The sequence below is a fragment of the Watersipora subatra genome, chromosome 9 (genome assembly GCF_963576615.1).
Source record: "Watersipora subatra chromosome 9, tzWatSuba1.1, whole genome shotgun sequence".
In the NCBI taxonomy this organism is placed as follows: domain Eukaryota; kingdom Metazoa; phylum Bryozoa; class Gymnolaemata; order Cheilostomatida; family Watersiporidae; genus Watersipora; species Watersipora subatra.
In genome coordinates this window covers 39585004-39657092 of record NC_088716.1, presented here as the reverse complement: position 1 = coordinate 39657092, position 72089 = coordinate 39585004, and the positions used below count along the sequence as shown (strand labels likewise).

At 38.3% G+C, this 72089-nt stretch overlaps 2 protein-coding genes across 2 annotated transcripts; both read left to right on the top strand.

Moving 5' to 3' along the window:
- The first annotated feature begins 25075 nt into the window (after positions 1 to 25075).
- On the top strand, positions 25076 to 25981 carry LOC137405065 (alpha-(1,3)-fucosyltransferase C-like). The gene has a single exon (XM_068091291.1). It carries the CDS (start codon positions 25076 to 25078, stop codon positions 25979 to 25981), a length of 906 nt encoding a protein of 301 aa, XP_067947392.1.
- A 16596-nt stretch (positions 25982 to 42577) lies between these two features.
- Positions 42578 to 66586, top strand: LOC137403758 (vacuolar protein sorting-associated protein 26C-like). The gene is made up of 8 exons (XM_068089784.1): positions 42578 to 42787; positions 48135 to 48278; positions 50662 to 50811; positions 55651 to 55803; positions 61127 to 61207; positions 62744 to 62840; positions 64055 to 64180; positions 66280 to 66586. Exons 1-8 carry the CDS (start codon positions 42731 to 42733, stop codon positions 66360 to 66362), a joined length of 891 nt encoding a protein of 296 aa, XP_067945885.1. The 5' UTR covers positions 42578 to 42730; the 3' UTR covers positions 66363 to 66586.
- The last annotated feature ends 5503 nt before the right edge of the window (positions 66587 to 72089 follow it).

Genomic DNA, 72089 nt, shown 5'->3' with positions numbered 1-72089 from the left:
TTAAAGGTGGACTTGCAACAAAGTTCACATTACAGTTATTTAAAGGTTGACTTGCAACAAAATTCACATCACAGTTATTTAATATCAAAAGATTCACCATGTCTTACTCTGCTGTGTTGTAGGTGCGAAATATGTTGAAATGTGATTACAAGCTCTTAAAAGCTCAAAAACGAACAGTTAATCGCAGCCATCACAAAACCGCCCTAGATTAGAATCTCTTTCCAAAACGGCTCAAATGGGACGTAGTTGTACAATATGGCTTCTGTTTACAATTTCACGCAACCTCATTCGTCGAAATATTTTCACAAATATACTTCACGCATTCAATAAAACCATGTCTATTGTTCTTGCGCGTCAATTGTAATGCTGTCACTTTCAGCACTGATATCTTATAACCTACCGTGAAAATTCGTTTAATTTTTTAACCTTAGCTCGAAAGAGTACATATCATTGTCTGATAAACATGTTGAACCTGTTGGTAACCTGTGATAATCGAAAAATGCTGCAGAAATTTTTCTCGAAGTATAGGTCACATGATCAGATTACAACTAGACTATTAGACCAAACCGAAACAAAACTGTTAAGTAGTGAGCATCTATATTTGATACGGAGTCTTCGGTAAAAGCCGAAGTGTTTGTCATAAACTAGTGCAACAAGAAGTTTTATATTGAGCTTTTTATTGGCCTTTCAATTCACGTGAGAACATCACGTGACAAAACAATAACCAAATGTAATGATTACGTCAGATAAATAAACTGATTCCTATCTATGGTGGTTTCGTGATGGCTGCGATCAACTGTTAGTTTTTGAGCTTTTAAGAGCTTGTAATCACATTTCCACATATTTTGCATCTACAAAACAGCAGAGTAAGATATGGTGAACCTTTTGATACAAAATAACTGTAATGTGAATTTTGTTGCAAGTCAACCTTTAAAGGGATTAATAACTGAGTTTAAAAAAACTAGAAGGAAACAATCTTCATCCTAGAACCCCATTTTCCTTAAGTTCAATTTTTCTTTGTTCAATTAATATTTATCGAAAAAACTTTTTCATCTGTTTAAAACATTGTCACTTTTTTGGCAATTTGCCAAAATTATCTTTCAGGTTTTTGGTGATGAGCAATATTACTTTAAAGGTTGAAATGCTCAGGTATTATACTGATAGCAAATATTTTTGATGCAATAAATCTGCTAACTTACCTCCAACTTGTCAAAGATCTCGTAATGAATATGCATTGAGAAACTGAGAAATATCTCTGCCATTTGATATCTATTGCTTGCAATTGACCACATGATACTATAGTCTATGTGTCTTTATTCAATTTTTTGGAATTTTCAAATTTTTTTTCATTCTAAATTTGAAGAGATATTTTTTATTTTATATCGATATTTAACATTGTTGAATAAAATCTCATTGCTCTCATTGATATGTTTGCTACAGTTTGCAGCTAAAACTAGCTTTTTATGTGCAATAGAAGTGGAGTTATAAGCATCGATCCATTGTAAGCCGTGTTAAGATAGTCGTAAAGATGCTATTAAATAACATGCTATAAGTCTGCATATTTATAAATTATACAACAATAATATATCAAATGGTACAAATATATATTTATGAACAAGTGACATAAACTAACCATACTTATATTACATGCAGAAACAAAAAATTTACGTTTCTAAAACAAAATATTTCCATCGTTTGCTCAGATAGCTGCGTTCTGATTGTTGCTTTCGATGGAACGAACATCTTCTAGTTGTCCAATACCTTCCACAATGTTTTCAGACCTGCTATCAGATAACCATAAAAACCAATCATGGCACAAACTGCATCGTGAGTGGGATTGGAGACAACTAAACTCATAACACCAGCTTGATGCTGGGGTAGGTGTACAGTGCACCCTCAGGATACGATTACCCTGATATACGATTTTTTTACCTTACGAAGTTTAACATGATGATTTTTTCACCTCACCATTTGAATTTTATTTCACTATACGAATTCAAGAAAAATTTTGCCAGAGTTCAAATTTGGCAGTCGGAGTGCTTATTACGTACTTGGAAATGACAAAGATATCGAAATACATTTCACCGAAAACATTTTCGCATTGTCTGGAAGAGACACGATGACTGATTTCTCTCAGGTCAGCATTCCACGTGGGAAATTTTGTGAAAAGTACATAATCAAGAGCCTATATTCATTTTTAGCCCTATACTCTTATTTACTATACTTTTATTCAGCATACATATATAACTACAAGTATCTATATTTAGTTCGTTAGTTAAGGAATCTGAGATCGATACAAACATATAGAAAGAAGAAAGAATTTATTTCCATTACAATAAAGTTGGAGGTCATAAATAAATAAGAAAAATGTGCCCATATTGTTAATATTGCCAAGGAATATGGTCACAACCAATCAACGATTGCAACTATTATTAAAAGCCTACATCGGCAGAAATCAAGGAAGCTATAAGTTGGTATGAAAACCTTACTAGGTTCATTGAAAATAAACATCCAGAAAAAGTTCTACCAGGCCGTCTTATGGACAATGTTAATGGAAGGTGCATGAACTATTTTAAAGAAATTTTGAGGAATAGTCAAAAACAGACTTCATTTGATAAATTTTTTTTCAATAGAAAAGTGTTGCAAAGCACACATAAAAACAGTGAATCTAACAAAAAAGCTAAAGATGAAAGCGCACCTGAAGAAGTGCTATTAGATTATGTGTTTTAAAAAGAATTGTCAATTTTAAGTGTTTAATTTACTGATGTTGACTGGTACATAAAAACAATACTATACAATGCATGTATAGTGTATATAATCATTTATCCTCTTTATGTGTCATGCTTTTCATGTTTTACTTATTTCATGTTATGTTTTATTCTATTTCATGTTTATCATGTTTTTGAAGGAAGGCTTGTTTTCTACTACATAAATACAAATCATTGTACATGTAGGTATGTAACTCATATATAGCTAGGTACTCAAGATAGTTGATGCTTCCACATTACCTACTAGAACTTGCTAAAGCTCTGCCCTCTAGGTTTTAATTATGTAAAAACTTTTGTATGTGCAGTTAAATTGATTTTTACACACATTTCATACAAGACAAACTACAGCCTTCTCTGGATTTTTATATATGCGATAGCTAGCTAGCAATTGACATGACGCGACCTGTCAATCAAACTAAACTATTGACCAATCAGCGTCCAGATACGACGAGGCTTAGCAACCGATGTTGTTATCCGCCATGACCTCCGACAAGCAACAATAGTGAATGTTGTTTTGAACGTTAATTTTGTTTCTATTTTTACCGTTTATTTGACGATTTAAAATGGTGAAACGATGTCAACGGGGTCTTTGTGACTCTGTTGACATCGTTTTCGACTTTGTGATTTTATTTGAATTTCAATAAAGATAATTTCTACAAAATATTGACTTCATACAATAAACAGAACAAACATTAACATACATACATGTACATTATGCTAAGGGCAGAATTAATCATTATTCCAACAGTCATTTTTTATCCAAATGAGAAAAATAGCTGGTCACTTGAAACACATATAAATAATTGGACACCAGTACATTAAAGAGAATTAAATATTGCCAATATATTTCGGCTATATACATATATCCAATATATTTAGCTCTAGCGTTGAGCCAGCATTCTGTTCACCACTACTGGTGGCCACTGTCTTGTATGGCTTGCGTGCTAAGTACCTAAGTGGTGTACCCCTCATAGCGGCGAGAAGCTCAATGTCCCTGTTCAACAGCTGAACTTTTCTGAAATAAAGGGAAACAGAATGTATTATCACACTTTGTATATATTTTAGAGATTTAACATTAAAATTTTATTATTATAAGGAACACTTTTTCAATTCATACTTGAAGAATTGTTGACTATTTATTCATAGCATTGTAACTAAAACACATGTGTTTTATTTATAAACACAGTGTCTTCAATAAAGTGTTGAAACTCACTAATTTTTTTCAATTTTATACCTATTGTCAGTTATGTCTGCAGTCAGTGGGCGTTACTTTCGGTCTTCATTTACCGGCCGACTGATGATCATCAAGAAAACTGGCTCTGCAATGATTTTTCTCCCCCTTGGCCTGTCCCATTCCTGCGGTTTTGATGTGCAGGGTGGTTCACTGAGAACTTCTTGCAGGCAACTGGTCAGCCAGTCCGTCATCCTGAGAACTAGTCCCAAGACATGGACACATTCCCCTCCAGCTCTGAAATTTAAATGTTTTATTATGAAATAATGGGCTTCAATTAAATTCAATCAAAAATTAAATGTATCAATTAATGCCCATCTTGACAGTAACGTGCCTAAAATAATATCAATAGACATGTTGCACAGAATTCTTCCAATCTCCCATTTGCCATATCAAATATCGTAAAAAAAAACTGTCAACGTACAAATTATTTGGTCTAATCTTGATAGGTGCTGTACCTGGTATAGATCGGACTCATGGAACAAAAATGAGGCAGTCATGGTGAATATTACTAAAACATACACTTATTTTTGTAAGAATTAAAGAGTTAATTTACCCCGCTTTACAAGAACAGTGTGCATCAGTGACCTTCAGCGGCTTCTCATTCTTTTGCTGTGACCGGTACTTTTGAAGTAAATTCTGCTCGACAAGGATAGACAACTCCCAACTCAAGAGCGAGTTCACGCAAACTCGATGAGTTGATGAACAGACTCGTGGGCGAGCTGATAAACAGACTCGGGGCGAGCCGATAAACAGACTCGATGGTGAGCCGATAAACAGACTCGATGGGGAGCCGATAAACAGACTCGTGGGTGAGCCGATAAACAGACTCAATGGTGAGCCGATAAACAGACTCGATGGGGAGCCGATAAACAGACTCGTGGGTGAGCCGATAAACAGACCTGGGAGTGAGCCGATAAACAGACTCGATGGTGAGCCGATAAACAGACTCGATGGTGGGCCGATAAACAGACTCGATAGTGAGCCAATAAACAGACTCGTGGGTGAGCCGATAAACAGACTCGATGGTGAGCCGATAAACAGACTCGAAGGTGAGCCGATAAACAGACTCGATGGTGAGCCGATAAACAGACTCGTGGGTGAGCCGATAAACAGACACGATGGTGAGCCGATAAACAGACTCGTGGGTGAGCCGATAAACAGACTCGATGGTGAGCCGATAAACAGACTCGATGGTGAGCCAATAAACAAACTCGATTGTGAGCCAATAAACAGACTCGTGGGTGAGCCAATAAACAGACTCAGGAGTGAGCCGATAAACAGACTCGAAGGTGAGCCGATAAACAGACTCGATGGTGAGCCGATAAACAGACTTGATAGTGAGCCGATAAACAGACTCGTGGGTGAGCCGATAAACAGACTCGTGGGTGAGCCGATAAACAGACTTGATAGTGAGCCGATAAACAGACTCGTGGGTGAGCCGATAAACAGACTCAATGGTGAGCCGATAAACAGACTCGATGGTGAGCCGATAAACAGACTCGATGGTGAGCCGATAAACAGACTCGATGGTGAGCCGATAAACAGACTCGGGAGTGAGCCGATAAACAGACTCGATGGTGAGCCGATAAACAAACTCGATGGTGAGCCGATAAACAGACTTGATGGTGAGCCAATAAACAGACTCGTGGGTGAGCCGATAAACAGACTCGATGGTGTCTTTTCTCAACTCTTACACCCTAACAAGTCAAGCGCAATAATTCTTGATGTTCGGTCAATAGCACTTATAGTGAAAGCAGCTATGATACGCTGGCTAATATCACAATGCTAAAGTCAGGAACAGTGACAAGAATTTTATACCCTATTTGCTTTTGAAAAGCAAGCAGAGCTTATTGCAAAGAACACAGTATCTTTATTGGTGTTATATCTCTCAGTACCAAGCAGTAACACACCAGCAATGATAAAACTGACAGGTTATATAGCAATCCCAGGGAAAAATCTACAATTGATTGGCTGCACAGTAATTAGGTCAACCAATTCCACAATAACATATTTCGAATATAAAAACGATTACATTTGTCACTAACTAATCACGCAATATGAGTATTAAAAATTTTTATTGTTTGTATAGTAACATACAAATTTTAGAACAACATGGTAATAAATGGTTAACATAAAAAGATTGCTAGTATAACCCATACATATACACTACATTGGACAAGTGTTAAGCGTGCGCCTTATATAAATGACTATTCAAATTTGTCTGAATTGCGACGAACGTAATATAGATCCATTGAGTCAGCAATTTGAAGCTGCCGGATTATAGGCTTAGAAAAGACGTCATCAACTCTCTTACGCATGCTGACTGTCTATAAATACGGGTACACACTGATTTACAGTTCATTTGCTTTTACAAGCATGAAGCACTCGTGTACTTTTTGCGATTTTTCTTGCAACAAGGAACGTGACCTACAGAGGCATGCTCGTTTACACAGACATTGCTGCTCCTTCTGTGATGAGGTGTTCACCACTCAGCCTCTCCTGCATGCGCGCGTCTCTGCTGACCACCGAAGAACACAGTCTACCCAGACTGAACCCCAGAGACCGAGGGCGTGTTCACCCCGTCGCCAACACCATCACCGAGGGCAACGCCACCGAGGGCAACGCCACCAAAGGCCACGGCAGGACCGATGGCCGTACTGGAGGCCAGCCTGTGATGCTTGCCCTACCCCACAGCATGAAGTGGAGTCAAAGATCGTTCGCCCATTGGTAGACTCTATCGGGGACGATAGTGACCTTTTTGGGCTACTGGACTCACCAGTCAAAATCGATTTCTGAGTGCCAGTAGTCCCACCAACCACCTCGGCTCTTCTCAGGGCCACCATTTCCACTTTAAGGGTTTTGTTCTGCGTCGACGATGGCGGAAACTCAGTGTCGTACTTATCATCCACTCTTTTTATTACACGTTGTCGCCTTTACAGTACTTTCTTCATCATTTTTTTTCAACAAACACATTCACTGATGCAAAGAAGCTTTCATTTGCATACTTTCTCCCTTGAACTCGTTGCCTAAGAGTTGGAATATACGGTAAAAAGCTTTCACCAAAATCACTCGGTTAACAATGTAAACTTCGTGTAGCCACCGCCATTTTGCTTTATGCTTGTCGGAGGTCGACTAGTTGCTTGGTCACGTGACGAGTGGGTGGAGCTACTCTGGGTATCGGCGTCATGTCAATTGTCTGCATTGCACCAGCATTTACAGAGCACCCAGCAAGCATCGCCCTCAATAAGTGATCAAGTAGGCTATTTTCTACAATGCACCAAGCTAGCTTGTTTTCTTTGAGCACTCTCTGCACAAGCAGGAAAGCTATGTCTTGCTAGCCATTTCTGTTTTTCAGGACCCAAAAGTGGTAAACCTTTTCTTTTGAAACCCGTAAAAAATTGGATTTGCGATCCCTTCCACATGATTAGACAACTTTTAGTTTGCTAAAAAAGTTTCATTACATATTAAATTTATTTTTAAGTGTAAAGTAATATAATTACCATTGATACATTTTTTTGCTTTTCTTCTGTTCTACTCGCTACATGTACTAGCTCGAGTCACGTTACTTCAAAGGTATGTACTGTATGTACGGTATGTACTGTAAACAAATATTTCATGTTTTTTTTTCGATGGCCATTAATTAAATGGTTAAATGTGCAAGAAGCTACTTTCGGGAACTGCATCACTTGGCCTTTTTTGTCAAATTAGGTTGAAACAGGTTTTATAAAGGTCAGCTAAAATTTATAGTGAAAGCAAAGACAGAAACTGATAATTGATAAAATTTTAGTGATGAAATTTGAAATTTAGTAAAATAGTTAAAAATACATACTAAAACTTAGCTTCAAATGTGCATTTAGTAAGCTGAACTTATTTGAAGTAAATTCAAAGTTTATGTTATACATACCTCTTGAAGGTAAAAACTCCCTACCGTATGTACTGCATTTGGTATACACATAATATTGCATTAATTGCAGATCATAACCACTAAATACACTAAATCAATACAGTTACTGCAGGTAACTAAAGTTCCTAAAGTTAACATCCTATTTTGATACTAATTCTCAAAATGTACAATATTTTTATAAAATTTTGACGATTTTTACTAGGGGATATTTGCATCGTATAATTACAATGGTTTTTATACCCCTACATACTATTTTTCACCATACGGTGCCAAAACTGGAACAGATCAACATCATATCCTGAGAGTGTACTGTATTTGGGCATTCTGCTATGACAAAGTAAACTGCCCAACAAAGAGTCAAATTAGAGTTCCTATAAATTGTGCCATGGGCTAGCCGCTGCAGCTGTCTAAAGATGCCACTATGTTTGAACCTGTTTCTGTTTGCTGGATTACATCTCTGTGCTGCCGAGAGAGCCTCCAGTAGCACAAAAGCTACTGTTCTATAAAATTTTTGAATGCAGTTTTATGGAGATGACACAAATCAATTGTAATCATACTTGCTCAAACATCTACCAGTCTAAAAGGTTTTGCACCGTGGTGCTTCTGCACCTAGTAACAAATCAGCTAGGAAGCAAAAAGAAGAGTAATAAGTCCGTAGTGAAAATCACAGAATATAATGCACGCAGAGTCATTGATAGGTATTGCTCATATTGACCAAAATGACAGACTGTACTGGTAGCAAAACAACATCAAGTATACCAGATTGATATCGCAGTACTTTGCAAGACATGTCTAACTCTCTTACGGAGTTTGTCGGACAGTGGCCACACATTCTACTGGAGTGGCAGAGAAGAGCATAAAAAAGAGAAGCAAGAGTTGGCATTGCCATCAAAATAAAAATGGATATGAAAATGGAAATGACATGGTCAAGAAAATGGAACAAGATCCAATCACAGTGAGTCGCGAGATAATGCGCCTGACGTTAAAGAAGAATGCGAAGTTGTCTATCATAAGCGTCTATGCTACCATTGTGACAAACTGCGATGAAGCCAAGGAGGTCTGTTACCATCAGTTGAGATGTGTGATGAAAAGCATCCTTGGCACAGATAAGTTTCTCATTGCAGGTAACTTTAATGCAAGGGTTGTTTGTGATCATCAGAGTTGACAATGAGTTATCAGATATCAAGGTTTATGCAAATGTAACCCTAATAGTGAACTTCTACTTGCTTTTTGCTCAGAGCATAGTCTTTTCATCATCAACACCACCTTCAAACACAAAGATTATTGTAAGGCATTATGGATGCATTCAAAGTCTAAACATTGACACCTACAAGATTATGTGACTACAAAACAAGTAATTGAAGAGATGTTTTGGACAACCATGTTTACATGGCTGACCAAAACACTTTGGACAACCATGTAAACATGGTTGTCTACATAGGACAACCATTATCCTAGAACAGACCATGTTTTGGTTCACACTCAAAACATGGTCTGTTCTAGGATAATGGTTGAGTGCAACAGAAACTTGGGAAGACCTGTCCAAAACCACCAAAAAATATAAATGTTGGAAAGCTAAAAGACATCAAGATTGGAAAAGGCCTAGAGGAGATGTGCTGGACTGATGACACCATCAAATTATTTTGGTGACACCACTATTTGTTTAGCAAATATGGTGTGAAGCTAAACCAGCTGATTAAAAAGAGAAACGTTGCACGATGTTAGTACTTGTCACATTGCACTAGAGCAATCAAGGCATAGTTTTCAACTATGGAAAAAAACTCCACCAATACACCAAAAAACTGAAATCACATTGGTGAAAGGAAAAGGCAAGAAACTTACAGTCTGCTGTCAATCTAAATAGTATGAAAGACTTCTACAATAATTTCAGAGATTTACATGGATGTAAATGGAGAAACATTTCAACAGAATAAGAATCAGATCCTAAATAGTTTAGCCGAGCATTTCAGTCAGCTTTTAAATGTATGAGGAATGACAGAGCTTTTAATTGACTCACTTGAAGACTAATAATGAGCTATCAGAATGAACCTCCTGACGAAACAGAAGTCATTGCTGCCGTCACCATAATAAAAGAAAACAAAGTTGGATAATGGGGGACCCTAGCAGAGGTACCGAATGAACCAAATGTGCCATAAGTGTATTGCTGCTGTACAGAAGTACCTACCAACACTGAGATGATGGGTTATTTTGCTGCATTTACTTGGCTTCAATAAGAGCAGATAAACTACAGACAATGATGGGTTTTTAAACCCTAACGGTTAAAATTATGTGCTCTGCAATAAGCGCTGCTCTGTTCAATCATATAAGCGTATCTACAGGTAAGTAAATTTTTGTAAATAATATGTCATGGAGTAGATAAATTTACTTACTTTTTAGATATGAATGCTATCAAAGTAAAATATTTTTACCCGTTGAACCCTATCTACATGTATATATGTACTTTTGACGACTTATACTACTTTGGCCTTTCAGCTAAAAGTAGCTTTAATCAAGTTCTGCAATTGTTTGTTATGATATCTTAGCTGAGATGGTGTTACTGCGTCTATGAATACAACAGCGGAAATGGTACGGAGACATTATTGCATGTAGATCAGGAAGAAACATAGTAGAGCAGGAACATAAACTTATCTTTCAGCTTATTCCTTCCGAGGGTGGGCTACTCAAACAAAGAAGTTTCATAGTCAGAAATTTATGCTGAATTCAATTATAATGTTTCTACACTTATGTGTTTGCACATTTCTGAGCTAGAAAGCGCTTTCAAAATGGGAGGGGACAACTCCAAGTTTGCTTGGAAAACCTTACATATCAGACAAAGAAAACTATTTTATAATCTCAAAAGTTAGTAAATGCTTTTACATGTAATTGAGATTAGGTGAGTCAACTTTCAGCACTTCTTAACCCATGCCAAGGATGCAGCAAGACTGCTTGTTTCACTGTCTTGATCAGTCTGTAAATGAAACCCTAATCAGAGTGACTAAACTTCAATATGAGACAGCCAAACAGTATTCAAACAAATGGTTGATATTGGAAGAAGAGAGCATTCAATGTGAAATTACTCAAAAAGTGTCAAGCATTGAGAACTTTGATGAGAGTTCTGACTTGTTATGTCATTATGCCTGTTATAAAAAGTATTGTAACAAACTCATTATGGAAAAAGCTGAGAAGAGACAGAAGAATGTGATACAGCAGAAGAGGTGAAACTAGATATCTATTCCTTTACAAATTCATGATGCTTACTCCATGATAATGGTACTTTGGTGGGAGAAAAAGAAAACATTTTCATTTTTGTCTGCAAATTTTGTGAGCAGCAAAACTAACTCTTTGCAGTTTAAATGTATAGATAAATTATATGTATGATCCTTCCTTGGTTTTTTGCATATGACCACACAAACTATGCTAGATATGGCACGCTGTACTATGCAGAGATGACTAATCTGAAAGTATCGCAGATCAAGGTGTATGAGGCTCTTATGAAGAAGGGGTATTTTACTTATCAATCACGACATCACTGTCCATTCAGCTCTATCGCTTGTGATCAATCTATTGAACAAACAGTTAAAAGAGACTCAAAGTCTCACGGTGGAATCATAGAGTTTACCAGGAAGTCATTGGCCTCTCAACGCTGGACTCCATCTCACTCGGAACGAACAGCTGTACATACAGACATGAAGAAGATGCCAGTGCTTAGTGATTCGGATGCAGCAAGTTGTGAGATGCGTGAAAAGGCATGGAAGGCTGATGAGGAAATGAGGGAAGTCATGAAGGGCTCATAATAGCAAGAATAAATTTGTTTGCATTTTAAACCACCAAGCTAGTACATATTACCAGTGGCGCAAAAGCCTCTATTGAAGTTAAGTACCTAGGATCTTGAAATGGCAAATGTAATAGGAGAGAAACAGCTTTCAGAATTTGTTCAGAAGAGATTAAGCACCGAAGAGATTGATTTCAATGCATCTATCAAGTCAAACAAGCTCAAAACCTTCACCACATTACCATCAGCTATGAAATCAAAATAAAAAGTCCTAGTGTGTTCGCACAGATTGTTTGAGAATTTGGTAGTGATCAGCCAACAGCGTAACTTGGATTTGAGAAAAGTGTTATCATTCTCTCTTGGCAACATCAGCTGGTCCCTGGCTAACTCTGATGGCTCTATATTGAAGACTGCTAAGTTGGCTCTGATGGCTGCTGTTGAGAAAGATGTTGCTGATCAACCATCAATTTATGTTAACCAGGATCAGCTACCAGTCTTTGACGCGGTTGTGATTGATGCTATAGCCGAAATTCAGACCCTGACACTCCTCCAGCGTTTGCAACGAATGGTTAGTATTGGAAGCTTGTATCACACATGTGGCGTGGATTTTGTTTGTGACACATACCCTGATATCAGCATTAAGGGAGGTGAGAGAAGTCATAGAAGTGTGAAAGGAAGGCAGAAGGTTGCTGTGTTTAGTCCGAACTAATCATTGCCAAAATGGTCAGAATTTTTAGCAGATGGCTCAAACAAGGCTGCCCTAGTGAAATTTTTGAAGGATACATGAAGCGAGTCAACTGTGAAGCAGAAACTTGTAACAGCTTTTTCTCAAGAATGCCACATGATCAGCTATGACCTTGATGGATCAATCGCTGTAAGCCAAATAGATAATTTGACATCAGACCACGAGGAGGCAGATACGGGCATGTTATCATTTATCGCAAAGATAATGGAAGACAAACCCAGCTCAAAAGTTCTAATCAAGTGCCAGGACACAGATGTTTCCCTAAGCTGTCTATCTCTAGTGGATGAGCTGCTATCACAGAAACTCATTTACTGCTGTGGTAAGAAGAAGCAGTTGAGATATGTAATCATAGGCTGTCTGTCTACCGTCTTCACAACTGAACGATGCAAAGCACTGCTCGGGCTCCATGCTCTAAGTGGATGCGACAGTGTAAGCGCATTCTATTCCAAAGGGAAGATAACTTTTTTCAAGCTGCTAAAGAACCATCCTGAATTCTGTAACACACTGAAATCATTGGGAACAGATTTTGAAGTTGATGGTGCAATATGAGAACCTATTGAGACATTCATATGCAGATTATATGTTGAGGAGACAAATCACATCAATGAAGCAGGGAATAAGATCTTCTGCTCACCGTCTCGCACATCACAATCAAACCTACCACCCATACTAGATGAGTTAAATCTCCATATACCTAGGACTGCCTACCAGGCCACGATATGGAGAAGAGCCAAGCAAATCATCATCAATGCCCCATCCCCCCAGCAACATGGATGGTTTATGGAAGGTGGAAAGCTTAAAGCTATATGGATGACAGAACAACAAGCACCTCCTGATGTGCTCATGGACACGTTTTGTCGATGCAAAACTGGATGCCAGTCTCGTCGCTGTCAGTGCAACAACACAGATCTCAAGCGTACGGACATGTGCAGATGCAGCTGCTGTAGCAATAGAAATAAAGATGGAGATAAAAGTAGTAATGCAGAAGACTCAGATGACTGCGAATTAGAAGGTTATTATTCGAGAGGTATTGTAACCAAAGGTGTGCTTTATGTTTCATTAGAATACATGTGTCATACTGTACAAAAGACTGACTAATTGCAATTTCACTTGCATAATAAAGTACACGGTTCAACATAATAAGCATTAATGATGAATATATGTATACTAAAATATTATATATACATGGTCTTAGTCTTTAAAAATACTTTTCATTTTGTTTTGTAGATCTGTAATGATATAGGAGTTGTGGAATAACAAGGACAAACTGTAACGCTGCTACAATATCAACCAAACTGGGAATACATAATATTATATAATACACTTGTAATATTATTCTAATATTTGAATAATAAATATTTTAGTGTTATTAGAATTGATTTCAACTTAGGTTATTGCTAATTATTTAGTATTTATATGCCATTTTCATTATCACATTGTTGGCAGAAGCACATAAAACATTACAGACATTTGTTTAATTAAAATAATATATTAATTATATTGCCCAAATATGAACAATCTGAGAGGTGTAGAAACCAGATATTTGAAATCAGCTCGAAATTCTGATCTAGGTACCACTCTTATCACATAGCCCACCTTCAAAAGGAATAAATCACTTTTTTTGACAGCTTTTTGATGCCCTCCTGCTCTACTAACAACTACAAAATATGATTATAGCTTGATGTACGGACTTGTCACTGTACGTGAGAATTTTAGCATCCAATACATGGGTCCAGTTTATTTTGCGCACAATTGTTTGTTAGCAATTGTTACATAAATGTAATCTAGAAACTGATGAAGATGGTTTTCCCTTTATTTCACTAGACTATTAACAGTTCTTTATTTTAAAGATTACAATGAATGATGAAATGGTATGCAAAGGTCACTGGTTCACAACCCAGCTGCCTCGCAGCCTCTGTCCAAATAAAAATAGTTTGACTAATTAATGAACACACTCATAAGAAAGTTGTTAAAAGTGTAAAGACCAGCAAACACCAATGTTTGAATGAGTGGGAAAGCACAAATAGCTAAAGAGCAGATGTCCTCATATTTGGTAACGGAGAAGTGTCACTCTTTGAGACGCCCCTCATAAAGGACCAAATAACCTGTGGGTATTCTTATCTAAAGAGCCCCAGATTAAGCTAAAGAAACGATTTGTTCAACCAAATTGGAACGGCATGTCCAACGACAGTGTGCCATTTAACAGGAAGATACAAGCAATTTTTCATATATTCAGACCAATTATAGTGCCGATAACTCCAATACAACAAGAATGCTTTGTTAATAAGGCAGCGGTTAAAGCCTTCTGGATGGTATCGCATTGCAAAACAATAGAGAGTGACCAAAATGTTTTTAGCGCTTGAGAAGAGTATGTCATAGAGCTATCTAAAAAATTCCCATAGATGTATTTACACTAAGGGCCGAAAGTTGTAGTTTGGTTTTAAACTCTGTAAATGGAAGTGCTTATGACCACGGAGAGCCTACTTTGAGGAATACATGTTTTATTTGTCATTTAAAAACAGCCTTTGCCGGGATTATACTACAGAGAAATTTTGGAAAGTTCTAGAATCATCTGATTCTAGAACTAAATGATTCTAGAATCAGATGATTCTAGAACTAAATAATCTAGAACTAGATGCTAGAAGTTGGTTTTTCGATTGAAGTTTTCAACACCATAGCTCCTCCCAACATTTTTCTACACATTAAGAACTTCTCATCCCCAGAAGACCTTGCGAACCACCTCAAGTACATTGCTAAAGAGCCAGACGCTTCCAACTACTACCATCAGTGGAGGAACTCTTATAGACTGAATGGCAGCAGCCATATTATGGCACCAGACAGAACTCTGATGTACCACGGAGGTATGCAACTCACATGCATTATATAAACCTTTTATTTATAAGATTTATAAAATTATTCAATTTGCAGTCGCATTTTTGATGTATCGAAGGGATATTAAGCAAAGTTTACAGAATATTTCATAGGGCTTATTTGAAGGTATTTGATATTATCATATCATAATATCATAATACGCATATGCACAAATTTTCAAAGCACACATTACCGCTTTGAAAAGCCATTAACTGGATTAGTTAAAAAATAGTTATTTAGATGACTGTGTGAGGTGTGTCTGTTCAAAATTAAAATGCTAACAATTTGTTTTTCACAGCAAAAAACTTTTTTTGCATTAACAAACGCTGTGTCCATCAGTCTGTCCCAACTAATTCCAAAAGCGCTGGAAAAATATATTTGTGCATATTATGATATTATCTGGATATTATGCAATCGCTCGGCTTATGTGCATGCCGATCAGCCATGTGCATATAGTTAGTGGCGTTCCAGCCAAAAATCTCGGTGTTAGCGCCTGACTGGCTTCCACCACAGTATCAATAGCTGTCAGAGCATTGTTTGTTTTATGCTGATGCACTGCTTCACTGCTGTACCAACAAAATACGTGTGAAGCAAAACAGATCAGATATGATTTGCTTAGTTGCCTGTTTCATGGCAGTCACAGCCTGAAATATATTTTTCTGTTTGACAAGGATACCATAACCCTTTGCTGCAGACTTCATGAAGTACGTTTGTGACTGGCCTAAGAAAGACCACAGAGTATATGGAGTAACTTTAGTAAAGAATACGGCAGCCATCAGTGTCTAGATGTGTCAGCACCTAAAGACTATTGTTCCTTCTACAACTTGCCTTGCTAAGAACTCTAGAGTTTATCTCCTTTGTGTACTAGTACAATCCTGAGAGATGTAATAGTTAGAAGTATATCTATTCATATCAACTATTATAACAGCCCTGAACACATACTTCTGTAGTAAAGATCCTAATGATGGTGTCGGCGGTATAAACCTTAATTTCCAATTATTCTGCTCTACAATTAAGGCAGCAGACTAAATTTATCAAGATAAACCTAAACCATAAAATACCCGTAAAGATTTTTACGGCGTTTCTAAGGTTGGATAAACGAAATTGAAAGTACCATATTTAAAAAGTAGTTACAAACTTTAGTTAATTAAATTGTACAAATTTAGAACAAAAACCTTAGATAATATTATGGTAGAGGGTTAAGAATTTCCTTTTAAATCTTATAAATTTTTGTCCAAATCTTAGTCTAATGTTTTTTATTGCGGCGAGTTAATTCTGATGCTATGTGAAGTTTACTTATCATGTAAATAGTTGCTGTATTTCACATGTAATTGTGCACTGGGAGATTTTCTGTCAATTGAGTAATCATTTTCAATCTTGATTGGAATTGATTAGACTTTGATCCATTGTCATTAAATGAGATAAATTTTTTGCGCACGGAAGTAAGAAAAAAAATAGTGATAATAATAATATTAGTTAAACACAACAGACTTAAAATAGTTTATTATTGCTAGAATACATGTTTTGTATAATCAAAAAGGCATACAGTTAAACCCTTTTGTATTTTTGCAATTAAACAATTGAACAATTAAACATCAAACTACACTCAACTTACTGGTATCTATGATTCTTTTATATTTAACAGATTTTTTGAGCCAAGACTTTGATGAGAATACTTATCTTTTATCAGGCTGCAACCTGTTCATTATCATTAACAATAATACAGTGTATGCTATATGTGAAATATTCCCAAAGAAGTAAGTGTTTTTATGGATTAGTTTCCAAACTTTGTTAAAGCTTACTAAATAACTTACAGTAAGTCTAGTAAAGATGAATTTGACTATTGTATGTATGTATACTGTTGAGTAAATTGACAAGCAGATAACATTCTGCTAATTTCTAAGACTTGTTCCATCACATAATTGTGTCATGTAAGCCTACCACCTGTGTACCAAGTGTACCAACTTAGTATTGAACTAGCTTAAAGGGTACATGAATGCTTGGTTGCTCTATTGTTCAATTGCAGTGAGGGAACAATGGTGTATTTGAATGTTATGGTAAATTTTAGTCAGTATGTCAACTATCCACTCAAGCATTTAGATGAAATTTGAAACTTGACCAATCAAAAATTTGATTAGAATATCCAAAAATCTTTTAATATTTTTTTGAATTATTTTTGCCTATTAAAAACCAGCACATATTATTGATATAGCCCATAAAACTATGTGAATAATTTAATAAGAACTTGTTTTTCAGAAAGGTCAAATCTACCGATGGGGTGTTTAAATACAACAGTTTTGAGACTTTACGAAACTCAGGAGGTTTCTTGATTTAGGCCTGGATGTGGCAAGAGCAACATTACTATTGATACTACAGAAGTGACTTACAGCTACAAGTAAGTGCTTTATGAATGCACTCAGTTATGACTACAATCTTTAGCCTGTAATAACCTTCCTTTCAAGTTATTGCAAGTTGGTGGGCTTCTAAATGTTTACTTAAAAAAGTTTTAACATAGGCATGTATTGTATCTGATTGTTTGACAGCTAGAAAGAAACTGTAAAGTTGAATAAGTCCTTGTTAGAACTAATAGACTACACAGTTTGACATTTATTCTATGAAGGAATTTCAATTTTATCAAATATAGTTTGTTGAAAGTATACTTGACAGCCTTTATCACCACACTGAAATATCCCAACATTGATACTTACTACCTTTAAACCGTTGATGTGGCAGCAAACATACTAATAAGAATTAATCGCTTCTCATTTACTTTGTAGCTGAGTTAAAGAATCAGTGATAAATATTTTAGATAACTAGGTGGACATTAAAACAAATGCATTGTATACGGAGCTAATAAACGACTAGATCTATAGAGACAAAGGTATGTGTCAAAACTAAGCAAATTTACTGTCAATAAAAAAGAGGTATTTAGTGCCTTAGTACCATTATGTTACAAACAAGTGATATGGAAATAAAGGGGTGATGAGGTAGAGGTCCCGATAAAAATACAAAGACAACTAAAGTTAGATTATGCAAATCTGCAGGTAAAACTACTTAGTATAATATTTATTGTTTTTATTTTTAATTTTTTAAAGGTTTCTCTTTATTTATTATGGTCTTTTTACTTCCTGTACATCTGAGTCTCCTTTCTTTGCATTTTTATTATTTTCTTACTTGTGATAACCACTTAATGCATTTGGAGATGTTTTGAAATGGTTCCACAGACGTTTGCTCAAGCTTTTTTACGTAATGTTTTTATTTGGGAAACCGTGTTGTTTGTACGTCTTTCACACATTCTATAAGCCTGCTACTTTAACTAATCTCTTTGAGCTTTATAATTCTAGCCAACAGCGAAGGTCACAAATTACTGTTTAATATTTGCGCAAAGTAGAACCAAACTCTGTGAAAAGTTAAAAGCTGATTTACAATACAGCTGTTTCAGAAATTAAAAAACCTTATGCGAAGAAAGTATGGTTCATATCGCTACAAATATTTGTTTAAATTTTATACGATATGATATGATATATCAATAAATATGTGTTGAGATGATAATTAGCCCAAAATTTGACTGTAATAAAAACAGAATGAAAATGAGTAAAAACTACTGATAGAAATATTCAGTTTAGAAATCAAGGTATAAGAGTGATATTTAGGTAGAGCAGTTATTTACTGGGCTCTATAGACATTTTTACCATAATATTGCCCATCTGAATTAACCAAAAACATGTAAACATATATAGAATAATATTAATGCAAAAAGAGATTGTATTTCGGTACATTTTAATTACTAGAAAAATACTTTTTTTCAAGAAAATCAAAAAAGTTTTCTAGTACTTAAAAAATTATTATATTAGTTTTTTTGAGCCATGGCAATAAGCGCTTTTCATAAACATTTTTCATACCTTAGCTGTGATAAAAAAATGTATGTCCTATTGAATGGCTATAAAACTTTTTTGCGGTAACTAAAGTTTTTTCAGCATTTGAAAGTTTATAATATCGGTTTCTTTTAATCATAGCAATTAATTATATCTTGTGCAGTAGATAAACATATTTCATAGTTCAGTTGTGATGAAAAGAACTATCTGTTTGACCCAGTGAACCTTTTTACAGTTGGTGGAGCAGAATATTATTCATTTTATACTCTGATTACACTTTGTCATAGCATGATGGGGTGGTCTAATTTGATCTTAGGCACTAAGCAAGTAAAAGCTATAAACCTCAAAATATCGCTTACAAATACGAGCTAGTACAAAAATTATGTAAATAGTTCTCTAAATACTCTTTTCATCCCAGAGAAATTGAGGAATTGCCTTCTCAATGACTTTATGTTAGAAAAGGTTTTCAGGCCATTGTAAGCCCATAAGTTAATAATGGCCTGAAAGTGGCAATTGTAGATATGATATGATAACAAAAGTGTACATGAAAACTTATTTACAATCTTTATACAATGTATATATTTGCATACGTGTAATAGAATTCACGCTTTTAAAGTTACTAAATTGGAATCATGGCGTCTCAATCAAGGTTTACTGTGATTATTAATATTACCCGCTCACATCAATCATAGCAGTAATATTAATAATAATAACAACAATAAAATAATAATGAATCGTCTGAGAGTTGATGTGAAGAAATCCCCATTGCTATAACAGACAGCCCTGTTAGGGCTGTCTGTTATAGCAATCATTAGAAAGGTCATCAGCTAACATCCTTAGAAAGGTCCTGCCCTTCACAGCCTAGTGGAACTACGTTGATGACAGAAAACAACACCAGCTTAAGCTGTGATAAAACCAATAATAATAATGAGGTCGACCCTGAACTGTCTTTTGAAACAATTAAGAAAACAGCGCTACTAGAAACTGCACAGAATCATTGAAGTGGATCTGCATCACTTTGATCCCTCTGGATCAGTTACTACTAGCCACTTAGGTGTGAAGACAGTTTCAATAATGATAACAATCCATGTTATTATTATTTTTTAATATCATTGTTATCACTGTCATTCAAATCAAACAAGAGGTTTACATTCTCATCGTCCAACACCAACTAAGCTCAGTGATCAAACCAGTTCATACTTACTAGGAATCTATGGGTATCACACTATTCCCAGTGGATGATTGAAGCCTAACGAAACGAAGTCAAAGACAGAAAACACCGCCAGCTTAAGCTGTCATAAGAAATGTAATAATAGTCTTTGTGTACATTTAGGAACAGTTGTGCGACACTCCCACAGAGTGTCACCTGACTGTACTTAGCAAAAGGTGGAGATGAGAGAGAACTAAAATCGGTAGAGATGACAATACAAACTGAACTGTAGAACTATAAGAATGTTGAAGGCACTAACAGAAAAACAGCAGTAACAAAGATTACAGCAATGAATTAAGAAGGAGAAAAAAAGATTGGTCTGAAAAGGGTCAGCATAAACGATACGCAAATCTTATAAAGAATTATAGAGAAGAGAATTGTTAGAAGTGAATAAAGAATATATTTATGACCAAGGAAAATGACTGATAACTGCAGCACATGACCAAGAGTTACCTAAAAGGTGTCGAAAAATTAATATAGAAAAGCAAGAAGAAACAATAAAATGCAAGATATGTAATGAGAAACGAAATTATATTTCACAATTATGATAATAATAACAGTAAAAATAATAATAATAATAATAACTACTAGCTAATAGTACTAATAGTAATTGGTACTATTAGCTAGTAGTGCACCAATTACTATTGATACCAATAGAAATTGGTGCACTCAGAACAATATCAATGAGGCATATAGCATACCTGGCTGAGGTAGGAGTAAACATGTCTTTTGAGACTATACAGAAGGCAGCCATCTTAGGAACAGCTCACACATTGAGGAAGGTCCTCTCTTAGTGGAATTGAGGAAGATGTTGGATCCTATGGCCTTTTGTTAAGACCCGGACTAAACACGGACTAAAACCAGCTACCTACCACCACACGACTGTGAAGAAAAACTATGATAACAATAATAGTGAAGATAGCTTAAGCAAACTAAAGCAGGTTTATTTGTGTGCAAAGAGAAGGAATCAATTGAGAATCAACTTGGCAACTTTTGATTAATATGGAGATGCTTCCAATACAATTTTTAGTAGGATTATAAAATGTAAACAATAGTTGAAGTTTGGCTGTAAAAGCAATAGGAATGAACAAGATTGTTGAATCCTACTAATTGAGTTATTCAGCTTGTCAGGAATAGCTAAGGGTTCTAATGACTTTAAATTGAGATAAAACAATTAATTATATTGTGCCTGTTAATAGAATAGCATTGCGGTCTGTATAAATATCTTTGCTACATGTCCATGTGCAGTAGCACTATTTTAGTGAGGAAAGCGAATACATTTAAATATATCAATAGTATTAATGATGATGAAAAGATCTGATTTACATACAAGTAAATTACTGAAAAAATTATTTTGTTCAGTAGAACAATTATTTTCTAGCATTAGAAGTATTATAATAACAGTTTATCCTAGCCTACCCTACCTTGTGAATCAGACAGACACATTCCATAGCTTATTTGTGCTGAAAAGAACCCTGTTGCGCATCCAGCGAGCCTTGTCTTCATCTTCTCTACGCTGTGGTGCTGCCTAAAAGTGTGCATAAAGCAAAACTGACCAAGCAATGAAGCATTGGATCACAAGAATAGCCTAAACTCTACTAGAACTTTTGAAAACAAGATTAGCATCACTTTCTTTCATAAATTTATGATATACATCTGTGACTTGGCCTTTAAAAAACCAGGATTTTTATATAATGGCTTCAGAGTAGGATATGGCAGCAATCGATGCCTAGAAATGTCAACTTTTGCTGAATGCTGCTCCTTTTATAGGTTGTGTTACAAAAGGTTACATCACCAAGCATGTTGACTGGTGAATACCATTGCTTGATCAGTTTTGCTTTATGTACACCTTTTAGCAGCACCACAATAGAGTGAAGGATGAAAAGGTTTATTGGGTGTACAAAAGAGTTTTTGTTCATCGCAATTAAGCTATAAATTGTGTTTAACTGATGCACCAAATATTATCAATAGCTATGGTTTAAAATAAATTATTATAAAACCTTCAAGTATTAGGTAAAAAAGATGATATTTTAGTTAATTATTTGTATGTATGTAAGGTCTCTCTATTATTAATAATATTATTAATTACTTAAAACAGATACTGATGGACTTTTGTAAATAAATGAACAAAAACTTACCTAATGAAGGTTAGCAATTATTGTAAAGGTCTAGATAAAATACTTGTTATATTACTTTACTAAAAGACCAGAACTAACAGAAAACAAAATTTTTTCAGGCCCTATTATGTTACAACAGACAACTCCTAAGTGTTACCAGCCACGTGGAAGTCCATGAGGCCACTTACATGTATACAACACCAATTCCAGTGTATCTTATAGCAAATCGTTGGATCTAGGCGTAAGAAAGTTTTTGCCAAGCTGGGCGTATTGTGTTATACCTATTATTTTTCTATGAGTGAAAAAAATTTGGTAATGAGTAAAAATCTCATAACCATTTGAGTGTAAGTTTTAAAAAATTGCGGTAAAAACCTATAGATTCTAAATCGTTTATCAATTACCTCGAATCTAGGCGTGTTAGAGTACATCTAGATTCGATGTGTTCCCGTGCCCGATGCACTGCCAGTTCCTTGGCATGCAAAGATGCCTATCACTAGGGCATGTAAGCAGTCAACGATTCAAGGCAGCTGATGAAGCGTGAGGATGTGAGACTGAATGAGGTTAGACTGCTTCCTTTATACCCAACTACTCAGCGGGTGACATTAAGAAGTTCAGTGTTAAAGCAAACAGCAGTAAAGCTACTAAGTGTAGCATCTGAAAATGCTTTGTTCAAAAGGGATGCTACGGTTATTGGTGGGAATAGCAGTGTTAGCAGCTGTTATCTTTTACATATTCCCGCCGGCGGGTAAGAGTTCCATCATTTATAATTGTACTTTTTATATTTTCATTTGATTTGGCTCTTTGCCAACTGTATGTGGTTACCATAGCAAATACATTCTCTGTTTTGCTAACCTAATAAAACAAAACCACAAGTATTGCTATTGAAAAGGTATTTGAGAAAGTTGTCTAAGAAAGTTGATTTAAATTAATCAAAGTTCTATGATCAAACGCGCTATATAAACATCCTAATACTAAAGTCTAGAATCTCAGTTTTATTCTAGATAGTTGATGCTAATATAGATAACTTAATTTTAAGCATAAATGGATAACAAATTTTTATGGAATTTTCTAACAAATAGTAATTGACGATAATAATAGTCTTACAGAGCTTTCAGTCTTTTCATCAAATCCAAGTGGCTGTATATGGGCAGAGTTTAAGCAAGTTTAGACGATAAAGAAGGCTTAGAATTTACAAGTACAGTGTAATCATTAGATATTGATGAAAAGAAAGTTTACCATGTATGACCAGCTACTAAATGACTTACTTGATATTTAGAATTATAAGTCTTAAATGTACTTGATATTCTGAATACAGGGTGGTTAAAAAAACAAGCTGTTTTTGAATTGGAGTTTTACAGAAGATCGCTTCATAAGGTTTGATCTTTTCTCAAGTACTCATTATCAAGTAAAGTTCAAAAGTATTCCTTGTTATATTAAATTTTTGAAGTTTTTAGAGGTATTATTAGAGGATAAATATATAAAAATAGTACTACTAATATTCTAGAGTATGTGATTGTGTTGGATGCTTAAAATGATTAGGTTGTTGGAATGCTTCAAGAATAAAGTCCCCAAAACTTGATCACATCTTAAATGCTAATAAAATGTGGGAAATGACATCCCTAGTTGCTATTGTAGCTATAGTTGATATCAGCTATTTCTTTTAATTGGAGCATTACAGGTCTCTATTCCGCCTGTTTCTTGACAACTATAAATGTCATAATCGCGGCTTTGCTTAATCTGAGTGGTTTATATGTGATCAAGTTTTATTGATTTTAATCTTGAAGCATTATGGCAGTCAGATCAATTCGGTCATCAGAAACAATTGCAAACTATAAAAAACACTCATGCTTTCTGATAAAATTTATTAGTTTTGTGCAAGTTTATCTTTAACAGTTTCTTCCAATGAGGTTGGGTGGCTCATTATGACACTCTTTGGTCAATCTATGATTTAAGAGAAAGTGTCCTATTTGAGTTGTCTATTATTAAATTTTTGGTTCTCCAAATCATCGAGTCATTTTTAACACGTGGTCAGATTGTTAAAATAATCTATTCTAACGTTCTCATTACCGAGTATAGTTAAGAAAGTACTCCTTGGTATATTAAATTGTTAAACGTTTTAAAATAGGCATTTTAAAATCGTCCTACTGGTTTTGGTTGCCAGGAAAACTGTCAGTCTCTACCACTACTCACTTAATAGCTGCCTTCTAATGAGGGTGGGTTGGTCATTGTGATGCTCTTTTAGTCAAACTAGAATTTTTAAAGAAGCGTTAACTTAAAATTATCTGTTATAAGATTTTTGGAAATCATCCAGTCAGTTCTTAACAGTTGAAAGATTGCTCAAAAGGAACCCATTTTATTGTTGCATATTTTTTGCCACAGTACGCTTTTATGTTTTAATGCCATCGCTAATATGTTGTATTTAGTTTTAAATAAATAGATTTTAAAGCTAAATTTAGTTAGTGATCAGACTGGTAACTATTTTAGGAAACCTAGAGAGATACAAAATACATCTAAAGACAACTTGGACACAAAACAATATTACATCACTGTCTGGTAATGAGCTCAAGATCATTCGAAAAATGGATGGTCACTGGCGGGAAAGTTTATTAAAATTTGTGCATACTGAAAAGCACAAATGTCGCCTTGAATCCGGAAGAAATGACAGCCAAGGAGCAGACGTCCTCATATTTGGAAATGGAGAAGTATCACATTTTCGATCTCCGCCGCATAAAGGTCAAAATGACTTGTGGGTGTTCTTATCGAAGGAGCCCCAAATAAAGCTGAAAAACCGACGAGCGCAACTTCAGTGGAATGGACTTTTTAATTACAGTGTAACATTTGATAGAAATACAGATGCTAGCTATCACATATTTCGACCAATTTTAAAATCGATATATCCTGCAGAAACAAGATATTATAAACCTTGGACTCAAAAGAAATTAGTGCGAGCACTCTGGATGGTATCACACTGCACCACAACCAACCACCATCAGAACATTTTTAGCGCGCGAGAACGCTACGCAGTAGAGCTATCCAAACATTTCCCTATAGAGGTATTTACGTCAAACCTGAAAAATTGTGGCTGGGCACTAAAAGATCTAGAAGGCAGTATTCATGAAAATGAGAACCCTAACATGAGTGACTATATGTTTTATTTGTCATTTGAAAATAATCTTTGCCAAGACTACATCACAGAAAAGTTTTGGAAGATTCTAGAATCAGATGATGCAATGATACCCATAGCTTTAGGTGGTCTCTCAATTGAAGACTACAACACCATAGCTCCTCCCAACAGCTTTATACATGTTAAGAACTTCTCGTCGCCAGAAGCGCTTGCGAACCACCTCAAGTACATCGCTAAAGAGCCAGATGCCTTCAACTACTACCATCAGTGGAGGAACTCGTATAGATTAAATAGGAGTCACCATGTTTCGGTCTCAAAGAGAACTCTGATGTACCATGGAGGTATTTACTCTATTTCTTAGTAGGAAACCTTTAAGCTCTTTTTCTATATAATACTGCTTACAGTTCTCTAAAAAGAATCGCCTGAAACCAATTGAAGCGCAATGCTTCTAGCCTAAAAATAATTTCAGCTTTATTTTGGAAATTGGTCAAGTAATAAATATAAAAAACCATAGATATAAAAAGTGCGAACTATCTACAAACGGATGCTCTAGCTTAAATGGCAATTATTATCGGGAAGTATGCAAAAGTATGTCATACTTCAAAAAGTACTTGAAAGTAAATTCAAGTCAAGGTTTCCTACTTTGACAATTCTATGTATCAATAGTGTGACAACAATTTATATTGTTTTGATGTTCGGTTTCATGTTCAAAAATCATGCCTTCCTTCGGGATGCATCTAGGCTAAAATTAAACAGCCAAAAACCAGCCAAAAAACAGCCAAAAACATTGGATGGTATCACACTGCACCACAACTAACCACTATCAGAACATTTTTAGCGCGCGAGAAAGCTACGAAGTAGAGCTATCCAAACACTTTCCTATAGAGGTATTTACATCAAACCTGAAAAATTGTGGCTGGGCACTAAAAGATCTAAAAGGCAGTATTCATGAAAATGAGGACCCTAACATGAGTGATTATATGTTTTATTTGTCATTTGAAAATAATCTATCTTATTAATTACATCTTAATTACGCTAACTATCTGATACAACCGATATTTTTATGGATGGCTACTACAAACAGTTAGTAACTTGGGTTTTAATGCTATCTTCTTTTTATTATGATGCTATTGAAGCCATAGCAAAGGTTTACTTTTAGATGGCGATCTATTTGAGGAAATTCAGCAAAGAACATATTCCTCCTGCCACTAAAACTAGTAGGTTTAATAGCAGGCTATAAACAGTGAATGGAGGTATCACCCACCCACTTTCACTTTTTATGGTAGATGCATTACTAAGATCAACTCTATTGATCAGCATACCATATGTTCATCAAGCAATCAGCACTGTGTCATGTTAGCAACAAAATTTAACCTGAATATGCTCACATTTCCTTGCGAATATTTTTAGCTCGCTTATTTACTATTGTACCAAATTTATAGTTTCAGGCTTTATAGCTTTAGGCTTTGCTGAATCACAACTATAAATTTTAATCATGTTTGAGAATAAGTTCGAATACTTCAACAAAACTGGAAAGAAAAGTGACTGACGCTGCGGCTGGTATTTATGTGAGGAAATTATAACAGTTAGACAAAGGAATTTTTCACTAAAGTATTTGGCATTGGCAGCAAGGGCCTCCTACTATACATAGTCTAGGATTATCAGAATATCAAGCTTAACTATGAGTCAATGGCCACAATATTATTGGGCTTATTATAGTAGATATAGAAGGCAGTATATATTATACTATCTTCTTTGTGGCTGTGGCAGTTACAAAATGCATATTGTTAAGGTCAAGCGCCTTTCCTTAACGGGCTACTGCAATCCATCCCTGTTTCAGGCAGAGAAAGAGTGCATGAGTTCAAAGTGAATAAGTTTGTATTTGACTGTAAGCGCCACAATCAATGTACAACAGAGGCATTCACAACTCCACTGGGAGCCTGGCCCATCTTGTCAAGTCACCCGATTTACTACCATATAAAAGGAAGGTGGATATGTACAATAACAAGTAAAAACATAGCACACGGTCGAAACTGAATATAATAACAATATAAAAAGAAGTATAAGTATGATTAAATAATTATTGGCGTCGCCGATTAAAAACGTACAGAGTAATAAGAAATAAGCATATACAACAGACAGGGGAGACGAATCATGATATTTGAAAGAACAAGACAGTATAAGGCATATAGGAGTAAATAAAGTAAACGCAACCTCCGCCACACTCTCCCCCCATTGGAGACACCAGCCTTCAATTCTCTTTCTCCGGGGACGTTGTCATAAACTGTCTTAAGCCTTCGTAGCGACTCGCCCATCGCTCTAGTCGCCGGATCTCGGACGTGAGTCGCCTCTTTTCGGTAGCTGTCCACTGGCCCTCGTCTCTTGTTGGACGTATTGTACCTGCGGCCCTCCTCCAATCCGCCGCATCTTCCTTCAGCTGGCATCGGCGGCGCTCGTGCCGCTTGAGCAGTTCTGAGCAGGGTGGCCGCTTCCCTAGCATTTCACCCAGGCTCCGGGGCTCCTTCTTTCTGGCAGCGTCCTGGTGCAGCGGGCCTGCCTGGGTCTCCCGGATTTTCTCTAGGCGTAAGTAAGGTGTGCGATTGCTGGAATGCTGCCGTCCCGAGGTTTCTTGCTGTAGGGGGAGGTGGATGTTCACGCCGGCCCAAGCGATCGAGTATAGGGCGCCCACTGACAGGGCCATACTTTTCCATTTGGAGCTCTGGCCAGCCTTTCTCTTCGCAAAATCCGCTCCACTCCTCCTAGTCAACCAGGTATACCACCGGCTCCTGCTCCCCTCGGTGTCTGTGTTTGTAGTGCAGCATCAGCTGGTTCCTAGACACATGTTGATAGCGGCACGGACATACCTAAATGGAATGATGTTGCAGCACGTGAATCCGCACTCGCTTCCTTGTGGCTGTGTAATGGCAGCGGTCGCATCTACCCTTTTCCACCGCGTCCTCCACGTGCCTGCGGGTAGCGTCGGATATATGTCTAACTGTACTTACCACTTTTTCCTGTTGAGTTTTACGTGGTGTCTCCCTATCTCTGACACTCCTTACGCGCGGCGTCTCTCCTTCCGAGACAGTCTCTGCTTCTGGCCGGACGTCTGCCAGATCGTCGTGGTTGGCATGGATTTCCAGTGGCTGTTCAGGATGGATCTACTTTGAAGCTATCGTCAGGCGGGGTCTCTCTATCGGCTGCGCAGGCTGTACTCTCTGCATCTTGATCAGCAGCTCCTGGAGAGATGTATCTAGCTGAGGAGGAGATGACATGGTGTTGGCAGCGGCGTGTCTAATCACCAGATGAGGTTCTTCTTTGCGTGTGCTGCCGCGGTTATGTAAGAGTCTCATTGTATCTCCTGATATTGTGGTGGCTTCGCGTGTCTGGTAAATGGAATCCCCGTACCTGTAAGGCTCTGCCGTGACTCTCGCAGGTCGGGGATTATGCCGTACGTCCTTCGTTCCTGGTGCCGGCCATTCTGGAAGAGAGAGCGGCTCTATGCAGACAGTGCTAGGGCGCTGGTTCAAATCTTGGCCCGGGCAAATGTCTTTTTTCGCTGTTTTCTCCCCTTTTCCAGCCTTGGTGGCCCATGACTGCCCTTCCTGTGTTACTGCCTGAAGTGGTACCACGAGTGGTGGCCACTCCAGATTTGTTACCGCTGGTGGGGGGCGCAGGGCTCTGGCCCCCTTCATGTTGGGCCCTCTCCTGGGCTCCAAAGTCGCAGGGGCGCGGCCCCATGGCTCCTCGCATGCGCGATAGGGTTTCAAACGTGCCTCATTCTGGACGGTCTCTTGGCCTTGTCTCTCCACCAGGCAAGTATGGTTTGGCCAGGCTGTCTTGACTAGGTAGGGCCCCACGAAATTGGCCTGTAACTTCGGGTTTTCACCTCGCCGCCTTCTCTTATTTACCAGCCACACCAGCTCCCCGGGGGCGTACCGTGGGGGTTCCTCGTGGTCTTCCTGGCGCACCTCAATTTGTCGTTCCCTGAGCAGGTTGGGAGCCTTCGCCAGTCATCTGTCCAGCTCTAGCACATACCCAAAGGCAGGCTTCGGGTTGAAAGACAGCTGACGATTCAGGAGCTGGTCCGGTAGCCTCAGCTTCCGTTCCAACATCATCAGCTTGGCAGTCTCTTCCGTCGCCGAGTGGGGGGTACTCCTGTGGGCCCGCATGAGTTGGGGCAGCAGCTCGTCCCACTCGTCCTGTCCCCGGCTCAACAGCATGGCGCGTAGGGAGTCGCCCAACCCTCGGTTGACCCTTTCCTTGACCCCATTAGACTGAGGATGGTACGGGGTGGTGTGGGTCCGAGTGACACTCCAGAGCTGGCACAACTTCCTCATCAGCTGACTCTCGAACTGGGCCCCCTGGTTCGTATGGATCTGCTCAGGCAACCCAAAATAGCAAAAGACCCTTTCATCCAGGGTCTTGGCCACCTCTGGGGCTGTGGCATCTGGTATGGCGATGGCGTCCTGCCATCTCGTGAAGTGGTCCGACAAGACCAAGATCCATCTGTTCCCCTGCGGGGTCATGGGTAGGAGTCCCACCAGATCTACCGCGACCTTCTGCCAGGATCGCCCGGCAAACAATCGCTGGCGCTCTCCCGCAGACTTGACTCCTCCCCTCTTCGCCGCTTGGCATATCTCGCAGCTCCTAACCAGCCATTTGACCATGCTGGTCAGTCCGGGCCAGTACCAGGTGAGCTGCAGACAACCGGTCGTCCTTCCTAGGCTAGGGCGTGCGTTTGCCAGACCATGGTTTCCCGAAAGGCCAGTGGACAGACAGCACACCACCTTGCTTTGCCCTGAAGAGTCACCTTGGCCTCCAACACGCCATCGCGCCTGATCCTCAGGGATTCGGGCATAGCGCAGAGTACCCTGAGTTCCTGGCATCCCAGCTCCAACTCGCTCGCGGGTACCGCCTTACCAGCACGAACCGCACTGTAAATGGTGGACACAGCTCTCTTGCCTTCGGCCTGGAGTTGTGCTAATGATCTGGGGTCTGTGGCCACTCCAGCGGGTCCTAGCGTGGCCCTAGCCGGCCCCAGGTCAACCGGACTAGCCAGAGCGTTGGCTGTCTCGGGTCCCAGCAGGCCGACTGCCTCACACGCGGTCCTGGTGACTTCAGCCCAGCTCTTCTTCATTGGAGGGTATCTTCCGGCGTCCCAGGAGGTCATTTGCTCTGCGTCCAGGAAGCCCAGGGTGGCCTCGGCCGGCTCCGGTTTGACCAAGCCTGCTTGGGGAAAAGCAGACCTGGGTCCCTGCGAGCCGGTCGTCTTGCGCGCGGTCCTGGCGCCTCCGGATGGAGCTTCGTGTTCTCTGGAACCGTAGACTGCTTCTTCTTCCACCTGCCGGCGTATGGGTCCTCCATTTCTCTGTTGTATTTGGCTGCACTGGCGGCAATCTTGGCACGTCTGTCGACTTAGCCCGTCAGCGTTCCCATGCCTCTGCCCAGCTCGGTGTTCCAACGTGAAACGGAACTCCGCCAAGATTTCCAACCAGCGGGCTACCTGATGGGACGGCTCCTTCCGCTGGCACAGCCATTGCAAGGAGGCGTGGTCGGGGTGGAGCAAGAACTCTCGGCCATAGAGGTAGGGTCAGAAGGGCTTGACGGCCTTGACCACCGTCAACAGTTCTCGTCAAGTGACGCAGTAGTTTCTCTCTGCCGGAGCAAGACTCTTGCTGTAGTACGCGATCACTCGCTCCTTCCCTTCTTAGACCTGAGAGAGCACCGCCCCGACTCCGCACCCTCTGGCGTCGGTGTCCAGCACGTACCGACTCCGGGGGTCATGATACCCCAACACGGGTGCTTGGGTCAGGCTGGCTTTGAGCTTGTCAAACGCAGCCTGCTCCTCTTCTGTCCATCTCCAAGGTGTCTCTTTCCCCACCAGCCGGAGGAGGGGCTGTGCCGTGGTGGCAAAGTCCGGGACGTACTGCCGATAGTACCCGACAGTACCCAAAAAGCCTTGCAACTCCCGTACCTCGTGGGGAACCGGCCACCGCGCCACATCCTCCATCTTCCTTGGATCCGTAGCCACTCCGTCCTGGCTTACCACATGTCCCAAGTATCGGACACTGGACTGGAGTAGCTCGCACTTCTCTGGCTTCAACTTCAGTCCAGCCTCCCTCAGATGCTGGAGCACTTCTTCCAGGCGTTGCAGGTGTGTGGGAAAGTCTGGAGCAATGATGATTATATCGTCAAGATACAGAAGGAGGGTCTTCCAATGGAGTCCTTGCAGTACTCCTTCCATCAGACGCTGAAAGGTGGCTGGGGCCGACGTCAGGCCGAAGGGCAGCACCTTCTATTTCCAGACTCGAGTCCTGGTTGTGAAAGCCGACTTCTCTTGGGTGTCGGCGTCCAGCGGCACCTGCCAGTACCCACTAACGAGATCCAGGGTACTGAAGATCTTATTGCCAGACAGAGCGTCCAGGCTCTCGTCGATCCTTGGCAGGGGATATGCGTCCTGTTCTGTCACGGCGTTGAGCCGCCTATAGTCGATACAGAACTGCCAGTTGCCGTCCTTCTTCCTAACCAGGATGATGGGCGAGCTCCACGCCCCTCCCGCCGGTTCAATCAAGCCCTTGTCCAACAGCTCCTTCACCTGTCTCTCTGCTTCGGCTTCCTTCTCTGGATCCAGCCGGTGCGGAGGCTGCCGTATCGGCCGAGTGCCAGCGGCCACTGGGATAGAGTGCTCTACTAGCGGGGTCCCCCACATCCCCGTCTTCCTTGCTGAACACGGCCTCGTACCAAATTAACAAGTCAGCCAACTGGTGGCCTTGTTCCTGGGAGGTGCATTGCTTCTCGGCTTCTTTATACAGCCCTTGCAGGTGAGGGGGCACCAACGTCATGGCATCCACCCCTGTGACCGGGGCCGCCACTTCCCTCTCTCCTTCTTGTGGCATCTCTACGGGGGACTCCTCCACACAGGTATACGACCCCACCGGGGTTCCCGATCGAAGAGTCAGAGGCTGTGCTGCTGGGTTAAGACACCCCATGAGGACTCGTCCGTCCGCGGCTCGTTGAGTTTTGTGGCTATGGGTGGTCCCTCGGCTTGTCCCTCTATTATCCCTAACGGACAAAAGTTGCGGGTGGTCACCCTGCACTGCACAGTAGCCTCTGTCTGGGCGGGGATGGTCGCTCTCCTCACCAACTGCACCTTGCTCTGGAGTAGCCGACTGTGGCGATCCGTACAGGCCAGGGCCCGGCCATCCACCTTGACCACCGGCCGGTCAAACTCCAGAGCAAACCGGTGGGCCGTCAGGAAGGGCATTCCTAGTATGGCGTCTTCACTAATCTGGCTGATGACGAATGTCTCCTCCGTCTTTCCATCGCGCAGCCGGATGGGTAGGTGCACCACCCCATAGAAGGGCAGGCGGGTTCCGTCAGCCAGGAGCCCGTGGCTGTGGCTGGCCTCCAGTCGATTCCTCACGGACTCTGGGAGATGATCGAACACTCGCCTGTTCAGTAGGTTGGTATGTTTCTGCACAGAAGCAATGAAATAGAGTATTAAATTAGAGGAATGGTTTATTGCACACTCCAGAGACAACTGATTTGATAACAGAAAACCCAAGTATTTATATGTTTGGTCATAGAAAAGCTTTGTTTAAAGCTACAAGCATTATTAATAGCTATAATGAGACAGTACTATATAATATTAGCTTGTATAAAGCTTTAGCTAAAAAGCATAATGTTTGTTGGCAAAGTACCAGTAATACTTGGCACTAGCATGACACCTCCTCACTAAGCTAAAGGTTTTTTCTGGTTCTCTTAGACCTTCGGGGTTTGTCTCTGCTATACTCATCTCCATCAGGTAGACGAGGGTTGCGTGGTCTTCTTCTAGACGGAGGTTGCTCTGTTACAGTTGTAGGGGCTGGTAGTTGCAGTTTTGTCTCCTCTGTTATATCAGGTTTATCTCCAGGGTCTTGATCTTCTTCTGTTGAGTATCTTGGTCTGAGTTGTTCAACATGTCTTCTCCAAGTAGGTCCCTTTGGTACCACTTTGACATTGAGACTACGAGTTCCATATATCTTAGTAACAATGGCTGGAACCCATCTAGGTTGTCTGTTGCGTCTAGGTCCATGATACAAGGCATAGCATGGTGCTCCAAGATTGTAGCTGTGTATCTTGCTAACTGTCTTTTCTGCCGATCGGTTGACTTCTCTGGATTGATGAAACTGTGCTATGTGTGCGGGTGATGGCAATAGGGTGTCAATCTTGCATCTCATCTGTCTTCCATTCAGCAGCTGACTGGGAGAGTATCCTGTAGGAAGTGGTGTCCTTCTATAGTGCATCAGGAACTGTTGTAGTGCAGATTTAGGTGAGAGTGACGATTTCTTCATGGCTTGTTTGAAGGATTGTACTAGTCTTTCAGCTGCGCCATTTGTAGCTGGATGGTAGGGTGCTCCAGTGAGGTAAACAATGCTTCTCTCTTGACACCACTGCTGAAACTCTCCTGAGGTGAAGCTGGTAGCATTGTCAGTGACTATGGTGTGAGGGTATCCAAAGTGTGCAAATATCTCCTTTAAGATGTCTGTGGTAGCTCTGGTAGAAGTAGATGACGTCCTGTGTATGCATGGATACTTTGAGTAGGCATCTATCATCACTAGCCATTGGCTGCCCATGAAGTTCACTGCATGATCTAGGTGAAGACGACTCCATGGCTTCTAAGGTAGCATCCAGGGATGTATAGGATACTTCTGTGGAAGCTTCTGGTGTTCAGCGCAGGCAGTGCACTGTCGGCTTGTCTCCTCTATATCAGAGTCAATGCGAGGCCAATAGACAGCAGTTCGAGCTAGCTTCTTCATTCTTTCCATTCCAAAGTGTCCAAGGTGAAGGATCTTTAATACTTCCTGTTGTAACTTGACAGGAATGACTACTCTGTTGCCATATAGAAGACAACCTTCAGTGATAGAAAGTGAATCTGAGATCTTGTGGAAGAGTGACAGCTGAGTCTCCTTCATCTCTTTGTTACCAGGCCATCCTTCTGCTGTGTAGCGCATTACTGTGGCTAGTGTTGGGTCTTTCTTTGTCTCCTTTGCTAGAACATTGTAGTCTGTAGAGTTGAGCTGTTGTCCAATAGTGTGAATAGTGCATACTGTATCAACATCCTCCTCATCTTCTCTTGCATCAAACTCTTTATCAGGTCCAACTGGCAGTCTTGAGAGGACATCTGCATTTTGATGATGCTGGGTAGATCTGTATTCTATGGTGTAGTCATACTGATTTAGTACCAGTGCCCATCTTGCTAGTCTGTTGGCTGCTAGAGCTGGAACTCCTTTGGTAGGTCCTAGAAGTGTGAGAAGAGGTCTGTGGTCAGTTACCAAGATAAACCGTCGACCATACAGGTACTGGTGATACTTCTTTAGAGCAAATATGATTGAGAGAGCTTCTTTTTGTATTTGTCCATATTTCCTCTGTGTGCTGGTCAGTGTTTTTGAAACATTGGCTATTGGTCTCTCACTTCCATCAGGATAACGATGAAATAGTACAGCTCCCAGTCCAGTTTCTGAAGCATCACATGAGATTCCAATGTCAAGATCTGGGTTGAAGTGTGCTAAGACACTATCAGTTGATAGCATATCCTTCAGTTTGTTGAAGCTCTTTTCTTGTTCAGTGCCCCACTTCCAGGTCTCTCCTTTGCGTGTCAGTTTGTGCAATGGTCCTGTGAGTTGTGACAGATTGGGTATGAACTTGCTGTAGAATTGTGTAGCTCCTAAGAAAGATCTTAGCTGAGTTAAGTCTGTTGGGACTGGCATCTGTTGTACTGCATCTGCCTTCTTTCCTTTAGTGATTCCCTTTGAAGTGAGTTTGTGTCCCAGATACTCTACTGTAGGTTGAGCAAAACAGCACTTGTCTTTTCTACATCTGAGCCCTCTTTCTTCTAATCTTTGAAGAAGTCGACGTAAGTTTTGTAGATGGCTCTCTGCATTGGCTCCACTCACTAGTATATCATCTAGTTATACTGCTACTCCTGGGAGGTCTTGTGTCAGTTGCTCCATGATTTCTTGAAAATACCCTGGTGCTGAGCTTATGCCAAAGGGCAACCTCTTCTGTAGTAGTACTCCTCGGTGTGTTGATAGTGCTAGTCGTCGTTGACTTTCTGGTGCCAACAATATTTGATTGTAGGCATCTGCTAAATCAATCTTTGTGTAGCAATAGCCTCCACCTAGTTTTCTGATTAGATCTTCTGGTAGTGGGATAGGTTTCCTATGTGTTTCTAGCTGATTATTGATAGTCTTGGAGTAGTCTCCACATACTCTGATCTTCCCTGCAGCTTGACCTGTTGTAGATTTGCGTACAGGTACAACTGGTGTTCCATACTGGTTGAATTGAGTTGGTTCCCATATGCCTTTAGCTACACCTGCTTCGTATGCTTGGTTGAGCTCTTCTGTCAAGGCAATAGGAACTGGTCTGGGTCGGCAGAAGACTGGCTTTGTTGAAGGTTTGAAGTTTATCTCTAGTTCAAAGTTCTTGAGACATCCTAGCTCATCTTTGAATATTTCTGGAAATTCTTTGCACATCTCCTTACACTTGATTTGTAACCTCCCATCTGGCTGGTTCTCTGTGATTGTTGATACAAGGTTCTGTTGTAGCTTGTCATCAATAGAGATGCCTAGTTGCTGTATAGCAGTTCTTCCTAGTAGGTTGAGATCTTGTACAGCACTAATCACAAATGGTAGTCTGACTTCTTTCTGTGCATCCAATTGGGCAGTTAGCTCACATCTGCCAAGCGTCTCTATGAGATGTCCTGAGGCTGATTTGTAGTTAACTGTAGTAGGTTTTAGGTTTGGCTTTCCTAGCTTCTCCCATATTGATTTACAGATGAAGTTGTCACATGCTCCAGTGTCCAGTTCAAGTGTGAAGTTGTCTCCCTCCAGTTTGATGTTTTCAGCAAGTTTCACCATCTTGGTTGATGTGCATTCTATCATCTTTACTGGTTTTTCTGCTGCAGATGATTTCTTTTTCTTGCATGCTCTTTCTATGTGACCTTGTTTAGAACAAAAGTTGCAGGTGGCTGCTTTGAATCTGCAGTCATCCGCTGTATGGTTAGTTCGGTCACATCTGTAGCATAGCTTTCCTTCCTTCTGCTTGTCAGGTGTAGAGTTGTTTTTCTGGATTGGTTTGTATCTTGATTTCTGTTGAGCAACCTTGTTGACTTTAGACGAGCTTCCATAAACTGTCTCTTTGGCAACTTTAGCTGCTTCTTCTGTTTCCTGTGCTACCTGTATAGCTTTGTTGAAGTTGAGTTCATTGTCCTTGACCTTGAAGAGAGATTTGAGAACTGCTTCATTGTTTACAGAGCAGATAAATCTTGTTCTGAGAGCCTCATCTAATGGATCTGTAATGTCTATGAAGGCACATGTAGTTGCATCTTGACGAATTCTGGCAGCTAACTCTTGAATAGTTTCTCCAGGTTTCCTCTGCATGTCACTCCAATACTTGTAACGCTCTCTAACAATGAAGCGCTTAGGGTCATACTGGTCTTTGAGAAATTCCAGTATTTCATCCATGTTGAGGTCGTTGATCTGCTTGGGTGTTGAAAGCTGAGCTGCCATATTACTAAGCTGCTTGTAGAGTGTAGGCTGTTGGTTGGTGAGAAAAGTGCCAGCAATCTTGTCTTGATGAATAGAATTTGCTGCAATGAATGTGTTGAATCTGTCTATGTAATCTGTTAGTAGCTCTGCTGTTGGGTCAAAACCTGGGAAGGTTGGAACAGCGGTTGCAGCTGTTTCTTGTTTCCGTTGTAGGTTTTGTAGTAGTAGCTCCATCAGTTTCTTATTCTCCTCCATTCTTTCATCTTGCTGACGTCTGTATTCCTCTTGTTGCTGCTTGAACTCCTCATGCTGCTGTTGTCTATGCTCTTCTTGCTGCTTTCTCTGCTCCTCTTGCTGCTGTCTCTGGTCCTCCTGCTGCTTCTGCATTAGCTTGATCAGGTCTGCTACTTCTGCCATTGTAGTGGTGCAATTTTGAACCGTTACTCTTGTAATAAACTAGAACTCTTTGTATCGATTTTATCAATGATAAAATCTGAACAAAACTCTTTGTAACTGTTCAAAAGAGAAATCCTTGTTGCCAATTAGCTTCTGTTATGTTTCTGCACAGAAGCAATGAAATAGAGTATTAAATTAGAGGAATGGTTTATTGCACACTCCAGAGACAACTGATTTGATAACAGAAAACCCAAGTATTTATATGTTTGGTCATAGAAAAGCTTTGTTTAAAGCTACAAGCATTATTAATAGCTATAATGAGACAGTACTATATAATATTAGCTTGTATAAAGCTTTAGCTAAAAAGCATAATGTTTGTTGGCAAAGTACCAGTAATACTTGGCACTTGCATGACATGGTGCAACCTGTATCAACCAGAAACCGCAGCGCACGGCCCTCCACTTTCCCAGGCAGGAAGTAGCTGGTGCTGTGTGGCCAATCCAAGGCCTGTCCGCAGGTCGCTTCCTGTGTCCTCTGGGTTGGAGTCGTCTGCACGACCCCTCTGGCCGTGCCTTCTGCAGTTGCCTCGGCTTCCCTCTCGCCCTTTGTAGGCGGGGAGCGGCCTCTGTTTTCGTGGTGAGTTCTGCTCCGCCCTTTACGGGTGCGAGGCACTCGGGTAGAGTGAGTCCGAATCATTCTTGGTCCGGGCTCCATGTAATCCCCCCGTTCCATGGGTTCCAGGCCGGTCACTTCTCCTCCTGACCCGGCCATGAGTATTCCGTACCGATTCTGCGCCGGCACTACCTTTACTGTTGACCGCTCCCGCGGTGCCCTAGTCTGTTTGGGATAGTTCCATCCCTCGTCAGGGCCTTCGGTCCGGGACGGCCTCTTCTGGGTAGCTTTGCCATGTTGCTTGCCCGTGGCCTTGTTGCGACTAGTAGTGGGCACTACTGCCGCGGCTCGTCCGAGTTTCCCGGCACCCTTTTTCGCAGGTTGGGGCACTCCTTCCAGGGGCGTCCTTTACCCCCACACTCCCAGCAGACTAGGGGTGACCTCTCTTTCTCCGGCCTAGGTGGCATGCCTGTCGGCGCTGCCTTCCACTCAGCTCGCATGGCCGTGAGCAGCTCTGTAATATTCTGCAGCACGGTCAACACCGGTCCCGCCTCGGCTTCTGACTTGGCTGTGGCCTGCACTGGCCGAGACTCCTCTACCTCGCCGTCCTCCTCATCTTGTAGAGCCCGGATGGGTCGTTCTTGTGGGAGGCATGACAGTTGTACTTGCAGAAACTCCTGCCCTGCTCACACGGCGGCTGCCAGTGTGGGAGTGGGCATGGCCAGGAAGTGGCGCTGCAGAGCCACGTTGCCTAGGGAGTTCACAAACTGCTCCCGTGCCAAATTTCGCTGAAACGGCTCTGGCAGTTCCCCGAACGCAATGCGTATCAGCCTTTCCACTTCCGTGGTGTGCTCGTGGAGAGTCGCGCCTGTGGCTTTCCTCAGATTGCTCAGATGGGCCTGCGCCTGTCGAGGGGAGGTACTGAACCGGCTGCGTACAGCCTCCATGATGGCCTCCATCCCCTTGGCGCGCCTGCAGTCTTTGGCTTCTTCCTTGAGCGCGTCTCTCAGATGCAGAGTAGCCGTGGCCTCGGTCCATGCATTGGCCCGAGCTACCTCTCTAAACCGGGCTATGAAGTACTCAGGGTCCCCCTTCCCCGAGTACTGTGGTGCCTTGAATGGCTGCGCCTGGCCCTGGGAGCCGCCAGCAGGCGTTCCAGCGCATCGGCTAACCAGTCAGTATCTCTGTCAGCACTCCTAGCTCGCCTCATTATGTGTCTTCGTCGTGCCGCCTCTTCTTGTCTCGGCGATGGCAAGAGTACTCGTCGCTCTTCCACGGCTTAGTGGTCGAGCCCAGGTTTTACAGACTTATAGGGTCATCTTGACGACGACTCTTGCCTTTCTTGGGAACCCTGCGCAGTTCGCGATTTTCTTCAGGCCGCCACCCTTGGCGGTTCAAGAGTCCACTCCTACTCCTCCGATCGCAGTAGCTTCGGATCCGCCGCAGATCCTACTGCTGCCACCAGTGTTAAGGTCAAGCGCCTTCTTTTAACGAACTACTGCAATCCACCCCGGTTTCAGGCAGAGAAAGAGTGTATGAGTTCAAAGTGAATAAGTTTGTATTTGGCTGTAAGCGCCACAATCAATGTACAACAGAGGCATTCACAACTCCACTGGGAGCCTGGCCCATCTTGCTAAGTCACCCAATTTACTACCATATAAAAGGAAGGTGGATATGTACAAAAACAAGTAAAAACATAGGACATGGTCGAAACTGGATATAATAATAATATAAAAAGAAGTATAAGTATGATTAAATAATTATTGGCGTCGCCGATTAAAAACGTACAGAGTAATAAGAAATAAGCATATACAACAGACAGGGGTGACGAATCACGATATTTAAAAGGACAAGACAGTATAAGGCATATAGGAGTAAATAAAGTAAATGCAACGTCCGCCACAATATCAATAATATGTGTATTCACAGACTTATGTTGCTTAACATGGTGAGCAGATGTTATGATGTATTAATAACAGCTGTTATGGTTTGATGATGGCAGTACTCCACATATGTCAGTATCTAAACATTGCAAAATGCTGATGAACTGTAAAATATTGAAAATACCATGACTTGTATGCTGTAACCTTGTGTACTGACTCAATAAAACTCTTGTATGCTGTAACATTGTGTACTGACACATTAAAACAATATATGCTGTAACTTTGTGTATTGACTCAGTAAAACTCTGTATGCTGTAACCTTGTGTACTGATTCAGTAAAACACTGTATACTGTAACCTTGTGTACTGACACAGTAAAACACTATATGCTGTAACTTTGTGTACTGACTCAGTAAAACACTTGTATGCTGTAACCTTGTGTACTGACTCAGTAAAACTCTGTATGCTGTAACCTTGTGTACTGACTCAGTAAAACACTTGTATGCTGTAACCTTGTGTACTGGCTCAGTAAGACACTGTATGCTGTAACCTTGTGTACTGACTCAGTAAAACTCTGTATGCTGTAACCTTGTGTACTGACTCAGTAAAACACTGTATGCTGTAACCTTGTGTACTGGCTCAGTAAGACACTGTGTGCTGTAACCTTGTGTACTGACTCAGTAAAACACTGTATGCTGTAACCTTGTGTACTGACTCAGTAAAACACTGTATGCTGTAACCTTGTGTACTGGCTCAGTAAGACTCTGACTGCACTAAAAACTGAGTAAATCGTAAAAAGAAGAATTTGCAAGTTTTAGTCATATTACTTGCAACAGAGAAAATTTATTGGCTATCAGAAGTTACGGATAGTGTGCAAACAAGATACTAAACACATGAAATGGTGTTTTACAGACTACATAAAGTACATTTGTGACTTGGCCTACGAAAGACCACAGAATATATGGAGTAACTTTAGTAAAGAATACGGCAGCCATCAGTGTCTAGATGTGTCAGCACCTAAAGACCATTGTCCCTTCTACAACCTGCCATGCTAAGAACTCTAAAGCTCGCCTTCCTATGTGTACAAGACATCTCTACTCTGGTCACCTTTAGAATAACCATGTATATAAGTTTGAGAGCTATGAAATAGCGTAAGAAACATGGAAACTGTCAGCTCTAAATATAGTTTAGTAAAAATACTTTATTTCGATTGCTACTCTGTATGATTATTCTATTAGGAGTTTACTTATTAACATTGTTTTATAAAACTTTTTTATCATAACTCCCTAATTTTTTCCAGTGAAAATCAACAATAATTCAGTACTTTTTAGCATATTAAGATGCAAGAAGAGCTTTATATAGAAGGAATAACAATTAGCGAAAGGAGATAAATCCTTAAATGTAATACATCAGAACATGTATACACTAACTTAACACAAACCTCTTTAGCATATGTTTGTTTTTCATAAACTAATACATGTACTGTTAGATCTTAAATATTTCTAGAATGTTCTAAACAGGATGTTGATTACAAGGTACGTAATCAACAGGATGTTGTTGATCACATTGCTTGTTTACCTGCAAACATGTCTTTGGGGGAAGGTCAGTTTGTTGCAGCTGCAAACACAGGCTTTATTTACCACAACAAACAGTCTATCACTGTTGCTTACAGTTTCAACTATGAGACATTAGATATCAGTACCAATCAACAACTATTAATGTCTGCATTTCTTAAGCCACTACAAACCTGCCCAATATTCATTGACCACCACCTACTCTGCATATTGGGTATATTATTTAACATATTCTGAGTAACTACCTGGTATATCGTTCGACTATTTCAACATTTCACTGTTTCAATTTATGCTTTTTTTCAGTCATCAGATAAATATTCTGATAACTCACTTTATAGGGACCTTACATTTGGAAACCCAACATGTTGTAGTCCTAATGAGCATGAGGTTACTTTTGTGAATAATACAGCAGAGCAAGCTAGTCTGGGGTTTACTTAATCTAGTTTAAACCTTTTCAAATTTCAGTAATACTATTAATATATTAAAACAGACCTAAGCTGTAGCTGCGTCAAATTATAAATCAAAAATCTTTTACTACATACCGATATACATTTTAATAGTTACACTCATCTTTATAAATTTTGATTGGCCATCTTTGCCATTTTAAGTTATATAATTAATCTCAAGTACTTAATTTTATTTTCTAAATTATTATTACTAAACTATTATTATTATTATTATTCTAAACTATTATTATTATTTTAGTGTTATCAAAATTTTGGTCGCAAAATAAGTTTTAATACAAGGTTAACGACAGCAGCAATTAGGGAAAAGGTTTTAAATCTAGTGTTAAATTTAATGTTTGATATTTAGGAGTTGTCTTCACAATTAATCTTAGTAATTTATAACGGATGATGTTTCTCCGGACGAGCAAATTATCGGCGTGACCGTTGACTAAAGAAGACGGAACTTTATTCGACGAGCAAGCTTGTAAACGGAAATAGTTGATGATTTTTATTCGACGACTAAGCTTGAAGACGAAAACGATCGGCCAAGTAGTAGGGTAAGAATCTTTGCACACCCCCTTCGACATTTTCCTAAACCAACTCTGGAAAAAGAAAATATAAACACAACCTTGGTTTTTACTGCTGGACTTCGAGTAACTTGTCGTGCTTGTTATGGCGACAATTCTTGATGTAAAACTGAAAAAGGCTGCGAAGGTCTACAAAGAAGGGGTAAACAAGCTTTAACTTTTCGTTTACTGTTTTATTTGCGGAAAGCCATTTAGCAAGATTATACAATGCGCATTTGCGAGCTCGATGGCTAGTCATTGTGTTAACCTTTGTAGGACACACCTTTAGTTGCTCTTTATTCATGGCTGCGACTAAGAAATAGACCCTTTGCATTACTCGTGTGTAGAATGTAACATTTTGAATGCAAGCTTTAATGTCGTAGGGAGTTTAGCCCCTACCAGTTAGTAGTTGTTACATGTACACCGATTTACTACTTAATTTAATATGGTAAAGAGCAAACTTATATGATAACTAGTGAGTAATGAACGCCATTCGCAAGCAAATGATATTCGTAGGCCAGATGTATGTTGCATTTCAAAAGATTTATTAAATAACCGCATTATTTACTCTGGGTGGGTGTCGTCATCGTCGTAGTTATTATCATTCGTTTTACTCAGGTGCGTGCAGGAAAATAGCGAAATCTAACAACTCAGCTGAATAAAACTCAACCAAGCTTACATTCTTAAGCATTCTCAACATATAATCCAAGCAAAGTGCTCTAATCTTCACAGGAAAGGTTCATGGTTTTGTGTTCTGTAGTTCAGTGGAAAATTGTGTAAACATCAATCTTCGGTAACTAATTAAAGAATATTTCACTTTGTCAGAATCAGAATAGAGTTTTCTCATTAATATCCTCAATATGAGGCAAAAAGCGTGAGAACTCATTCATTAGGGGAAAGTGGGGTAATATGGTAATATGGGCTACCTCACCTAAAAAAGACTTTAGAAAAGGAAATAGTGGTGGGATCCAAACAAAATTATGGCTCATCATGTGGTAGACTTGAGTTTATAAAACACCAAAAAGACAACCTCCTAGCTGTTCATCCTTGAGACTTATCAGCAAAACTTTCAAATCCGTTTTGTTGCCCATATTACCCCAACTACAGGGTAATATGGGCCGTTTATAAAAATGAAGAAGCAATGACTTAATTGATAATAAGAATTGTGTTGAGTGCATAGGGAATACATTTATATTTACTGTAAAATGTTACTACACTTTTCAAGCAGATTTGTAGCTTAGAAACATACAATACAGTTAATTAAAAAAATGACCATAGCCAAAGATGTTCCACTAAAAAACATTGTTTATACTGAAATAAATTTTGTTACACTATTTATATAAAAAAGAAATTTGTCACAGAAACTCTGATGAAAACATCAAATTACATGTTTACAAAGAAAACGATGAAAGATCTACACCAAAAGAGAGTCTGTCACCAATTCTTTACCCTCTGCCGATGAATGCTGGTTCTGGCAACTTCATGACAATATCACACATCTCAACGAAGCTGGTATCCGACTGATCAGGAGACAAAAAATGCTGACCACTTCGTTTGAAGAATGTAACCTGAGCCTCCTGCTCATCTTTTGACAAGACAAGCCCTACAAAATGTTTGACACATTTCTTTGTAGCAAATTTGTCTACAACATAATCACCGGCGTTGATATCTTCGGTATCGTCAAACTCCTTATCATCCAGTATGTCATCCGACGCATCATCTAAAGGAATGGGTTCATCATTAGACTCGCTGTCACTCTCTGGTGTAGGAGCAGCTCTCTTACGCTTCACAGTTTTAGTTATTACAGAATTATTAGAGCTCATTTGTTTCTGAGGAGTCACAGTGAGAATCTCAGTTTTTCTGGTTACACCTTTAATTGATCTTTTTTTTTGACCAGCTTTAGGATGAGGCCTAATCTGCTCCGGTGTGATTGTATGGCTAGCTGCAGGTAGATGAGAAGTGGTTGCTGCATATGAGATAGATATATTGGTAACTTTGGCAGTGGTGGTGCTTTGTGAAGCAACCAGCATGACTTCTGATGAGCTAGGTGAGGTAGCTTCTTGAAAAGGGCGATTTGTTACAAAGCTTGATGCTAGGTCATCATCGGTGAGGATGTTGCAATTAAATGGATAGATGCCTGAAGCTCGAAACCCTGACTGGATGTTTTTCGGAGTAAATGATGCTGGAAAAGCAATATTAGTAAGCTCTGCCATGTTGTAAATTGTCAGAGTTCGGCCTGGGTGAGTTAATTGCCAACCATTGCATGCATCAAAAAATGCACTTTTGAATGGAGAGTAGATGGCAACATCAATGGGTTGCAGACAATGTGTGCAGTGAGGTGGAAAGCTAACCATGACAACTCCATGCTCTCTAGCAACCTCTATAGCCTCAATGCTGACATGGCTGTCATGGTTGTCTAACAGCAGAAGCACTCGATTTTCTTTAGTGGCTCGAGTGTAACTAATGAATTGTCGAAGCCATTTAATGAAGATCTCCCGAGAAGTCCATCCTGATGGGCTTGCTGCACCAGTGGTGCCAGAAGGGGCACCTGAAAGCATGTAATTTTTAAAATGGACTCATGGGAAAATTATAATTGGCGGCATAAAATTTCCTTGAGCGTTTACTGAACCAATCATTGTACACATCTGGCCTCTTTCTGCAGAAGTAATTTGCCCCACTTGCTTCATTGATCTGTCGGCGATGACTTTTGGTGGACGGTGAGATGTGGCTATGGCAGTTTCATCCATGTTCCAGATAGCATTAGGATTGAAGTTGTATTTGCCATATACAACTTCAATACTAATCGTAAAACATGTTCAAATTATGACGATTAAAACTGGTAGCTCTACCAAGACTGGTTCCCTGCGGCTTACGTATAGTAAGCTTATGATGTCTTTCCATAAAACCTTCAACCCAGTCTATACCAGCTTTTTTACACTTATTCCATGACTCAGGGTATTTACAGTTATTTCGCTTAGCATACTCGTAAGCCAAGTCTCTGAGATTGGGCTTGGTGAGACCATGTAACTGTTGTGAAGCTTTTAGTAAATACAGCTGAAGATCGTCTTCCATATTTTCAGTAAATACTTTGTTTTTGGTGGAGCCAGCATTGTAATTAGTTATAACACCATTCTGAATGTTACATTTTGTAGCTGCTAGGTAGCGCTGTAATGTAGTTTTAGGTATTTTCAAGTCGCGGCTGACCTGTCTCAGTGGAATGCCTTTTTCTATGATGCATTTCACTGCTTCTTCTACCATGGCAGGAGAGTAAAGCCTGGTTCCCATATACGTAGCAAAGCACCGGCGGTAATATCGCGCAGCAAAACACTTGCGGTGCTCGGCGCAGTTTAATGTTCACATAAAAGCCACATCGTTAATAATATTGTAAACATAATTGCGTAATCAAATAAAATGTTCGCTCGCCATGCTATTCTTATAATGGTGACCTTTAACCGTACAGTTCATTTCAGGAAGGTTTTGCCTGCGGCCGTTTGCGAAATTTGAACAGCGCTAAATTATTGCGATGCCGCCGGCAACTACTGGCGATCCTCGGCGCATACGTTCCCATTTCATCGCTAATAGCCTGCGGTGTGTCGCCGGTGCTTTGCGACGTATATGGGAACCCGGCTTTAGGCTCAGTTTTTCTTTTGTAACTTCTAGGAGTTGTAGCTGTAATAACCTACAAAAAGTTATATACGATTGCTCACATGTTTAGAATCCAACAAACTTTGATTTACTTATGATTTAATTTGTATGGGGTAATATGGACTAGGCCCACTTTACCCCAAATCTGGTGGCCCATATTACCCTTTTCTTAAGGTCTCAAACTTTTTTTAATTTATCAAAGACTATATAGATAATTTCACTATTTTCCTTTTCATACTAATGTGTACACATACATTGATTAACAGATGCAGAATTGTATCAACAGCATAAGCTAAGGCACTCCCTTACCCTAATTTGTAGATAGCAAAACGTAGAAAAGAAAATAAATATATACAGTATCACTCACCTCTTTTGCAGCATGAAGCACATGTGACTGAAATCAATATGGTTGCCTCATGACCTCATATCCTGTGACTTTAGCATTATTCTCTATGTGTTCTAAAAATAGCGCATTTTGAGGTGGCCCATATTACCCAGTGGCCCATATTACTCCACTTACCCCTAATATGTCATGATTTTTTTTATACATATTCATGTATATTTTACATATTCTATAACAAAAATACAAAAACCACCACAAGTATGAACATTTATTCAGTGCAACTTACTACCTCTCCTCGGATATCCCTTATATTACGAGACCAAAAAGAATTAAAAGTGTGTTTGTTTTAATTGTTGATACAAAAAGACCTGAAGGTTGATGGGTATCATATGAGTGTTTTGATGCGTTACTGTATGTATTTTGTATAACCTCACTAGATTTTACTCTAAAAAAACAAAGACACTCTTTTTCCCTCCTTCTCCCTGCTGATGAAACAATGTCTGTGTCTTCCCGTAGCTTTGAAAAACTAACCTGATCTCTCAATCTAAATATGAAACACACTGCTTTGTTTTGCATTTTTTTGATTGATTTATATCTCCTTTTAGGTATGGGTCCCAAACTTTGCATTCATATTCTAGTCCAGGTCTTACCAAACTCTAGGTCTCAGGGGTCCGAGTCCAGGTCTCATAGGCAACCTTTCTTGTTTTTATGTGTGCAGTTTTTAACATTGCACATTTTAACACTTTTTGAGCCTTAAGTTTTGTGGAATTGATTTGTGTAATATATTTAAAAAATTTTACTTAGAGAATGTCAATGATCAATATATTAGCAGTAGACAGAATCTGTAGAAATAGGTCTCCTAATGTTATTAGGAAAGTTTAATATTCTAATGCAGCTTGAGAAGTACAAACAATGTTGACCATAACACATGCAATAATTACCTAAACTCATTGCTGTTTCAGGATCTACTAGTAGTGATCAGCCAACACTGTTCTTGACAAATATCAAGTAAAGGTCTAAACGATTTGCATTCAACTTCTTTTTATTTAATCTGTAACCAAAATCTTACAAATGTTTTGCTGAATAACTAGAATGTGTATTAGCAAGAACAATGTGTAATAACGTCAGAAGGCCTAATTGTACAATGATATATTACGAAACAATTCCTAAGCTACAAAAAGCACTTAGAGATAATATCTTGAAGAGAATAACGTGATAAAGTGGTCTTGCAGCCCAAAAACCTGAAAAGTGATCCTCATGCGCCAAATAGCATTTTGTGGCAAGAGGCAATGCTAGAATGTTAACGCAAACAAATCTATCTGTCATACACTAGAGTACCTAGTTTAGAGGTTTTAAATTGACAACTAGCTTTAAGTTTCAGACAATTGAGTTTTTATGACGACAGAGTAACAAGTTGAAAATTGTTTTTACTCATGAAGTCTCATTTTTAGTTCGATTCAGAGACTTTTTATACTCCCCATATTTGTGTCTTTCACAGTGTGTGTACTTGTACTTTACATAGGAGGTGGTGGCTGGGACCGTTCTGGTAGAGAGTAAAGGAGATTGTTCTCATCAGGGAATCACTCTGACTGCAGATGGAGTTGTCAGCCTTCAACTTAGCTCAAAGAGTGTTGGAGTATTTGAGGCTTTCTACAACTCGGTCAAAGTAATTCAACTAGTCGTCACTAGATGTTGAAAATCAACATCAAGTTTTTTTATAGTTGACTTATTGTTGTAGGTATCTCAGGATAAAAGCAATTTAATGTTCAGTGGTTCACATATTCCTTGGCAGAACCTAATAATACAGTGATATTATTAGGTATGAGATACGATCTTAATGCATTCCGTGACCTTAGTTCGCATTTCAAATCACTTGCATCTCAAATCAATTTTAACTACGGTATGTAAGATATCTAAATACAAGTTATTTCGTTTAGCAACCTCTCAAATAACACCTCAAAACAGGGCATTACAATGGAAAAAACATGTTTGTAATTGACCACCTATACTCACAAAGTAACAAATACCGGTCTAGTGGTTATGATCTGCAATAAAATGTGACATTGTTATGTAGGCCTACAGTACTGTACTCTTACCTTTAAGACAGATGCAGTTGCGGCTAAGGGCGGTGTGAGATAGACTTGACGGCAACACCTTTGGCATGCTACACTTTTGTGACATTATGTGACAGCATAAACTTTAAATTTAACACTTATGAACTCAGTTTACTACACAGACACTTAAAAATATATTTAAATCTCACACTACACTAAACTTGGTTCTAATTTTGTTTTATTTGTTACTTTTTTCTGGTTTGGCCCTTTTTGCTTTGTTTTTTCACTTACTTTCACCTTCACCTTTAGCTGGCCTTTTTAAATCCTATTTAATTCGACAAGAAAGAATGGGCGATGCTGTACTCGTAAGCGGCCTCTCACGTACTCAGCCCTCAGCAGCTGCCTCAGGAATCATTTCGCGTTTGTACCTCAAATCGGTCTCATATCTAAGGGTAAAAGTTTGCTTAAAATTTTATTTGTTGTTCAAATTTCTGTTATCTTGTAAAACTTGTATGTCAAGGTATACTGCAATACCATTGTCAATGTTCATGGCTGATTTTTGGGACTATTTTGATGTAGTTAAAACAATCGACAGTATATTGAAGATTATAAAGTTTCATTAAAAAATATTTTTGCATTTGCTGATCAGTCTTGCTCAACGCTGTTTCAGCAATGCGTTCATTAATTTCTGTGTCATATTCGTTGTAGATGATTACATTCTGCAAATTCATCACTTTTTTGTTATAATTGATAGGCCTGCAGTTTTTAATATGAAAAACGTCAAATACTAGCACAAAACCCTAAAATAAATGGTTGCATAATTGTAACATGTGGAGAGGAAGATCAATTTAGCAAGAGTCTCAGGCAATAAAAATATAAATAACGATTTAAGCTCATTTGTCATTCCTTTGTCTACCTGCAATGCGTTCATCATTGTCTTTCTATGTTTCAGTGCTGACTAGGTAAATGGTTTTCAGCTAGCTTTGGGATTTGCAGAAATGTATAGGTTGGGCTTTTAGCAGGCTGTTTCTAGCCTGTGATCCAAGCTGTAGACCCTTAAGATTATATCTTTTCATTCACTGTAATATTCTTTTGATAAGCTTGCAAATGACATTTATGTTGACCACATCTCTTTTAAACTGTTTTAAAAAGTTTACTTTAGCTTTTTGATTTTTTTGAGATATGATTATTTAAAATAGGTAAATCTTGTGAAACTGTCTTAACTACAGCTTAACTACAGAGGGACATATGCATTTTAATTTTAGGTATTCATACTGCAATCCATAAATTTTATCCACCCAGTTCACTTGCGTAGTTAGTACTTTTGAAGTTTTACAGGCAAATATTCTATACACTAATGTGTATACGCATTTACTTATTTGTACATGTCAAAGTGGTAATACTGTACTGTATTTGCTATATTAATTGAGAGTTGTTGTTCCCATTTATTAAATGTACCAGAGAGCACAACTCCAGTTGATATTGTTTTAAGCGCTTGTCGTCGGGCTTGCTGTCTTAAGCTGATGTCTTCATAAGTCTATGTGAAGCTGCTACATAAATATTGATTGTGAGTACATTTGAGACTCATTTTCATGTTGTAATTACAATCTATGTAGAGTTATTATGAAAATGTCTCATAATTTCATGTAAGGTTTTGTTTGTCATTATATACTGTATTTCCTATCCTTAAATTCATGTTCTCTAACAATATATTATGTCTCAAAAGACTTCTAAGAAGCACCCTATTAAAGATATATTCACTACTCAGTTTGTCGGTATACGCTATTCGATACTCAGGGAAACACTTCAACCACTTTCATATTAATCAGTCTATACTTTTTAATAGGTTATTGAAGTCGTTTAGACTGACTTTTTTTTACTGAGCTCATTTACATTATCGATACAAAGACTCTGAATAAAAATAACTTGTTTTGGTATGCGCCACAACTCAAAGGGTTTTACAGTGTTTTGTTATGTTTCAGTTTTTTATTTTAGCCGATACAACTCATGTCGCAGTTACTGGAGATAGCAAAGCCTGGGAAGCTCCCTTCTGGCAGGACAGAGATACCATTTGAGATACCTCTGAGGGCGAAAGGCAACAAGAAGCTGTATGAGACTTACCATGGCGTTTATATCAGCATTCAGGTAGAGCAACCGTTTTGCGAACACCAAATGAGTATTGTCATGCCTTGAAGGTATCTTTTCTGGGAGTTGTTATTCCTTTAAAGAAATAATTCTTGGAGGGTTTCCAGTTTATTTGATTGTCATAACGAAGCCTTGAGTAGGTACATGAGTTAATTCTTTCTTTACTAAATTAATTCCTTTACCCGGACATAATTAAATTATCAGTTAAACCTAATACAGTCAAACATGGATAACTCGAACTTCACGGGACCGAGCGAAAGTGTTCGAATTATCAGAGCGTTCAAGTTATCAGAGCACTGTCACAAGTCTATGTATTTACTTATTTATTAGTAGATACATGTACATATACAAACTATAATATAAATCAAAAGCACAAATGGCTTGTTTCAAATTAAATGCCTCTAATGTTAAGTTTAAAACGTTTTTATCAAAAAGTATAGAGATTTTTCGATCACTTGAGATTGGTTTGTTGTTTGAGATGATGTTATTGCCAGGACGTTTTTTAGATTGACATTGGCAAAATGTCGCAGAGCCACATTTTCTTCTTTTTAGGCTCTGCCCAATTTTGCTCTTACGCAAAAATGGGAAGAGCCTAAAAAGAAAAAAATATATATAAGCTATACGAGCACACTCTGTATATGTTTGAATGTGGTTCATTGCCTGTCATACATGTATGCTTATGTATATTTTAAACATGAATCAGTACTTAGAAACATAAAAATGTGCAAGATCTGAGATGGAATCTTGATCGTTGTTGAAATGCTCAAAAGAAACGACATCTTTTTCTTTTGAGCGTTTTACCCACGATCAATTTTGCCGATTTTTCTTGAAGTTTATGCAAAGATTACCTCACTTTATCTCGCTTTCGAAGGGCGATGGCTAAGCGGATGTTTGATATAAATCAAATTTCACCAAACCTTTAGAAAAGTCGTTGACAAAAATATTTTGCCGATGGTGGTAATAACGACGCTTATGAATTACGAAAAGTTGAGGTTTACCTCTATGGCTTGGAATAAAGTGATTTTCTAAAGCGATAACAACCGTTTCGGTAGCCGTTGGGCAAAAAACAGTTCGACTTAACAGTGTTGAGTTCGAGTTATTCATAGCAATTTATCATTACGTGGGAACGGACCAAAGAAACCGTTCAAGTTAACCATGTGTTCGAGCTATCCGTGGGAGAGTTATCCATGTTTGACTGTATTTGACAAAGGCGCGCAAAAATTGTCATCAAGTTTGAACCACTCGATCTATACAATAGTTTGACACCAAATTATTCAGTATTATATTTTACATCAGCCAATGCCATTAAAATGAAATAAAAATGCCACAAATGCGTTGCAGCGTAATTTCAGACACTTTTTCGGCCATTTTTGCTACAACCTTGAGCATAGCCGAGTTAAACAATTTATCAATGTTATGGCTTACGACATTATTATTACTGCTGAAAATAAAAATGATCACTCTCAGTAGTAGACTTGGGGTGATTGTTCAATGACAATCACCCCAAGTCCATAGAACTGAAATTAGTGAAAGCTTGGTAGCTGTAACGCGTCTGACATGATTGGTCATTGCTAAGAGGAAGTTGTCATATAAATAAAGTCTTTACAAAATGTGCTATGTGCAGGATCTGCTATAAACATCTTTTCTATTGGCTCAACGTATGCAGATACATGTAATTGTTTTGTTTCTTTTAAGCACAAGGCTAATTAGGACCAGTAGAGACATGACAGGCTAATTAATTAACTACTCACTAATCAGAAACATTCTGTATGAAGCCTGCTAAAGCTGCACTAAGCTGCTCTTGGCTATAGGTAAATGCTTTGCGGAGTTGTCCTACTACTGCTCAGCTTGTGTTAGTAAAAGCGTTAATGAACTACTGAGTACATTTCACGCAGTTGTAAGCTTATTAAGGCTGTAAAACAATATTAATTTGCAATAACAGTGATTCTCCTTTCTACTTTTCAATTTAGCTATATTTAACATCCTTGCTATGATAAGAGCGGTGTCTCTCCGAAGGCACAGTTTGAGGTTGGTAAAAAAGATCACCAGCAATAGGATTTGAACTTGCAACATTCAGCTGCATAAACGGGCACTCTAACACTTGTAGCTATTCATCCACCTTTTGGTGTTAGAATAATTGTGCAGATAGCTATTTTCTGCACTTTATCGGCACATCTGATGATCTCTCATGCCACTCAAGACAGACAGGTTATTTATGTTTGTAATAGTCAGTTTTAAAATTTCAGTTTCCTTTTAACAGTTACCATAAAACCTCTATTTGAACGCCATAGCGCTGTATCCGTCCACCCTACCACTATTATAGTGGCGCTCTATTAGTGATGGTGCTTTATTTTTTTACTAGCTTTTCAGAATTTCTAGAATATAAATTTAAGGGAACTATGCTTTTGTATCGCTATTGTAGCTTATGTTTTGCACTACCTCTCGGTCAGAATGACATCAATTCCTTTGGCGTCAGCATTCTTGCTAAACGGCTTTTCATAGTTATGATGATTCTGATGATTGATATTCTCAGGCACAATGTCACTAAAACCATGGCAACCACAACAAAAATAACAAAAGCATTCATTATCATTGTAATTTTGTCATTATTAGTACCATTTTGTGGATAATTTTCTACTGGTCACTTTCTATAATGGGTTCATGAAGCTCAAACATAAAGAATGTTGATGTGGCGGTCTATTAGCCACGGCGGTCAATTGAACAGTGGCATTCTATAGAGGTTTTATGGTGTATTAAATGAGTTTAAATGGGTATGATAAAACTTGTACTATCCCATTTCTGATAGAAATCACATTATTCTACTGAACCATTGAAATTTTCCAAAATTGTGGTTTCTATTTGTTGAAAGATGCTTTCTAAGATTTATTTCTTGAAGAATGACCATCACAAGAACAGTGTTAGTGTAATGACCAAATCTTTGTAGTTTTGTGTGTTTACATGCCTAATAGGGTGTGGTCAAGCATCATTAATTGCATCAATGGATAGTGACCTTGCATATGTCTTGGCATAACTGCAAGTGTATTTATAAAACTGTGATTAACTATGTTTGTTACCATATAACCGTTAACAAACAAAATACAGATAAAGTGTTTTCTTTAATGCTAAATATATTTATGGCAATTCACTCCTATGATGGACTCCGCATGATTGAGAGGTCTCAACTAATATTTGTCTTGCATGTACTGTATGTACAATGCTGAAATGTTTGTAATTTTAGATAATTCTATGTTATGAAAGAGCAAACATCGGTAGATAGAAATGCAGCAAACATTAGGCTAGTGTGAATCCAGTAAAGAATGGGTCACACGAAGTGAACGGTTTATTAAAAGTAAAACAAACTGTCTCTAGTTTAGTAAGATTTAAACCATGTCATACCCGCTGCTTTCAGTAAACCAGCTCTCTATTATTTTTATTGTTACGTATCATAACATGTACTTTACCTGCGAAGTAATGGTTGCATTTATACTTCAACTTTTTTCTGAAAAAACTGCTATGGTTACTAATCATTTTTGTGGAAATCTTTTTTTACAACATTTGATTAAATGTAACACCGTTTTTAAAATAGAACATTTCTCTCATGTCAACCTTAAAATGATTGAGTCAATAGCGATGTTTGTGCAAAGTCAGCTGACAGCTGTTTACTTTGAAACTAATAGAATTACCATGGCAGGGGACAAGGTAGTTTGATTGCTCTTTGGTTTTCAGTTAAAATTCTGCAATCATCACGAAAGTCAACCAACCATAAGAGGTATGGCTATATTGCCTTGTGTCTCCAATTTTTCATTTAAATTATCCTGATAGTCGGTTCGGTGTAGTAATTAGTCTTTACTTATATATCATAGGAAAAATAGTGACATAATTAAGTAATAAATTATTTATTTGATAATTAATACCCGTCTTTTTCTTCACGGGTCACCAATTATGAAGTTTTAATAAATTACCAGGTGCTCAAATATATAAGTTTATTAGCGATTGCCATCTGTCTGAAAATATTAGCTGAAGGTAAGTCCTCAGCCAAAGTTTTATCTTAGAAATACTTCGCTGCAGTTCAATAATAATAATAATTCAGTTCACTAGTAGTTCATTGTTCATAGTTCATTCATAATAGTTCACTCTGATAATCAACTTATTTTATTTTGCAAGTAGTTTGTCTTGCTGTAAGTGATTCAAGGGATTTCTCATCCCTGCAGTACATACTCAAGTTTGACCGTAACGTCTGTTCCAACTCCACTGTAGTACATACTCAAGTTTGACCGTAACATCTGTTCCAACTCCACTGTAGTACATACTCAAGTTTGACCGTAACGTCTGTTCCAACTCCACTGTAGTACATACTCAAGTTTGACCGTAACGTCTGTTCCAACTCCACTGTAGTACATACTCAAGTTTGACCGTAACGTCTGTTCCAACTCCACTGTAGTACATACTCAAGTTTGACTGTAACGTCTGTTCCAACTCCACTATAGTACATACTCAAGTTTGACTGTAACGTCTGTTCCAACTCCACTGCAGTACATACTCAAGTTTGACCGTAACGTCTGTTCCAACTCCACTGTAGTACATACTCAAGTTTGACTGTAACGTCTGTTCCAACTCCACTGCAGTACATACTCAAGGTCAATTTTAATTCTACTGCTAAACATGTTCAAGGTTAACTCAAGGTCAATATCAATTCTGCTGCCACGCATATTCAAGATTGACTCAAGGTCAATATCAATTATACTGCCATACATGTTCAAAGCTGATTCAAGGCCAGTTTCAATTATTCTGTAAAAAATGCTCAGGGTTGACTGAGGATTTATTTCAATTTCATTGCAGTACACGCTTAAGGCAGATATGAAGAGAGGCATGCTTAGCAAAGACCTTCACAAAGAGCTCGAGTTCTTAGTAGCCTATAAAGACGGGGAAAAGCTCAAGGTGGAGCCATTCGACTTTTCCATAACGCCAGAATCTTTACAGAACATCGCTGGGGTGAGACGGGCTTGCATATTAGTAGTAATACTGAACTGACCACCTTATCACTTACCCATTGTAAATACTGTTGATAGACAACGCAAAGATGTATTTAAAAAGCTCATTTCTACGCATAATATCCTCATGGAACAGTTCACCAGCTTAGCTGCTCCTTGATGATGAACTTACACAAGACTTTAGCGGATTTTATCAAAAAGCATTCTTTTATCTGTGGCTGTTGTTGATGTTTGAGATGATCTGGCTGCCAAGATGGTTCAAGATTGACATCGGCAAAACTTGATCGCGGCTAAACGCTCAGAAGAAAATTACATGTGAATGACATCACTAGGTGCTATTGCTGCTACATTTGATATCGGCTATTGCGTTCAACTTGCGTCATTATGCGTTTCTTTTCTGTCGGTCTTCTTGTTGCAAAGTAGACGTCATAATCACACTTTCGCTTGGTCTGAGCATTTTAACCGCTATCAAGTTGAGCTGATTTCAATCTCGCAACATTCTGGCAGTCAGATCATTTCAAAAATCAAAAACAATCGCAGAAGATAAAAAATGCCGATGTCTTTTTTTATAAAAACTACTAAAATTTTGTGTAAGTTTATATTTAAGGAGCAGGTGCTCTTTTAAAATTTCAGCAGTTGGTTCGATGTTATTAGCACTGAATTACTGCTGGACGGTTTCTGTGAAACATTCAAGCGTTGGTCAAATATCAGACATGTCATACTTTGGGTGCTTATGAACCACCTAAATGCGCTACAATAGATACAGGTGACAAAATAAGGGAAAATGGCTATATTGGGGAGTTGCATATGCAATAAGTATTCATTTAGTTTTAACCTTATTCATAAACTCGGAGTTATCTTCTCTAACCGCTTTCATTGTTATGCGACTAGTATGCCAGTTAATCTATCATATCAATCATCAACGATTCTATTAAAGCATTGTTAGGTGCACCAAACATGCTTGCTACAAAACAAATGTTTGATTTTCAAAGCTTTCAGAAGTTGGCTATTTATAAAGATTGTGTGCTACAGCTTCTCATAGTCACTGATCTACTGTAAACACACCCTACTTGACTCTTCTCATAGTCACTGATCTACTGTAAACACATCCTACTTGACTCTTCTCATAGTCACTGATCTACTGTAAACACACCCTACTTGACTCTTTTCATAGTCACTGATCTACTGTAAACACATCCTACTTGACTCTTCTCATAGTCACTGATCTACTGTAAACACATCCTACTTGACTCTTCTCATAGTCACTGATCTACCGTAAACACACCCTACTTGACTCTTCTAATAGTCACTGATCTACTGTAAACACATCCTACTTGACTCTTCTAATAGTCACTGATCTACTGTAAACACATCCTACTTGACTGTTCTCATAGTCACTGATCTACTGTAAACACATCCTACTTGACTCTTCTCATAGTCACTGATCTACTGTAAACACACCCTACTTGACTCTTCTAATAGTCACTGATCTACTGTAAACACACCCTACTTGACTCTTCTAATAGTCACTGATCTACTGTAAACACATCCTACTTGACTGTTCTCATAGTCACTGATCTACTGTAAACACACCCTACTTGACTGTTCTCATAGTCACTGATCTACTGTAAACACATCCTACTTGACTGTTCTCATAGTCACTGATCTACTGTAAACACACCCTACTTGACTGTTCTCATAGTCACTGATCTACTGTAAACACATCCTACTTGACTGTTCTCATAGTCACTGATCTACCGTAAACACACCCTACTTGACTCTTCTAATAGTCACTGATCTACTGTAAACACATCCTACTTGACTCTTCTAATAGTCACTGATCTACTGTAAACACATCCTACTTGACTGTTCTCATAGTCACTGATCTACTGTAAACACATCCTACTTGACTCTTCTCATAGTCACTGATCTACTGTAAACACACCCTACTTGACTCTTCTAATAGTCACTGATCTACTGTAAACACACCCTACTTGACTCTTCTAATAGTCACTGATCTACTGTAAACACATCCTACTTGACTGTTCTCATAGTCACTGATCTACTGTAAACACACCCTACTTGACTGTTCTCATAGTCACTGATCTACTGTAAACACATCCTACTTGACTGTTCTCATAGTCACTGATCTACTGTAAACACATCCTACTTGACTGTTCTCATAGTCACTGATCTACTGTAAACACATCCTACTTGACTCTTCTCATAGTCACTGATCTACAGTAAACACACCCTACTTGACTCTTCTAATAGTCACTGATCTACTGTAAACACATCCTACTTGACTCTTCTAATAGTCACTGATCTACTGTAAACACACCCTACTTGACTCTTCTAATAGTCACTGATCTACTGTAAACACATCCTACTTGACTCTTCTCATAGTCACTGATCTACTGTAAACACACCCTACTTGACTCTTCTAATAGTCACTGATCTACTGTAAACACACCCTACTTGACTCTTCTAATAGTCACTGATCTACTGTAAACACATCCTACTTGACTGTTCTCATAGTCACTGATCTACTGTAAACACATCCTACTTGACTCTTCTCATAGTCACTGATCTACTGTAAACACATCCTACTTGACTCTTCTCATAGTCACTGATCTACCGTAAACACACCCTACTTGACTCTTCTAATAGTCACTGATCTACTGTAAACACATCCTACTTGACTCTTCTAATAGTCACTGATCTACTGTAAACACATCCTACTTGACTGTTCTCATAGTCACTGATCTACTGTAAACACATCCTACTTGACTCTTCTCATAGTCACTGATCTACTGTAAACACACCCTACTTGACTCTTCTAATAGTCACTGATCTACTGTAAACACACCCTACTTGACTCTTCTAATAGTCACTGATCTACTGTAAACACACCCTACTTGACTCTTCTCATAGTCACTGATCTACTTTAAGCACATCCTACTTGACTCTTCTAATAGTCACTGATCTACTGTAAACACATCCTATTTGACTCGCTTATCAATGGAGATAAAAACTAGGGCTTCTCCTTAATTTGTGAAGGTTACGTGATTGAAGTTCAAACCCTTAATGTGTGCCTAAATCAGTAACCACTGCAAGGGAATCTGAAAGGACCCTTCTTTCACTTCCACTGTGACTCGAGTACCTTTATCAAATTTTTTGCATTGTACCTTTTCTTATATGCATCTCAGTAACCAATTTTGACCTCAGTTATTACTCAGTTTTTGTGTCCTGCATTTGAGAAAGTTTCACCATTCTTGTATTATTTTACTTTGCTCTTTTCAGTTGACTATATTAGATATTTTAAGGATTTGGTGGGGTATTTCGCCGACTACCACGCCTTTATGTGGTGCATAGGCCTCTGCTTCTGTTTTATCTAGGGTGAACTGTAGGGTGTGTCGTTTACCTCTATCTTCTTCTACTTTGACTGGTTTTTATGGCAACATTAAAATTATTAATTCATATTAAATTGAGGCTTACCTTAACATAACTCTATTGAGCTATAGTTGAAATATGCATTATATACATATATTAAACTTACACGCAATCATGGGCAATGCGTAGTACCAGTACAACTGCAATACAGTTGCTTAAAAAGCTAGCAAGCAGCATCAGCTGATCCACAGTATCAACCTCATACAAAGGCGCAGTTGCTGTACACATGCAGTTTCAAGTTTTGAAGAATGCACATTCACAGTATGCATGAATTGCTTGGTTTCAAATAATGCGGTCATAAAGGTAAATGCGTAGTGTATTGCAATAGACAATTTGCGGTGAAAGCGCAGTTGCAGTACAGTAAATATCTACTGCACATGAGAAAGTTGTAATGCGCTGCAAAATAACTGCACTGCAATGATGTAGAGCCGTTCTGATGCGGCATGACCCTGGCTTTTAATGTCCAGATGTTAGCAGCAGTTGTATTATTATATTGTATTTTGTTTCATATTTATTATAGAACAACAAAGTGGTAAGTGGCCGCTGCAATTATCTTCCCCTACATGATTGTTTGCTCATAGGTTGACTTGCAACAAAATTTGCATTACAGTTATTTAGTATCAAAAGGTGCACCATGTCTTACTCTGTTGTGTTGTAAGTGCAAAATATGTGGAAATGTGATTACAAGCTCTTAAAAGCTAACAAACGAGCAGTTAAAAAAACCGCCGTAGGTTGGAATCCCTTATTTTGATAACGTATTTAACTTGGCATGGTTATTGGTTTGACACGTGATGTTATCACGTAAAATGAAAGGTCAATAAAAGGCTCAATGTAAAATGTTTTGTAGCAATAGTTTATGACAAACACTTCGGGTTTTACCGAAGACCCCATATCAATTATAGATGCTCGCTACTTTACAGTTTTGTTTCGGCTTGGTCTAATCATCTAGTTATAATCTGATCATGTGACCCATACTTTCTCGCCAAATTACGCGAACATTCTCCGCAGCATTTTTCGACCACAGGTGACAACAGGCTCCTCATGGTTATCAGATGATGATATGCACCCCTTCGAGCTAAGGTTAACAAACTAAACTAGTTTATAGGCTAGGTTTTGAGATATCAGTGCTCAATGTGATAACATTACAAGGATAATAAAATAGACGCGTAAGGACAATAGACATGGTTTTATTGAATGCGTGAAGTATATTTGTGAAAATATTTCGACGAATGAAGTTGCATGAAACTGTAAACAGAAGCACATCGTGTTCAACAAGGTCACATTTGAGCCGTTTTGAGAGGGAATCGAACCTACGGCCGTCTTTTGAATAGCTGCGATTAACTGTTTGTTTTTGATCCTATAAGAGCTTGTAATCACATTTCCACATATTTTGAACATACAACACAGCAGAGTGTGACATGGTGAACCTTTTAATACCAAATAACTGTAATGCAAATTTTGTTGCAAGTCAACCTTCAAATATATTCTGATGGCTTCTGTTAAACCAGTGAGAGTGTAGCGATATTACACACCATATTTGAATCCTGAGCACTTAGTTCTGATTCTAAGCCACAGATGTGTTACTATAACCATCCACTTGCAGGTATCTTTGCATAGCAAAAAAATATCCTTTAGTGGGTGTCATCACTTCTTCAGCATGGCTTTTCCACTATCTGGCAATATACACAGTTTGTGAAATACTCAAGAATTGGAAAATATTATTTTTCAACATACGAGTGGAGATTAATTTGGAGTTTGCTGCCTCTTGCTTCCATAAAGGAATAGCTTATAGTATACATATATATGTATTCATAAATACTTATTATAGACAATCATCATAGTATACATGCATCTATAAATGTTTATTTTAGAGGACACAAGTGCCCAAGTTTAGAATTGAGGGACGAATAGACACGCTTTTGTGTAACATTGTCAACCCTTTTACAGGCGAGGTGAGATTCTTTTCTAGTGATATGTTCTTTGATGAATCAAGCCTAGTTTTTTAAAATATGTCTTGGCTCTGGTTAATGCGCAGTTGCTCTGGTTTATGTACCCTTGCTTAGCTCAGGCTACGTTCTTTTGTAACGAAATTGACTGACTTCATCATCATGGTAACTACTAGGAGTTTCAAGGATCTTTTCACCCTTATCAAGTCCCACTAGTGAGTTAAAACATGTTATTGTAAATCAATGTTCTGATGATATGAATATTTACCTCTACAGTCAGGGGATTTTAGTCAGTGTACTTATTTAGGTCTAAGTTCCGGAACTTTCCTATGACATCCTTTCCTGTTACTTCACATGTATTTATTTGTGTATCTTCATGAAGCTGAGTTGAAAATGTGATAGAGATTCTTTCTTGAGTGTCGGATAGCTCTGTGTCAGAGAACCGTTACCAATAGTGGCAGGTTTGTCGATGAAGCAATGGTTGTTTTTTTTGCTCTGCATAAATGATTGTTAGATATTGATAGATTGTATAGATCGATGATTGTTAAGCATAGTGGATAGGGCACTTATTCTGCAATGAATGTGAATTGTCAATAGCCAGCTAATGTGCCGCTACAACATAGTATAGTGTTTTAAGAATATCATTTGTGGCTACAGAAATGCCCGATATAATCTTGGCTATAAATAGAGCTGTGTCCTTCTGTGGCTACGGTTAGAGGCTGGGAAAAAAGATTGCATTAAATAGGATTTGAGCTCGTGACATCCAGCTTAGTAGCTTATAACTCTTAACACTTGCGTTTATCACCCGCCTTGCTGGATTTCATAATAACTGTGGAAATGCTTATTATCTGCGCTTTATCAGCACACTTGACAATCTCTAACATCACATTGTACTGTCAGGGTACTGGTCTATAAATATAAATCTCAGTGTTGTGTGTCATCTGTTATTTTGTCTGTTCAGCTATGGCTATTAAAATCTCGAAATGAAGAATCTATATCGCAAAAGATTTGATCTCGGAATTTCCCTTTCACCAGGCAATAACCTAACCAGTTGAGCTACACGAGATGCATTGGATTCATTGGGCGATATAAGTCGTTATCTAGGCTAAAATATACTTAGCGACTGTGCGTTATGTTGTGTTGCGCAATGTCACAAAAGCTTGCTCTCACGGTTTTTATTAGTAAGTTTAGCAATACAAACACTAGCATACTCAAATTAGCCATTGGCAATGTGCCAAGCTAATGGCAATTGGCAGGCAACCAAAGTACATGTACCTGCCACTGTTTGTAAGCTGTATTTTAATACCTGTCCAACGCCAAGCATTTTGCTAGTAGTATATAAATCTAGCCCATTTTATTAGTAGAACTCAAAAGAGTGAAAGATCTTTTGTTGAAACATCGTTTTGATGTAAACCCATCTCTGTGAAAAGCGAGCACGCTAAGAATAGCCTGTGATCTTGAACTCAGCTATCAAATCAGTTTTTGGAACTGTATATTTACTTCATTTTTATATTTGCTCAAGTACTTAACATTCACTTGCAGTTGACAGTCCAGACATGCGCCAGTGCAATCAAGTCTATCGAATTACAGCTACTTCGAGTTGAGACGTGCGGGTGTGCAGAGGGCTATGCCAAAGATGGTTAGTTTCTTCTCATTACTCCTTACATTCTTAAGTATAATTATGGTGAGACAGAAACGGACAGTGGTAAATGGTAAGGTAAATATTAAAGTATTGGTGGCTGATATTGCTAGTAAATAAGGGATGATAGGAATTTGTTGAAAGAGAGAGAGAGAGATAGTAGAGAGGAAATGGTAAAGTATGGGGGAGTGATATTGATAGTGGATAAGGAATGATAGACTTAGCTAGGAACTGGTAGGGATGGAGAGAGAAAGAGAGGAAGAGGGAGGGAGAGAGAGGAGAGGGAAAGAGAGAGAAAGAGAGGGAGAGAGAGAGACAGGGAGAATGAGGAGGGAGAGGGAGAGGGAGATGGACAGTGGCTAGGAAATGGTAAAGTATTGATGATTGATGTTGATTGTGGATAAGGAATAAGAAAACTTTGGTATGGGTGACGGATGATTGATAAGGAATGGTAGCATAGTAAATATATATTAACAATAGATAGTAATGTTAGAAATATTTCTGTTCTGCGCTGTATCGAATATTATGACTGTGTTCATGATCAGACAAGTGAAATTCTAGTTATGACCTTTGTAATAAAACCAGGTTGTGCGGTTTTAGGTTTTTTTCTCAGGCACCGCTAAAGAGTGGTAAAACGTAGTGCAGTTATGTATGATGTTGCTCTAATATTGACTTTCAGAGTTTTCTCTAGATTTTATGTTCCATCTAAAAGGTTCTTGTTTTAATTTCTACGTTGTAACAATTTGTTTGTAGAATAATGAAACATTTCTGTCCGTTCCTGTTCGTTTGGGCAATACATTTACACATAATGAGACTGCATGATTGCCTTATTTGATATAGGTTTTTATCACATTAAAAGTGATGACAATTTTTAAATAGGGTTTTTAGTGCAAACAAGCCTCTAAAAATTATTTCGAGTTCTTTGTTTCTTGCCCCTTTTCAAATGGTCACCCACTGTCAAAAGTTATCAAGTCAGGTTTTCAGTTTATATAGCTCTATTTATGGAATGGTCACATGCAAATAAATAGTCTTTCCATTATTCTGCAGACAAAAGTAAACATTTTCCTCATTAAACTATTTTAGCCCAAATTTATATATTTTTGAAGCTTTTTTAGTTGCTTAGAGCTCACTCGTTGTCTCCAATTCTTTATTTAGACATTACCTTGATTCATGGTCGCTACAGTTTGTATGTGTGTATGGTTGGTATTTTATAGCCACAGAGATTCAGAATATACAGATAGCCGACGGGGATGTGGCTCACAACATCGCAATTCCTATGCACATGGTATTTCCAAGGTTGTTCACAGCTCCTACTCTCTCAACAAACAACTTTAAAATTGGCAAGTATAATAGTTTCCTTACGCATCTCAAATGTTTTACATTGTGAAACAAACTCTCTGTCATAATTAAAAACAGATCTGGTAAAACCTTTATGTAAACGCTATGGCGCTCTATTTTTCCCATAGTGGGGCTTTATTAGAGGTGACGTTGAAATAAAAGGGGCGTTGTATTTTTCAAACACCTTGTCACAATTTTCAGAAGATTAATTTAACCCTTCTACGGGTGCAATGAATGTCGCCGATGTTTTGTAATTTTCAGGCAAAACGACATTAACCCTTTTGGATACAAAAAGTTTGCTAACTTACCTCTAACTTGTCAAATATCTCTAAATATATATATGCACGGGGAAGTGGATACATGTCTCTACCAGTTGATATCTATTGCTTGCAATTAACCTACAATAATCGTATAGTTTGCATTGCAATTTGTTTTAGCTTTCAAGTTGTTTATTGCTTTTTAAATTTAAAAGCATGTTTTTACTTTATTATAGAGTGCTCTTTGCACTCATTGATATGTCTGCTACAGGTTGCAGCCAAACTGGTTTGGTATGTGCAATATAAGAGGAGTTATTAGCGACGATCCATTGTGAGCCGAGTTTATATAACCACAATGATGCTATTAAATAATATGCTATAAATCTGCAAGATTTTTAGCATCACTGTTTTATGAAGTGTTTTTGCCATCATCAAAGTTTATTGTTAGCTTAATTATATCCATGTGTGTGGTTCTACTTCCATCTTTTTTACTGTTCTCTTGCATAAAAAAGCGATATTATGGCTAGTAGATGTTTAGAATCTTTACGAAAAATAAGAGCCCAAGACATGGCTCTTATGTAATAAGAGTCATGTCCGTCTGTCTGTCCAAAGCCTTGGCAAGAGCGTTAGAAAAAAGTGCACTTTCCGGGAATCAAACCCAGGTGTTCATCTTCCTGGGCAAGCACCCTACCATTTGAGCCACTGGGTTATCTTGCTGCATTGGGGAATAATTATGCATAGACCGTAATTTCTGGTATATAAGTCAACACGGTTTATATGTCAAGGTCTAAAAGTTTGATTTTAAAATCCTGCTTCTCACATTTACCTACCATATAAGTCGACTCCCCTTTTCTGGCTCAAATCGCTTGACCGGAATAGTTCAGTCAGCATCAAAAGCGGGCGATGCTTAACTAAGAAAATGTCTTTCAAAAAACGCCATCAGGGAAAATGTCCATGTTGTTTTTGTGCCGCCGACAATGTGTACAACAATTAACAAAAGAACGCTAGACGAAAGTTATAGTGAAAACCACAAGGCATGAAAAACAATACTTCACCATCGTGTTGGCCCATCTTGCCAATAGAACGAAACTATCACATTTGATAATATGTACGTTTGTAACAGAAAGGCAATGTTGCAAGACAGACTTCTGTCAGGAATCGTAACTCGTGTACAAGAAAAAATGGATAGAGGAATGATATTGAATGTGTTGATTGTATTGCCGAAGTGTGGGCTTGTAGGCAGATATTATGAAAAAGCATTGAATGCGAAGAAAAAAACAATTATTCCAAAAAAGAATTTTTATGATGAAAATTTGAATGGTGTAAAATGGGACTTTGTTTTTGATCCATCTCGTGTTAAGTAGGATTACTAATATTTTACTATTTTATAAATAAACCTATATATGTCATATCATATTATTTTGATTTGGGATAGGTTTTGAATTTGATTTTTACTGGAATCCGTGTCATAAAAAACCTCGCTGGCGTATGAGTTTAGGATAGCTTTTTAAGCTTAAAATTTGCTGTCAAATTTTTGACTTATACTCCGGAATTTACGGAAGTTATTACAGATGATGGCCTATCATGGCACATGGGATATTCAGCGTACGAATAATATATGATTTGATTGATCAATAAATGATTAATAACAAGTTGACATAGGGTAGCGTGTATAGTTTTGTCTTCTCTTCATTGGTAAAGGTACATTGATGATTATCATTCCTATGGTACTGTAGAGGTTTGTCAAAATCCAATGCTGGTTGAGTTGTTTCTGTATGTGCTCACTTTTTCTTTCTGGATTCTGTGTTTTTCATCTAAAAAATAACAACTCAATACTCTTTTAGAATTTGAAGTCAACCTGGTGATAGCATTCCAAGATGACCTGGTGGTGACAGAGAATTTCCCCATAAAAGTGACCAGAGTTTAGTGCTGACCTGCTGGTGTTTGTTGTACATGAATTTTATTGGCAGAGTGCATGTTAATCACGTTACCAATTATATTTAATCTGAATTTTTAAGTTCAATGGCAATTGTTGTTATATTATTATTGTTATATTATGCTGTTGTTTTACATTTAAACACTTTTGCTACATTGTTTACAAGTAGACAGGCCTGGTATGGCTTGGGTAAAAAATATAACTTGAATTTCTAATTTCTAGTCTTAGACCAAGTAGAAAATATTTTTATCATATTCTTACTTTTGCTAAAACCTTGGTATAGGTGTTTGAGCTTTTTTGGCGAAAACTTTAAAAGTTCATGGTAAAAAATCTACAAATTTATCCAAATGTGGTTTTTTTTGCTATTTTTCAGTCAGTAAAAATACGGCATTTTTATTTGATGAAAAATTCAGAAATTTTTTAGTGTTTTGTTAAGCTAAATATGTGCTAAAAGCTTAATACCACTTTCTATAAGTAAGCTGGATTAGTTAGAAAATTTATATCAATTAGAAAAATATAAAAAAGCAAGAAAAGGTAAATAATAAATAAAACTTTAAACTGTATGTTTGGTCACCTTCGGTGTTAGACATCTAGAGGAGGGTAAGCAAATATGGCAGGAGTGGGAGGACAGCAACCAGAGAAAGAGAGTTTGTATTGCTGTCTTGCTTTACTATAAATCAATCTTTCAAGAGCAAAACTAGAAAGATTAGTTTTCATCAGCTCAAGCTAATAAACCTGTACGGTGTCATACAGAAAACAACATAAAATGTTGAAAATCCAAGTTGTCCTAATATGTATGTGGTATAGGACAACTCCAAATCAGAGAACATATGGAGGAAGCTGCCAATGATTGTAAGCTGAGAGAAATTAAAATGAACACACACACTAAGTTCTCATCATATCGAGCAAAATAAAACTTAGAACGCAAAGTAAAAATGACATTGTCCTCTTTTGTTTTGCTATTTTTGTTTTGCTTTTCAACAACCGAAATAAATGGTTAAAATACAAAAGGTCTTTTGAATCTAGAAACATTTGTTAGTTGAAGCAATAGTTCCACTAGTTTCATAACTTGAAAATCTCGTATGTAGAGTGTTTCTTAGCTAGAGCTTCCTTTGTTAATAATGATAGATTCAACTGTTACAGCACTGCAAGCAAGATTACCTCTGAACATATACAATGAAGCATTGTCCACTGTTGGTCCAATTTGTTAGACGGTGAAGCTTTTTAACTCGCTTGTCTTTGATAGGAAATACATTACATCTTTGTTAGCGAGTACCTCTGATTAGCTCTGATAAGGTTGATTACTCTTTGTCACTGATGGTGTGGTGAGAGTGCCTCATGTGTTTAACAGTGTATATTATATATCATATATATATATTATATTATCTCTATAATCACAGATCCTTGTTACAAATGTAGCCTATGTGAGCATATGCGTAACAGCTTTAAAATCTGACACTTATAATTCTGTTTATGACCTAATATCAACTATAAAAATTATTCATAATTGCGTAACACCAAAATGTACTTGCTATAAGACTATTAACTCTGCACCTTGATAGACGTTTGTTTCTACTACAATTTTGTTGAATGAAAAAACCATTAGAGCGATAGGAAATCTTTGATTCGCCTTGTTCCATCAATAATTGTAAATAGAATTGCGCCTGGCAAAAGGCGACTCGTAGAGTATTGCCAAGGCACAATATCTTGTACAGTTAAGAAACCAGGAACTAAAATATTACACATGGACTAAACTGTATGCTGTTTTTCTGCTTTGACATCTGCTGTAAAACCTTTGCATCTGAGGTTATACCATTCACAAATCAAAGCCATCGTATGTTGGAGCTAATCTTTTCAGGACCATACACGGTATTAATTAGTTTGCTCTTCAGCCTAAATGAATATATATGAAAATTTTAAACTAATACGCCGAATGAATTTATATGGTAATAAAAAGGTAACCCACAACGTACAAATGGAGGTGTGACCTGTATGTTAAAGGTTGACTTACAACAAAATTCACATTACAGTTATTTGGTATCAAAAGATTCACCATGTCTTACTCTGTTGTGTTGTAGGTGCCAAATATGTGGAAATGTGATTACAAGCTCTTAATAGCTCAAAAACGAAAAGCCGTCGTAGATTGGAATCTCTCTATTTCTCTGACGTAGTCATGAAATTTGGTTAATGTCTTGTCACGTGATGTTCTCACGTGAATTGAAAGGCCAATAAAAAGCTCAATATAAAACATATCGTAGCACTAGTTTATGACAAACACTTCGGGTTTTACCGAAGACCCCGTATCAAATATAGATGCTCGCTACTTTACAGTTTTGTTTCGGTTTGATCTGATCGGCAAGTCGTAATCTGATCATGCGACCCAATACTTCGCAAATAATTTCTGCAGCACTTTTCGATTATCACAAGTGACCAACAAGCTCGTCATAATTATCAGACAATGATATGTACTCTTTCAAGCTAAGGCTAAAAGATTAAATGAATTTTTACGGTAAGTTATAAGATATCGCTGCTAAAAGTGACAGCATTACAATGACGATAAAACAGATGCGTACGGACAATAGACATGGTTTTATTGAATGCATGAAGTATATTTGTGAAAATATTTCGACGAATAAGGTTGCATGAAAGAGTAAACAGAAACCACCTACCACAGCTATGTCACAATTGAGCCGTTTTGGAAAGAGCATCCAAACTACGGCGGTCTCGTGTGGCTGCGATTAACTGTTCAATTTTGAGCTTTTAAGAGCTTGTAATCACATTTCCACATATTTTGCACCTACCACACAACAGAGTAAGACATGGTGAATTTTTTCATATCAAATAACTGTAATGTTAATTTTGTTGCAAGTCAACCTTTAATAACAAGTGAATAAAGGTGCAACCTTGATGTTAATAGCAAATGAACAGAGGTGTCAGTTTTATGTTATTAATAGGTAAACAAAGGTTGTAACTTCGATATTAACAACAGCTGAATAGAGATGTTAATCACAGGTAAACAGAGGTGCAGTCGTGACATTAAGAGGTGTGATTTTATGTTAATAACAGGTGAATAGAAGTGTAACTTTTATATTAATAACAAGATAATGGAGGTATAAATTTCATGCTGAGAAGGAACTTTGGTAATACAAAAGACTACTAGTTCAGTTCTGATACACACATGATAGATATGGAGCTACTTTAAATTAGATACATAAATTTCAAATTTGCACAATTATTTTTATTTAGTTTCACTGCAACTTTAATTATTGAGTTTATTTTTCTTAATTTCACAAGGCTCATGATTTTTATTTTTTATTTCACGTTATTTCATATGATAGCTGTTGATAACTTTGAGTATTTTTTAAGTTATTAGATATGCACTTTTAATAATTTAATCGCAATTTTAAAAAACAACGACCTTGTTTTTTAGACACTCCTGATATAAATTGCACAAGTTTTTTGGACATGAAAACAAAAAGAAGAAGGAATGTTACACTTTTTATTTTGATTTAGAAACGCAAAGAAGAAGGTATGCTTTGATTTGTATCATGATTCAGGAACCATAAAACACAACTAAGTGATAGATTTACTAATATACAGTATTTCAGAAAGTTTCACATGTTATCTGTTGATAATTACATTGATTGTCATGTCAGATGCTTTCTTAAATCTTATACCGGATCTTGGAAAACTTGTATGTTATGGTGATCATTTGTCAATATTAGATTTTATTGTTTAAGGTATTACTGTAAGCTTTCACTACCATATATGTAAGACTGGACTAGGTGCTGAATCTTGGTCTATTGTTCTAAAACCATGGCATATGCAAATAAATCATTTGAACTCTTTCATTAGATATGAACAGCAGTATATTGCATCAGTGTCGTCAATTGATTATTGAGTTTTCTAGGAGAGCTGACACTTACACAATAAGTAAAGTTTATTTAAATTGAGCAGTATTTAGCGAATTATTTAGATAACAATGTTAAACATTTAATGCCCCCTGTGAGCTGTTCTTCTTAATCAATCATCATTTACATGAAGGTCTACTGCACAAAAGCTATCACCATTCTGTTTGGATAAAAATTATGGTTCTTTATGGGAACCAAAGGTATACTAAGTTACATGTTGTTGAATTGATCAAGTTGTTTTTAAAATCAACAGTACATCTATTCGACTTACAAGTACCTGTGTGGTCTCTCACGCACTATCTTGTACTTAGAGAACCTGACACCTGTGAGAATTTTTTAGGCTTGTATTAAATAACAAGATAATAAACAAAAGATATTTAATCACATTCTACTTACAATGCAGTACAATAAATTTATCTCTGGCTAGGTTATGTCCTCTCCTTAGTTAAACGTTACGTATTATTTGCCTTGTTAGATTACTTTATGTCATATGGCATGAGTGTAAGAACGAAGCATCAGCAACAAAAAAAAATTTTGTGTGAATATTTAAAGTCAATATCTGAGGTCAATTCTTCAGTGAAAATAGTGTTATTTTTAGAAGTTTTAATGCCATTTAAATTATTTGATTCTCAGTTTTCTAATGATGCGAATATGCATGGCTTAAATAAATTATACAGTGAACAAAGTCTATTTAAAGGTAACTCAATTTTTGCTATTTTGCCATTGTCTGTTGGTAATTGCTTTGAGTATCAGGTCAGATGCTTACTAGATCTGACTATTCAATGAAGGACTACTCAATGAAGGACTACTCAATGAAGGACTACTCAATGAAGAACTACTTAATGAACGACTACTCAATGAAGGACTACTCAATGAAGGACTACTCAATGAAGGACTACTCAATGAAGGACTACTCAATGAAGGACTACTCAATGAAGGACTACTCAATGAAGGACTACTCAATGAAGGACTATTCAATGAAGGACTACTCAATGAAGGACTACTGCACTAAAGCCGTCAGCATGCTGTTTGAATAAAAATTATGGTTCTTGATGGGAACCAGGGGTATCCTAAGTTACATGCTGTTGAATTGATCAAGTTGTTTTTAAAATCAACAGTACATCTATTCGACTTACAAGTACCTGTGTGGTCTCTCACGCACTTATCCCGTATTTAGAGCAGCTGAACTCAATGACACCAGACCTAAATTACATGGTGTTGAATTGATCAAGTTGTTTTTAAAATCAACAGTACATCTATTCGACTTACAAGTACCTGTGTGGTCTCTCACGCACTTATTCCGTATTTAGAGCAGCAGAACCCAATGACACCAGACAGGACTCTTTGGTCCTTATGAGAAACAGTAAACAAACTTGCTACCGGTAGTACATGTAATCCGGTACTACCTGTACATGGGTCAGGATGACAGCAACTAAATCGTCAATTTTCATACAAATGGAGAGGGTTAATTGGGCATCTTTACAGACCAAAAAACACGTTTAAAAGCAATGTGTCATTTCAGTGATGTAGCATGGCAGCGTCTAGAGAGTGAGAGTAAAACAACCTATCGGGCAGCCACTAAAACAGGATCAGAATGCTAGCATGTCTCGAACTGTTCTTGCCCACTGGGTACCTTTTCTTTCCTGTCAAGAAAGAGTGTCTTCAGTCCAGCAAAAGTCAGAAGTCCTTTGAAAACGTTTTCACAGATGAATATATAAAAACAGGATGCTAAAAAATAGTTTATTGGTAATTTTTCATTAATGGGAAAACTGTAAAAAACCCATTAGCGAGGCAGCCTATATGACCT

Bases quoted from the DNA above. Each gene is read 5' to 3' on its own strand.
- LOC137405065 (XM_068091291.1), top strand. From the start codon at position 25,076: ATGGATGGTCACTGGCGGGAAAGTTTATTAAAATTTGTGCATACTGAA.
- LOC137403758 (XM_068089784.1), top strand. From the start codon at position 42,731: ATGGCGACAATTCTTGATGTAAAACTGAAAAAGGCTGCGAAGGTCTAC. The intron at 42,788-48,134 runs GTAAACAAGCTT...TACTTTACATAG, and splicing joins CGAAGGTCTACAAAGAAGGG to GAGGTGGTGGCTGGGACCGT. The intron at 62,841-64,054 runs GTTAGTTTCTTC...GGTATTTTATAG, and splicing joins AGAGGGCTATGCCAAAGATG to CCACAGAGATTCAGAATATA.